This window comes from Protopterus annectens, chromosome 14.part0, assembly GCF_019279795.1.
Source record: "Protopterus annectens isolate FY-2018-M chromosome 14.part0, PAN1.0, whole genome shotgun sequence".
Taxonomy (NCBI): Eukaryota; Metazoa; Chordata; order Ceratodontiformes; family Protopteridae; genus Protopterus; species Protopterus annectens.
The window spans coordinates 673671415-673743503 of record NC_056748.1 but is presented as its reverse complement, the minus strand read 5'-3'; the positions used below and the strand labels follow the sequence as shown (position 1 = coordinate 673743503).

At 38.6% G+C, this 72089-nt stretch overlaps 1 protein-coding gene across 2 annotated transcripts; it reads right to left on the bottom strand.

Moving 5' to 3' along the window:
- Positions 1–18019: 18019 nt before the first annotated feature.
- Positions 18020–24467, bottom strand: DKK1 (dickkopf WNT signaling pathway inhibitor 1). 2 transcript variants are annotated; one of them, XM_044056420.1, is made up of 4 exons: positions 23815–24467; positions 22236–22401; positions 19106–19255; positions 18020–18826 (listed from the first exon to the last, which is right to left on the bottom strand). In XM_044056420.1, the coding sequence occupies exons 1-4, from the start codon at positions 24037–24039 to the stop codon at positions 18570–18572; spliced, it is 798 nt and encodes a 265-aa protein (XP_043912355.1). In that variant the 5' UTR covers positions 24040–24467; the 3' UTR covers positions 18020–18569. The 2 variants fall into 2 exon arrangements, with proteins under 2 accessions (XP_043912355.1, XP_043912356.1); XM_044056421.1 differs by having other exon boundaries at positions 22251–22401; positions 23815–24288.
- Positions 24468–72089: the final 47622 nt, after the last annotated feature.

The following is a 72089-nucleotide window of genomic DNA, read 5'->3' as shown; positions in this document are numbered from 1 at the left end:
TGATTAGGCTTACTTAGGCCCTTGGGCCAATAGCCTAGTACCTACCTATGAACCTATATATGTGAATGTTTCATCTAAGAGTGAATGCTAAAAAGAGCATTGAAAAAAAAAAAGTTGATCGAAAACAATCAAATGAGTGAAAAAAAAATTAAAAATTGTATGTTTGCAGCTCATCTGCTTCCCCCGTGTAGGCTGTGCCCAACACCGCTCTTGCTAATTGTATATACAAACTCCAAGACTACATTACAGTTGGGAAAGGGAAAACTCACACACCCTGCTGTAGCATGAAAAGCTCCCAGCAGGCATACAAACAACCTAGAACAGCATTAACTCTTATGATAGCTATTACACTCATGTATGTGTATATATCTATACCGTGGATCTAAAAAGTGTACACACGCCTGTTAAAATGCCAGGTTTTTGTGATATAAAAAAATGAGACCACAATAAATTATTTCAAAACTTTAACCAAAAACACTCTCTGTTGGCTGGAAAAATCAAGGAAAGTCACTTGCATAGATAAAATACAGATTATTCCACGATATAAAAGAATATATCTACAGTGTTGGCAACATTAGCAATGTTAAGTCACTGTATCTTCTACCATAAACACCGATAATCCACAGTCAAGCGCTTTTGTACATCTGGACTTCATCAGAACTGTGAAAAAAACTAAGCATACTCCTTTTAAAAGCCCATCTACCAATCACTTTAAAGTTTAAATAAAATAAGCAAATGACATATTTAAAACACACTATTTTTTTTTGTTAATATATAAACATTAAAATTAAAATATATATGCTCTTTAATTAAAGTTTTTGTGCCCTATGTTTTAATTCGGGCTTAAGAGAAATAAAATCATTTAATCCTGGTGTAACATTGGAATTATACTGTAGCTGTCATTTCATTTCAGCCCTTTCTAACTCATTCTTCCAATCTCCACCCCTTATGTCCTTTGGCACTACTTCCAAAATCCCGAAAAGAAATGTGTGATTGGGATTAATTTTTATATGCCTGTATAACCCGTTATTGTCATCCTGTTTTCTGATATCATAGAGGTGCTTGTATATCCTCTTTTTCAGCATCCTCTCTGTTTTACCTATGTAAAAATGAAAACAAATCTGACAAATAGCGATGTATACCACCCCTCTTGTGTTGCAAGTACCCTTTGCCAACTTTATTTCAAAACTGGCCCTTTCAATATGAACTACAGAAGATGTCAAAATGTACCTGCAATATTCACAAGCACCACATTTGGTCGCACCCTTTGTACTAGTAATGGATTTGGAAATAGAATGTTTTAATAAGAATTTCATATTGTTATTAATCCTGTACACAAATGTTGGTTCTGGTCCCAGTACTATGCCCTAGGGCATTTATAAGCCTAGCCAGACTGGGATTTTATTCCAGAGTGAAGGGAGCCTCTGGGTTATGAATCTGTCCCTCCAGCATATCCTATTTATTTCAGTGCTGAGGTTCAAGTCTCTCAAGCGCGTAGCTCAATGGGATTTGGATTTTCTGAGGTGCAGCATGTCCATTAATTCCGGGTTGGACATGGCTTTATACGTCAGGCACAGATCACCTCTGAGCAGGCTGTATGCCACTGAGTAGAGCTGGAGTTTCTTTAACTGGGTAGCATATGGCATCTATTTGAGCCCTTTGATCCTCTTGGTGAGGTACTTTTGGGGTCTTTCCAGTTGCTGCAGGTGTCTGGTAAGGTACATCCCAAAAGGGGCATTGTACTCAATTATGGGCCTGATGAGGGATGAGTAAAGAGGCATGATGACCTCCCCTGATCTAGATGTGAATCCCTTCATGATTAGGTGGGCTATATAAAATGTTTTTCTAACCACTTTGGACACGTGGTTTTCAAATAAGAGATTGCTATCAACTTGGGTCCCCAGGTCCCTAATTACTTCTTCCGTACTTAATGGATTACCACCTATGTGGTAATTTCTGGGCACTTTGTTTTTGCCAAAGGGGATGACTATACACTTTTTGGCGTTTAGCTTGAGGCCATGGTTCTGGCACCAGTTGTCTGTTTCTATGAGGCCCTTTTGTAGGATGCTTGTGTCGGCTGGAAAGTCGTTTATGGCGCCTAGTTTTCAGTCATCTGCAAAGTTGGTCAGCCACAGTCCTTCCGTGTTGGCCTGTACCTCCCAGAAATATATACCGAAAAAGTGAGGTCCCAGGACTGAGCCTTGTGGGACACCACTTGTAACTGGTTTGGAGTCTGACATGGCTCCAGCAATTCTAACCTTGTGGGTTCTGTCCTTGAGTCAGTTTGCAACCCATCTAGTGACATAGGGGTTTATATTTAAGCTGGTGAGCTTATCTATAATGCCGGAGTGGGGTATTGTATCGAAGGCTTTTGCGAGGTCCAGGTAGGCTGTGTGGACCACCTTCCCCTCGTCAATGGCCTTGGTGACTGTTTCAAAGAAATTGACCAGGTTTAAGAGGCAGGATCTGCCCTTAACAAAGCCCAACTGGGTAGGATCCAGTGTCTATAGGTCCCCAATATCTTTATTTATGAGGTCCATGATGATCCTTTCCATAGCTTTTCAGACCAAGCTAGTCAGGCTTATGGGGCAATAGTTTCCAGGATCTAATGAGGCACCACCTTTGTGGAGAGGGACCACTGTTGCTGTACGCCACTCTTTGGGTACATATCCTGTAATAAGGCTGAGATTGAACAGTAGTTTTATGTTTTGGTTTAGCTCTTTTTGGAGTCCATGTAGGACGCAGCCCAGAACACCGTCTGGTCCCATTGATGCTGTGTTTTTTGCTTTGGAGAGGGCGGCTCTTACCTGAGCATCTGAGATGTCAGACGGGCAGCACTCTGCTGAGATATATATTTGCCCTTTTGGTGGGGTGGGGGGGGAGAAGTTTGCACTGAACCTGTCAGCTAGGATGTTGGCAATGTCTGTGGGTTCGGTGTATTTTTTGTCATTTTGGACTAATTCTGAGCATATCTGGGAATTCCCACCCAGGTTCCTAACATTGAGATTATCCTTAGTGTCCTGTGCAATTTTTCTCTCGAAGCTGGCCTTAGACGATTTCATGAGTGCCCATAGTTTTTTGCTAATACTGATCAGAGATGCCTTCCCTTTTTGGGATTTCATGTAGTAGCTTCCTCCTTCTATTTGTATAGTTTGTTTATGGCTAGGGTCCACCAGACAGGACACCTGCCTTTGGAGGATTGGGTCTTGGTTTTATTTAGGATTGCATGATCCATGCATTCCTGAAGGTGTTCATAGAATGCGTTTATAAAGGAATCTGGGGTCTGGGCCATATTTTCCACAGGCCCGGGGGCTTTGAAGGATTCCACCTCGGTTTTGAGGAGTGTGAAATTTGCTTTAGAGAAGTTTTTCACTGTGGTTTTCTGGGCATGGGGTGGGGTTGGAATGTGAATATCCAGTAAGATTAGCTTATGGTCTGATCTTACCAGTGAGGGATACACTTTTGGTCTGGAGCATAGAGCCCCCATGTTGGTGATGATCAGGTCCAGTATGTTTTCCCCTCTTGTGGGAGTGGTAACAAGTTGTTCCATAGCATTTGAGTTTATAAATTCTAGGAACCTTTGGGCTAGGGTGCTGGAGCTACAGTAATGCTCCCAGTCTATGTTTGGGTAGTTGAAGTAGCCCAATATAATGGTGTTTGGAGAGACCTTCAAATTTTCCAGTGTTCTCAGGAAGGCCGAGTGGGGTTCCTGGGTTTGGGAGGGAGGTCTGTAGCAGGCTATAAACTGGAAGGCAATTTTACCCACTGTTAGATGCACATGGATAGTCTCTGATGCTTTGTGCTGTGCCACCAACCTGGAGGTGTGGGTATCTTTGACGAATATTTATACTCCCCCTCCTTTTGTGGTTCGGTCCAAGTTTTGAGGCCGAAAAGCATGGTATGAGGTATAACCTGGTAGTGCTGGGGTGCTCTTGTGAGCCATGAACCAGGTTTCTGTTACTGTACAGATATCGATGTTCTCCATGCTAAGGAGAGTTTTGAGTGCGTGCATCTTGAGGTTTAGACTTCTGGCATTGAGTAGCATTACTCTTAGTTTCCTATCCCTTGTGATACCTATGGAGGTGGGTTTGTCTTTTGAGCCTTGCCTAAAAAAGGCACTATGGGGGTGGCAAGAGCCTTTGCCAGTATCCAAAAACCCAGGGGTGACAGGTGCAAGCCATCCCTAGAGAAGCATTGTGGCTTGTCGAGCATGTCATCCCAGGCTGACAGGCATTGGATCCCCTTTGAATGACACCAATACTTAAGCCAATTTTTGAAATTGATCATCTTGTCTTCATATTGTGGCATCATTACTGGTGAGGGTAAGATGCTACTCAAAGTCAGGGTCATACCGGCCTGGGCTACATGCTCAGAGAGCTCCTCTATGTCTCTTTTCATGTAGTCCAGGGAGGTACGTCTCAGGTCATTCACACCAGCATGGACAATGACCGAGTCATATTTGTACTTGCCTTGGAGTGACCTGAGTGCTTGTGTTATGTGGCAGATCCTAGCACTCGACAGGCAGCTCACCTTGACCTTCTCCTTGTTCAGCATGGTGAGCGGGACGTCAGTGTGCCTGATGATAGAGTCACCTATTACAAGTGTATCAGGTGTGTTGTTTAGCCTTAAGGGCTGTGACTGTTCGGCACACTGGCTTTGTGAGCTATGTATTGCATGTGTTTTGGGGTAGCGGTTGCTTGGGTGTCTGCTTTGGAGGTCTCTGCTGCTTAGGCAGATTTTTATTTAGAGCCTCCGAGTATGTTTTTGTGTGTTTTATGTGTTTGGTTTGCTGCCGTGGTAGGTCTATGTGAGACTTGAATTGTAGTGAGTGTGGTTTCCTTCTCCTCCTGACTGGTTACGCAAGTACTGAGTTGAGAGAGCTTAGCTTCCAGTTTGGCTATATGGTTGCATCTCTCACATGTGTTGGAATTTGTTGGGAGGAGCAGAGGGTTGTTTGTGTACATGAGGCAGTTGTAACATTGCCTCAAGATTCCCAGATTCACCAGCTGGACCGGAGAGGAGATTGACAACTGACCTTTGGACATGCTAGAATAGTATTGGGAATTCCTTTATAATTGAAAAAAAGGGCCAGTGGGGAACAAGGTACTCAAGGGGAGTTTGTGAGGGTGTAGTGCTTTTAATTTTTTAGTGCTGACTTATATAATTGCTTTAGTGAGCAAGTGCCAGGCTTTAGAGTAGGAATAGGGTGCTTATTATGAGAACTAGATCAGTTCTAAGGGAAAAAGTGAAGAGCCGACTTTGTGAAGCCGAGAATGGTTTAAACCCAATTAAGCAGAGCTGCGCTATGCGCAAAATCGCTCAAAGCAGCGCCAAAGCGGGTTTAAACAGGGGGACTTGAAAGAGCTAGAAATTGGCCCAAAGCGGCCAATAGACTACCAGATTCTTGTGCTGGGAACACTCCTCCAGGGATAGATAGGCTGCTCTAAGCTCCCCACTTCCACTGGTGAACAAAGAACCCTCCCTTTATCCAAGAAAGGAAATGGGCAACACAGGAACTTTCCAAAAGTCCAGAATACAGCAAAGCCTGTATTTGGACTACTCTAGGTCAGGAAAGACGGAAAACAGGGATAATTTTTTTTGTTTTTTTTTTCTTTTTTGCAACAAACAGCAGGAAAATGCAATAAATATGTAACACAGGCTAGCGCACTTGACTGTGTAGCCTCAACAGGTAAATGCAACAAACAGGACAAACTTTAAAAGTGCAGGTGCAAAAACAACTTTAAACAGTTTAAAACAGTTCAAGAAGCAGAAATACTTGCAGTTTAGCTAGATCGGACAGTCGACCAGGTAGTAGCAGGAAAAAAAAACACTTTTATCAGGTTAGCAGTTGCTCTTTTAGCCTCTCTGCTGCTAGCACCACTCTGCAGGACCACGAGGAGCTTGGCTAAGTAGTAACGAGCGCAAAAACCGCGCCAAAGCGGGTTTTATACAGGGGGACTTGAAAGAGCTAGAAATTGGCCCAAAATGGCCAATAGACTACCAGATTCTTGTGCTGGGAACACTCCTTCAGGGATAGATAGGCTGCTCCAAGCTCCCCACTTATATATATATATATATATATAAATATATATAGATATATATTTTTATATATATATATATATATATATATATATATATATATATATATATATACAAAAAGTATGATATATAGATATATAAGAACACTGCTTCCACATAGCCAAGGACATACTGGGCTGCTCTGAAGCCAAGTAAGAATGCTGCTTCACTGAGGGCCAGATGACATGCTGAGCTGCCTAATAGCCAGCCTGAAACAGAACCTATCAGACCTCCTGTACAGTGGCTAGTCAGTGTCAGGTTCAAGACTAGCTTTGTGACAGATAAATGGAGAACAGCAGCTGTCACCCGTATGTATGAAGGTAGGTCATCTATGGATCTGGGAAATTATAGACCCTTAAGTCTGACTTGCCTCATCTGTAAGTTTATAGAAAGGATCATTATGGAATTAATAAATAAGGATATAGATAACTTACAGACTCTGGATCCAAACCAGTTTTGATTTTTCAAAGGCAGATTCTGTCAATTTAACATGGCTGACTACTTCAAGAAGATTACCAAAGCAATGGATGAGGGCATATCAGTACACTCTGTGTATGTAGACCTCATAAAGGCATTCGGCACCATCCCATACTCAGTTATCATAAACTCTTCAAGCTAAATGTTAATCTTTAAGTAACTCATTGGATAGAAAATCGGCTAACAAGTAGAATCCAGATATTTAGGAAGGGCAGCTCTACTTCATCCAAAAGACCTATCACTAGCCATGTACCCCAGGGTTCAGTCCTTGGACCACTCCTCTTTGGCATTTACTTCTCAGAGGTCCAAGCTACTGTTAAGGGTTTATTTCTGACAAAGTTTGCAGATGACTGAAAAGTTGGTATCATAATAAACTCCCTAGAGGATACCAAGATCTTCCAAGATGACTTTTCCCAAACTAATAACTGGTGTCAAAGCAATGGACTAAAACTAAATGTCAAGAAATATAAGCAAGACGTCCCTAGCAACTATATCACATTGACAGTACACCCATGAAAACTGATCCAGTAGTAAGGAATCTGGGATCTATGTGGACTATGTACTCTCCTTTACTATGTATTCATTATTTTAATAAAGTCCTTTTTTATTGCATTTTACTAAGGGTATGGCATCCAGGTCCAAGGATGTTATTACTCCAGTGTATTCTACACTTATCAAACCAGATGTTGAGTATAACCTCCACCCCCTTCAGTATGTTACTGTCCATACATCTGACACAACTTGAATGCCCACAATGCTTTATTTCTAAAATAAAATCAAGAGAATAAAATAATAGAAACCCTGTAGTCCATGTTAATGCCTTGTTTCTCTTGGTGTCATACAGTCTAATGACTCATGATCTCTGCCTCATGTGCATAGCCTCAACACACCCTGCCCTATCAGACCTTCTGCAAATTCGCAAGTCCAGTGGGTGCACAAACACCTGCTTAAAATTTCTGAATATCTTTTGCAAACTAAATAGAACATATTGGATGTAAAGAAATTTCTCACAGAGAATACTACCTCTTTGGAATTGCCTTCTTCTCCACATACAGCAAAGTACTTCCCTTACACTATTCAAACCTAACCTGAATGAATGGATGAGTTACTACAAATTCTCCCATGTTTAGCACCCATGTCCTTCACAGATAGAGGCAATATGTAAATGTTCTTCTTGCCTCAGTATTATTCATTCTGCTTGTCTCTGAGTTATTTTACTTGAAATACAAGGGCTAGAACTTCACTAGATTGTATGAATAAGTTTCTAAAAATCCTCACAGATCAGTAACCTTGTAAGCACTTACGAATCTACAATCCTATGGTAAATTCTCAATTTAAAGCATATCTATGTAGATCGCCACACAGTGGAGATCAGGGTACTTATCCTTTTCCCCACTGTAGTGTCATCTCAGGGTTGGTATATATAATTTGCAGGGGGGTGTGGGGGTGTAGGGGGGCTTGCCCTCTGCAAAACCATAGATTTTTTTTTTTTTATAGGTCATAGGATTATACTAGACAATTGGCCAGGATGCCCTTATAAGCCTAGCCAAGAATTTCACCCATGTTCCCTCAAAGTCAGCACCTGTTTCTCTTGTCCAGCAGGGACACAGGTGGGATCTTAGGGCTGTATTTTCTGTTTCCCATCCAGTCATCCAGGTTTCTCTTAAAGAGGGCTAAAAAGGTACTATGCTTGACATGGAGAGGGAGTCTATTCCACAGATGGGGGAGTCTTTGGGACACAAATCTATCCCACCAGCAAGTTCTATTAATGTCACAGACCAGGTTTAGGCCTTGGGTGCAGGTTGTGCGAGTGGAGTTTGTCTTATGGATATGCAGCAACTCCATCAAGGCTGGGTCCGAAATGTCCTTGAATGCCAGACATAGGTCATCTCTGAGCAGTCTGTATGAAAAGTTATGTTCTATCTGTTCCTTCTCCATTGGTGGCGTGGATGGCTGCAGTGTGTGCAACACTGCAGGTGCTGGGTCTGAGGATGGTCATTAAGACATGATGCTGAGCTAGAGCTGTTGGTATTGCAAATATTTCAATCATTTAGTCCAAAATCTATTCTTGCTGTAAAAAGGTATATTTGTCACATCACTGTGTGCTTTTATACTTTGCTGTATTAGTTAGCCATTTTGTGTTTCACTGTTTGCATATACTACATGCATATAATATGGAGTTCCCTATATCTATGCAAGTATGCATTCATTAGTATGTATTTCATGTAATGTTATTTTTGAGTCCTTTGTAATTGTACTATCCATGTTGTGGATCACCTTGTATATTGTTGCTACCGACATTAACTTCCACTTCCCAGTGCAGTAGTTGTACATGAGTCCCAGACATAGTTTCCCACCTATTTTCACATTATACTTTGTGCAATTTACAATATAGTTAGTTATAACGATAACATGAAAGAAAATAATACTTAGATGTAGAGCTTTGTCCTCCTGTTTTGAGCCCAAGTGTAGCTTTTTTTAGGACACAACATAATATCATGCTCATAAAGCAAGAGTGATGGTTAAAACCTAGTGTGCAGTTGTAATATTTGTCTTAATGGTATATTGAAAATTATGAGATTTCAAAAGTACTGCGAGAAATGCAAAACACATAGTGACAGATGAACTCAAGAAAATAAAATCATGCATTAAGTAGTAATCTGGTTCATTTTTCTTACCAAATGGAACATTTTATATGCTATCCCAAGTTTTTCAACAGGTTTTTATAAAACATATCCTGAAAAAAGTGCTTTTTGTGAAAGAACTCAATGCTTCAAGTCCAAGATCACACACATAATGCTGTCCAGAATTTGAAAAATATCATACATCAACTAAATGCAGCTTTGAAATCAACAACACTTATTTAGGGATTCCTACACTGAAAAGTGTGAATTTTATATATACAAATGAAATTTAAGACTTCAACTTTTTCAGGCATGCTGTTTCAAACTGCTCGGCTATTATTTTGCAACACAAGAAAACATTTCAGACCCTGCTCTGAAACATGAATCTGAATGTAAAAACAATTATGTTTTATATAAGATTTGAACTAAACTCTGCATTCAAAATTCCTAATGTTATCACACTAAAAGTATAATAGTTAAATAACATTTGGAACAGTAAGAATATAAGAACATATTAAAAATATGTTGGTCTCCATTGCAGTCATTTCCTTCCTGTCAGGTTCAGTCCTTAGGAATAAAACTAAGTGTTCAACTTATAGCCAGCTGCAGTTTAAAACTCATGGCAAACCTGTAACTGATAATAGTACACTATCATACACATAGAATATAACAGATGAGAGTGAGTGAACCTTAAATAACAGCAAAAAGAAACACCAATGGACTATTTTAATTTTGACAGGGTGTATCACCAAGGCATGATTATACCATATCATGATTATAATAGGCACTTGTCTTTATTTCGGCTACTGACTTTGAGGCCTGCCATTTCAATGTCAGTTTGACCTCTGTAATTAGGCAAAGAAATGAGCTGGGAAGGGCATCTTGGCAGACATTGTGGGTTAAAAATAATAAATAATAAAACAAACTTCAAAGACTGTTTTCCTTTTTCTTTATTTCAAATACCGACACTGAATAGAGGCTACCAGGTTTCAGTGGTATACTGTGTGATGCAGAGAACAGATTTCTAAATAACAAGCAGCAAAGAAAAAAACATGCATAGCATATAACATTAGTCTTTGACTGTGGTAGGGCTCTCCCATAATAGGAAATTAAAAAGGTAGTGGAAACCGACTCAAACACAGAGACAGATGCTGGAAGAGGATGTGGGATGGAGTCCATGACATTAAGACACAGGACTACAAAATATAATTATAAATTATATTAATGAGTTCTATGTCTGACTTTAAGGGGTTAGATAAACTGAAGGAAGAATGCACAGTTTCAACTCTCAGGCAGTGTATGAGCAGTTGACCTTATGTATCATCATGCATATGCCTACAAATACACTTATCGGTGGCAAGCAACACAGAGACAACAATAAGTAAGGTGTGCACTTTGTTTAGTAACACAGGGAAGTAAAAATTAGGATATGGGGAACAATGGATACATTTGTTGCAATGTCAAACAACAGCAATTGCAGAAATTTCTGAAGAGAGTGTTTATGAGGAAAGCAGGCTGTCCCAAACACACACACCCTGTTACATATTTTAACAACATCTGGCATTGCAGATACTTAGACAAAAGGCTCATGATTTTTTTTTTCTCTCGCCACAAAAATGATACACCTCTTTTTTATTTCTTCTTCCAATATTATTTCTCTGATCAAAATATTGTGACTGAAATTATCTCATTCAATCACCTGTTTCAGATAAAGTTATGTAACCTCCAGTTAATAATGTAGATGGCATGTATGCAACTGTTATCAAACAAATGTACACTTAGCTGTTCTTACCTTCCGTGCTCCGAATTTTTATGATAGTGTATTTCTGCTGCTGCATATTTCAATGCTACATATTTTAATGACATCAAAGTTCTTAGCAGAACAGCCTAGTATGATTTGTAAAACATTATGATTGTGAGAAATGTTAGTTAAATCTATCCCTTCTCATCATTTTTATTTAAATTTACTCAAAAATATAGATGATTGAAACTAATTCACATACGATCACAACTTTCTCCTTTTTATCACATCGTAATGATGATTTTTTGCATGACTCTGGTCTTTCTACTGTAGAAGTAGGCTGGACCCCACATGTAAACAATCAAGGATACACAATTTAAGTACCCGGATGCTATAAAGAGTGGCAAAAAGACACTATTCCCCAATACCTGAAGAGGTTCTCAAGTACCTATTAAGAATTATTCATTACTTTTAATATATCCAGGGAGAATTTTAATATATCCGTCATCAATATATCTATACAAGTCATGCATGCATATGTGCTAAAAGAAACTACAGGCATCTAGCTCCCACCACTGCTGCTATGTTATTCACCCACTCACTTTTTTTTTACACTTGGGTAGGTCCGCTCATGTCCTGACTCTCACCTCTTAGCTTAAAGTGTTCATTTTTCCATTTTCCTGCCTTATTCATTATTACAGCCACAGATGGTTGCCATCAACAATTCATGACAACCAAACCAGCAACACCACTAATTTGTTTACATTTACCAAACATGTCATTTCAGAACACTATTACTACAACAAATTCACTGAAATCTCTTATGTCTGCATTGTATTCTACCATTCTGCTATAGTTTTAGGCATATTACAACTATAAGATATTCAATAATAATAATATTCCACCTTGGATCCCGGGAACTATCGCCCCATCAGTCTGATGAGCCTGATCTGCAAAGCCATGGAACGTATTATCATGGAACTTATAAACAAAGACACTGGCAACCCAGTTTGGGTTCGTGAAGGGCCGATCTTGTCTCCTGAACCTGATTGACTTCTTCGAATCAGTCTTCAGAGCTGTGGATCAGGATAAGACAGTCCACACAGCCTATCTGGACCTCGCCAAGGCCTTTGACACCATCCCCCACTCTGGAATCATAGATAAACTTATTAAGCTGGGCATTAATCCCTACATCACTAGATGGGTTGCCAACTGGCTTACTGACAGAATCCACACTGTAAAAGTAGCTGAATCCAAATCCAGCTCCAGACAAGTGACAAGTGGAGTACCTCAGGGTTCAGTCCTGGGACCTCTCTTGTTTGGCATCTACTTCTCTGAAGTACAGGCCTACACTAAGGGACTCTGGCTAACAAAGTTTGCAGATGACTGCAAACTGGGAGCCATTATTGAATCCCCAAATGATGTCGATACTCTATAAAACGGCCTTAAAGAAACAGATGCTTGGTGCCAGAGCCATGGGATCAAGCTCAATGCCAAGAAATGTATAGTTATCCCCTTTGGGAAAAAACATGTACCCATGAATTACCACATAGGTGGCAGTATACTAAACAGCGAAAGTCTGATATGAGACTTAGGGACACAGGTGGACAGTGGTCTCACCTTTAATAACCACATTGCCACAACAGTCAGGAAATCCTTCTATGTGGCACACCTCATCACTAAGGGCTTTTCATCCAGAAAAAAGGAGGTCATTGTCCCACTGTACTCATCCCTCATTAGACCCTTTATAGAATACAACACCCCATTTGGTATGTACCTCTCAAGACATCTGCAACAACTGGAAAGGCTGCAGAAATACCTCACTAAAAGAATCACAGGCCTAAAGCAGATGCCCTATGCTGACCACCTTAAAAAACTCCAGCTATACTCTGTCGCATATCGTCTACTCCGAGGCGATCTCTGCTTAACATACAAGGCCATGTCAAACTCAGAGCTGTTGGACATGCTACACTTAAAGAAATCCCAATCCCTCAGAGCCACATGTTCCAGGGATCTAAACCTTGTCATCACAATAAACAAAACATGCTGGAGGGATAGGTTCCTGACCCAGAGACTCCCCAGACTCTGGAATAGATTGCCCATACATGTCAAGCAGAGTGCCTCTTTGGCCCTCTTCAAAAGGAACCTTGATGATTGGATGGGAGAAAGGAAATTCAACCCGGGGATCATGTCAGCCACCCTGCTAGACAGGGGTGCAGGGAAGTAAATAGTGTGGGAAGAAATAGCCAGGGAACTGTTATGGCTAGGCTTGTATAGGCTCTAGGGCTGATAGCCTAGTACCAACCTATGAAACTGTACCACAAAGTGAGTCATTCACAAGGACAATAATAATAATAATAATAATACTGAAAATACACCATCTTAACTAGTTTTATGAAATAGCCCTAAAGCTTAGGCACATGATATCTCTAATCCTTGTCTCTCTCTCTGTGTCTGTTCCTCTTTGAGCTTAGCTATTGTGGTCTACGTGGAGAGGCATTATTTGGGACCTTTCACATTATTACCAGGTACATGGTGAAGTGGATGAATATTTGTTGAGAGCAATGTAGATATTGAAGAAGGAAAATGGAGTACATGCGGCTAAGATATGTGTGGGTTTAAGATTTTAACGGCAGCATTTCTGAAGTACAGACAGCTTCAGGACTAGGAATGGGAGTGAGTATATACGTTTGTGAGTTAAAATGAGGCTAACGGTTAGGGGTGAGGATAGATTCGGTGTTGTACATATGTGTGTCTGTGTGTGGTGTGTGTCTGAGTCTCTTGTGTAGTGGTACTGTTACACAAAAGTGTTTTTCTATGGTATATGTAGGGTTTGTGTCGGGGTAGGGCTAGGATTAGGGTTAGCACCCATAAATAAGGTGGTGCAGGGGACCCCTAACTTCAACCCTTCACTGCCCTTTCCATAATACTACCACTATTCAATGTATGTTTGAATTTAATAGTAGATTTCCGATTAATGAATCACAAAATGAAACTGTTTATTTTCCTTTTGTGATTTCTTTTTTCATTGTTTATGTTGAGTTTCAAAATGCTTGCATTGATCAGCTAGGTTTATGCTTTTCAATAAATCAACATAAGTCCATATATACACACAAAAGTATCAGCACAAATAACTGTGACATTTCTTACATAGCTGAAACATATCTAAGGACTTAATCAGAATAATAGCTTGTTTGGTCTGTTACTGTCATTTGACAATGTTGAAACTAATCCATGTACTGGCAAACATACTGTGTCCATATGCACATTCTCCATGAAAAAATCCAGCTCTAGTCAACTTGCTGTAAACTTGTGTCAGAAATATTCTTAAAATCACCAGTCACAAAAACTAAAAAAAAAAACTAAACAAAAACATGATCTAGGATTGTTCACTTTAGTGCTGAATGTATAGTAAAACACCAGAATTTCAGGTCTGGTTCAAAGACTTAAATCCTCACATACTTACTGTCTCAAGATGCTTACATCCTGCTATACATGTTAACACAGTCAGTTAATCATCTTAGCCTACTCTGATTTTACAAAAAAATTCTGTGGGGAAAAAGGGCTGGCTGAGTAGCAAAATAATTAACAACTACTTCAAAAAGGGATATTGACTCCAATGAAATTCATACTGTACAGGATAAGTGCATATTAGGATCATATATCTATCTAAAACCTAAAGAAGCGCATATTACTGCTCTTTGTTATTGTTTATTCATTTTATAATGCCATAACATTTAAATAACTGCTAATTCACCAAGGGATAGGAAAGGAACCCAAAACACTGAGCAAAACTTCCCAAAGATTTAGCGGATGGCATGCAAATTCTGCACAGAAGGCACACTAGCTGGGAAAAAGAACCAGAGAACCAAGCACTGTGATTCAGCAATAATAGCAGCTGCATGGCAGGACTGTTCTCTTACACATTACTAGGTCTACTCTTTATGAATTGGTTGCAACAGGGACTCAACTAGGCGAAGCTTCAGCCTGACAAAACAAACTGGTGGACAGTTTATTTCAATGAAAGAAAAAAATATAAAAAAGCAGGGGATGGGAAAAACCATACACCATTCACAAGGTGAAAGTCTTATCCCAAAACACTGTCTTACACACTTACACACACACACACACACACACACACACACACACACACACACACACACACACACACACACACACACACACACAAAGCATAGTTGCAAAACTATAAAGAAAAGCCTAATCAGTTTGAATCACTGTCTGCACAAATAGAAACCACTCTGACAGCAATTTCATAAAGAAAATATGATCAGTGAATGCCCTATCAGGTAATACAAACATAATGAGTAAAAGTCACACAGTCTACATTTGACTAAGCACAGGGCAGCCCAAAACAGTGACCATGTTTTGGACTTCCAAGCACTGGATTTCTGCCAGCTTATTGAAACACTCAATGGTGTGAATAAGACCAGCAGCTTAGTTAATATTCTTGACTGGCTGCTAGCAAAAATCTCAGAGCACATGTCTCATAACAAAATATTCTGCAATGTACTTGGTATTCATTTACCAGTAGTAGTGCCTGGAAACTACTCCCCACCATCAACTAAAATGATTAATAACATCACCTCTGAATCTGTTTATAAGAAATGTAATGTTATTAAAATGATCATACCAAAAACATTCCCATCCATAGATATAGCAAATGGATTGCTGCCAACATGCTTGTAAGCTTTGCAAATAAATCTACCAGAACCAGGAAATGCATGCTGTTTTGAGCAGACATTACAGTCACAAGGTTAATAAAAGACAGGGAAAAAAACATGTCTACATGAAATAATTGCTACTGAAACCCTAAAAATGCATTTATAACCACATAATCAGTGTTAGGGAAAATGGTCCTTGCCAAGCAAAACTGAAACAAACGCTTGTACGTTAACCAGCTTTTCAGTACTTCAAAAGTTCTAGGAAATAATGGACAGGAGGAGGAAAAACAATATGTCAGAAACCTTTTATATCAAAGGACTAATCAGAATACTGTATAATATACTCAAGTACTCATTCTGCCTTAGTATCTTAGAGGTTATGGTGTACCACCTAACAATAGAACTATGGCCCCTTGCTACATACTTACAGCAAACCTTCCAGTTTCAGCCTACAGTGACTGCAGAGGTAAGGTATTTACTTCAGCAGAAAAAGCCTGTGTGCAGCATCAGCCGATGACCTACCTTCAGCCATCAGTTTATAGTTGCATTCATAGCTTATCTAGCTATGATTCAGCAACTTAAAATATTGGTGAAGCTCTTGTTTTGAAAATCTGGAAGACAAAAGCAAGAATTTCCCTAGAAAACCACAATAAGCCTGAAATTGCAGACTTACCATAATCATTGGCACATTGTCTAAAGTACATAAAAAATATCCATGCCTAAATATCTCGTTTTTAAAGAGCTATGACATTTTTTATATTGTATGCACCTCCAATATCTGGTGTCAACTACAGAAACAAAAAACAATGATCTCCTTATTAACAGATCAAACCTTGTCTCATTTGGATCAAAAAATATGCAGCAGCAATATTAAGATATTTACAAGACATTGGATCTGCTTGGCAGCAAGTTGCTCTATAAGCAAAGGACAAAGGAGTTGATCAGAGTTTGTTCTGCTGATTTCAGAACCACTTGACAACCAGAACAGGGTCTGTTACGTGCCAGAACACAAACTCGTCCTCCTTCTTTACTACTGACTGGGATCTCTCAAGGATGTCTACTAGGACTTCTGATGTTATTTATACTTACTAAAAGGATGGCAGCAACATCTCATTTGGCAAGATTACTCCATCCTTTGTTTTGTAGTGAACTTAAACATATACCCCAATTAAAATTCATTCATGATAATGCCAAAATAAGACCATGTTGCTTCTTAATGAGGGGAAACAAAAGTAATATTACTTGGCAAACAATTTATAACACCAGAAAGTAACCAACTATAATTTACTATCAAAAAGTGATAAAGTGACCCTAAAGACAGTGCTATTCAACAAACATTTGGCTAGCCATGGAAGACAACAAGCTAACATTTCAAAGTCAGATTATATCATTGAAATAGTTCAACCAACATTGGGGCATTATACTAAATCAAGTGAAAACTCTCTCAGGATGCATAAACTAACAGCACATGCTGATTTTTATTGGATTAGCATGATCATCTTCTAGGCTTCACCAGAAGGCACTAATCCAAATAAACATCTTTGAAGAAAACTGATTAAAGGCATTTTTTTCTGAAATTTGTTAAAGCTTCCACTGGTTTAAGATCTTCTGAAAGGGATAGAAATATTTTCATATAGAGCTTCTATAAAGAAGCAAGGGTTCATTTTCAACAGAAACCCAGCACTGTTCTTGAGCTAACCCCCTTTGAATACATGGCCTACATGAAATAGGAAATTCTACTAGCAGAGTTCTTCCTAAACAGATTTGTTGTTAATATTCATTTATCAGCTCATCTGCTGCTTTCTTTTATTTAACTTGAATGGGAAGCCTGATCAATAGACCACTATTTTCCCTACTGCAGTTTATATATTGGTTATTTGACAGAAAACTTTACCTTGAAATGGGCTACCTGCTGATGGAGAATTAATCCAGCAGGATACTGTGATCTCCAGTAGCAAACTTACCAAGGGTAAGCAGAAAAATCACATCATCTGGGAGACAGGGCATTACGTCAAGCTATCCATAGTACACAGAATCACTTCCTACCAGATACATGAAGGATTCAGAGCTCTTGGGCTATCTAAATTATCTACTGAACATCATCATTTATCTAAGATTCAAACTACCATGCTGGCATCTTTGCTTTCTTATTTTCTAAATAGATCTATGTAGCTCAGCTGTTTTCACTTGTCACAGCTGCAGTTTTAAAGCCATCTTTATTTTAATACAGGTGGCTTAATTTCTAAGGCTTTCTAAACACTCCTGCAGAATAAACTAATCCAGTGTTTAAAGTCTGGCTTTTTCTAATTTCATTGCTAAAAGTATGCATGAACAAAATAAAAACATACAAATAAATAATTACTAAAAAAATAAAGAAATGAAGACAGAAAAGAAGAAAGGACAAAGAAAAAAGAATATCTTGGACTACATCCTTTTGACACACAAAATGATTTTACGTAGCTGCTCAGAAAGGTTAATTATATCTATAATTGTCAGATAAGAGCACAGAAGACCTTTAAAAAGGCTTTATTTTTGACCAAAAATATAAAGATTTTAATACTCTGACTGATAATAATTAATATATAGATAGATATATGTATGTGTGTGCATTCATCTACATATAACAAAGACAACAGTTTAATAAAAACATGTATCAGGGTGGCACCCGAATAAAAATATTACTTTTAAATATATACAGCTTTAAATGCCACACTGAATATTTACAACACAGTAATTTACTGTAAAACCTTACTTTAGGCAATAGTAATAGTTCCACTACAGAAACAGTATATATCATCCTGCTTTTTCCATTGCATTCAGCAAAATGAAAATAGGCACAAAAGCAGCTCTGAAAGTCAGCCAGGTTAACACAACTAGTCTGTCAGTCTTAGTCAAGGTCTGGCTGTGATATGTCTTACAATGAGGTCTTTTATATCAGGATGTTCCCTCCTGTATGTCATAGGAGATCTAGGATTCAACTGCATGTTTCTGACATGTGTGTAGTCTTGATGTACTATGTTCATTTCTCTGTGTCCGGCAAGACAGGCCATCCCCACAGTCACAACGCTGAAATATCTCCAGACTGTGGGAACCTTTCCTCTTGTGTTTAGTACATACTTGACCCTCTTTAAGAACTGGTTTACAGATTTTGGACCAGAAATGTCGGGCACAACACAGTCCTTCTCCACAGTCTGAGGACCTAAGGCATGAATCACCTTCCTGACCTGAATAAGAAAAAGAAAATATATACATGATGTACTCTCTACACCTAACAAAAGGATTAGGAATATAGAAATCAGATGAAGTTATTGATAACTAATCTGTACAGCAGCATTTATATGCACAGATATTTTATTAGTAGCAGAGGAAGCAATGACTAAGACATGCAACCAGCTTACTGTTTTAATATAGTTAATCTGACATCATCATGAACTATGCCTAGTCATCTGAATAGAAAGGATTATGTTTTTTCAGTCATCATTTCAGAAGGATGTGGAGTTTACCTTTAACAGAATGTGGTCTTGAAGGTAAAGTAGTACGTCGAGGGTGGCTGTCAGCAGTGACATGGTGGTTCTCATATCCAAAGCTTTCAATGATAGTTTCTTCTATTTCTCCATGATGGGGTTGTTCATGTTCATTTGCAACACACATCCCTACAGAAGTAAGGTAACACTTAATATCACACAAGTTCATAATTTATTACAAACAGTTTAAATGAAAGTTGAAATGGTTAATCTTACAAAGAAAATTATAAATTTTACACAAAGCTTTGCCAAAATATATAAAATGTGTATGTGTAAATGTAACTCACACATATATTAAACCTCAAGGAGAGTTGTTTAACACATTCTATATGTCCATATTTACAAATAATCTGAGAACCACACATACATAGACAGGTGCCTACTTGTAAGTTAAATAGAGATTAAATGGGGATAGTACTAAACATTTTTGACAGCATATATTCCACAGTTACATTATATAGTGATCCATCCTTTTGTTCTTTTTGCTATAAAACTAAAAACTAAGAAAATAAAGGGCAGAGCATAGCTACTTACGCTACCTTTGTTGAATACCACATAGTTACTCAGCACTGTAAAATTTTATAACAAGCAGAAAGCATGTTAGGAGGTATAAAATGAAATATATTCTGAACACTCATGCTGCATCTGGAGTTAAATGCTCTTTTTCAATGAAGTCCAGCAGAAATGAAACATATGGAAACAAAAGTGCACTTACAAATACATAACCCTGATTTGCCTATTGTACTACAAGAATATATTTACTCAGAAAGGGCTTGTATTTCTTTGATGCTTTTATTCACTAAGGAGAAAGAACCTTAAAACAGCTAATCTTGTTTAGTTAATGAATACAACACACTATACATTAATTCATAAAGTCTTATAAATATGAAAAACCTAGGTGAAAATTGTAAGTCCAATCAGACTAAGACTACACAAATCACAACTTAATGTGCACTTGGAAGCTGGCACATAGTGGAAACATACTTTAATATGACTCACACCCACTCTCAATGTGAAACCAAACACCCTAGACCTGAGCAGCATACTATGGCATCATATGTATAAATATAAGTATGGGTGTATAACTAGATTTGTAAACATGTACTTAAAAACAGAAATAACTGAGCAGTAATTAGTAGTGCTGCTAAAGAAACAAGTACACGTGTACGTTGCCAACATAGCACACATCATTCCTGCCAAGGCTTAAAAACCCTACATCCTCCTAAACAAATCTATTATATTTGCATATGAAATGCACAACTAGCTGAACTAGTTGTGAGCTTGTGTGTCTGTGTGTGGCTGCATTTATGGTTGTAACAGCCTGTTGGTCCTGGTTCATAAGACAACTGTCTCATCATCTTTCAGCTACCCTTCCCAGAACTAGACATATTTGTTTCTGCCAGAACATCATAATAATACAAGAGGTCTCACCAGCTTCCCAGATTGGGTTATCTTCCTTCAACTTAGCTTTAAGTTCACTTACAATCACGTTACACCTATCAGTCCTTTATGCTTGCAGTTACAATATTCATTATGCTAGGTTATGTTCCCTTTGCAATGTTCCCTACATACATGCCTGTCAGATTCATGTCACTTAATTTGCTCTTCTTAATGAAGTACTAAGTAAATAAATGTTAACTGGATGTCTGAGGCATGTGTACCTTTCTGTTTTACAAGTTCAACTTGCAAGTTCACTGTAATTTGTACTCAACGTTATTGTATCTCACTAGCGATCTTCAGAATTCTTCAAAGTCTAATCAATGTATTTGTCACATCATTGTACAATCTCCTACAACTTCATCTTCCTACCTTTCCAGTTTTTAAATAAAATAGTTATTTGACCAAAATAATAAGGCTATAGAATAAAGGTAGCATTTAATTAACTGAAACAAGTATATACTCCAGCTATACTATTTTGAAAGAGCTGGAACTGAAGTCACACAGCAACAATATTATAAATTTAATGTGCATTCCTTTTTTATTACAGAAGATGATACAGATGTGCTGTATGAAACATTCCAGATAAACTCACATCAGTCCAGCTACCTACAGTTTTGCCTTTAGTGACCTCTATCTGCTATTGCTCCATAGTGCTCAGGATTATGTGCTTTGTGACATGTCTACAGCTAAGACGGTTATAAATTTTAGATTTTGCCTTTGTAATTCCATGGCAGCTGTTACACTGCATTTTCTCTCCCCTTTTACCTATTAATGTTTAGTTGTAGGTCTCCCCTTCTACCTATTAATGTTTAGTTGTAGGCTATACGCCATCACATCTAGCAAGTACAAGCTATTTTTTATATGTATCTGTATCTACACACACACACACACACACACACACACACACACACACACACAAATTTGCCCATGCCATTAATGGTACAAATTATGCAATAAAATCCTGCAAAGGATGATAAGGAAGATGAAAGGAATTCTTTGGCTAGTGTGAGCCTCACAATAAGTTTTCTTGTATGTTAACTCATTGCAGCTCACAGACGTTAGTTAGCATCAGTAATTTAAGTGTAAAACTATTATATAGGTGTAACAATGGGTGAGCTTAACTTTTTTAAGGTGTTTTCATGAATCTGCACTACTGACAATGCAAATTTACAGTGGGACTGGGCTCTACATGTGTACGTTTTGAAATATTATCTTTAATCCTTTGTGAAATGAAGCACAACTCTGCTTTGCACATCAGAAGCCTTCGGCTGTTACACTATAGGACAAATAAAATCCTCCTATTAGACCGAACTGAGACTAGTCACATACCTCTGAACCCCACAGCAAAATAATTCTGGGCAGAGCCAACATAATGGGGAGACAAATGCCCAAAAATCAGGTACAAAATTTAAATATTGCTTTTACCAACTTAAAAGAGAGTTACTTGCTAGGATAACAGGTCTCGCGTTAGCATACCCGAAGGAGATTAGGTCTAAAACTCAAACGTCTGTTATTATTTACAGAGTGCAGACAGTCCCCAATTATTTGCCAGAAAACCACACATTTTATGAGGAACAGAAAAAAAATGAGGCAGACATCTGGATATTGTACAGACGTCAGGACGTGTGAAGACATTAATAACTAAAATGGAAATGCCTGTACGAAGTACCGTTTGCGTTCTCACCATTGTTGCAGTGGTTGCCAGGACAGCACATGGCGTCACGGAGACAACGCTTCTTTCGCTTCCTGCAAGGGAGACACACCTGGAAGGTAATGCGAGATCCGTGGCAGAATTCTTCGTGTGAGCAGTCCTCGTCGTCCACGCAGGTGAAATGCTGAAAGAAACAGGAGACGATCACTGTTATTGGAAAACAACTTCCAGGCCGAGATGCCAACACAGATTATAGCAGAAAACAATTCTAGCAGGGAAGTACAATATTTTTAAATTTTGACAGGTTAATGATGGAAGAATTAACAGACGAGCACCGTAAAATGGCTAAGTATCGCGTATCTAAGAACTGCAGTGCAGTGCCTTATTTCTCAAAGACTCAAACGAAAGTGTCCCAATTCAGCTTCTTTAAAAAGGGACCTTTGAATACTTTTGGCATTTTCGTTTAAGAATAAATTATAAAATAATTGCAACTAAACAGCCCACAAACTTTAATGACAAGTACAGTCGAACAATCCAGTTCTCTTCACATCTTTCCCTCATCATACTACCCACGTTACTGACTAACACTATCAGCTTTCACCAGATCAAACAGCTCAGAAAGGGATTACTGACCGCAAATACTGTATAATTACTCACTTTCACCTCTTTACTTCCTACTTATTAAGTTACAGAGTATAACAAAATTAAATAACCAAACTTTCTCCTACAGAAAGAGGTTCGTGCTTGGCAATGGGTAAGGGTAACACGGAGTAACTCCCATAATTTAGCACATAACCATAAACGATAAGCATCATCAGGTCAATTTCTCTTCCTGTTGAATATTTTCTCAGAACAATCAAAATTTACTGTGAGCGTCAAGAGAAAACACCAACAAGTCTACCTGGTGTGCTCATCACTTACCACTCCAAGTCCTTCATATCCACAGGCAGAATTAGGCATGACGCTATAATTTACGGGCCCATCACTTTCTGGACTCTACAAATCTGAAAGTATTGGCTCCTACAGGCTAGGTTTCTGTGGACTACGTAGTCTCTAGCGTCACCACACTCCGTGAGAAAAAGGTTTTCCTAACATCAGCCCTGATTTCAAAGTCAAGCTTAGCATTTCCCCAGCGCCATGGTGTGAATAGACATTAGCTGAAGTCCACAGTTAGCTGAACCGCAATACTATTAAACTATATCTAACCGCTCACTAACAAGAATAAACAATTACACAAATAATATATATATATATATATATATATATATATATATATATATATATATATATATACACACACACACACACACACACACACACATATATTATATATTATAAAAATAATATGAGGACCTACAGACCAAACTGGTAGGGTGGACGCTAGGTACACTCAAATGACATCTAAGGCTTTAGTGCCTATTAAATGCTGTGTGACAAGTGATCAAACATGAAAAAGTACAATCAAACGCACCAATGTTTGTAACATTTGTGAATTATAGCCTATCACTTTTAAGAAATTATGGTTTAAAATGCCTTGTTTGAGCCTGTTAGACTATTCTCCCTCTTTCTCTCTCTATGTCTGTGCTTAGTATCTCACCTGGTAGTTGTCAATTGCTTGGTTTTTGCTGCCACCGTCATAGAGAAAGATGTTGTCCGGACTGGCACTTACTGGGTTTATGCTCTCACTGGGACTCTGCCCTACTCCACTAGGCAAGTTCTTTATAGCATTCGAGTTAATTAGCAGCGAACCGCCTGCTCCTGGAGTGTTCAGGATGAAGTCGATAATTGTAAAGAGCAGCACATTTACGGTTTTTAGGTGCATGGCTGACTTTCTGTTTGTTCAAATGGGACAGTAAATACAATGTCTTTCCTGCAAGAAAGGATGGTTGATGCTCTCTTCTGAGTATATACTCCTAAATTTGTTAGCGTCCTGCAAGTCGTTCTAGAATAGTCCCCTTGGAGTTGAAGCTTGTGTTTTTGGTTTCTGACGATCCCGGGTGGCCAGTGTCAGGTTTTATACTGTAGCACTGTTGACATTCCCGCCCCTGTGCTAGCACTACAAAGGTATGGATGGGATTTCAAAGGACCATTTTTTTCAGGACGCGCCCCCAGTCTCAGTTAATGAAGTATTCCTGCCCAGGCAGCCCGCCCGGGGATTTCACAACTTGAACAGAAGATCTCACATCAGTTCAATTTCTCTCTCTCTCTGTAATCCTTAGTGGATGACGGCAGCCAGTCTCCGGTATAGACTGCCACTTCAAACGCTTGCCGGGTAGGGCATCGTAAATACCTGGCTCCATTTTGTCCCCAAACGCCATGCATTTCGCATTTACAATGAGGGTATTCCCGGAGTCTGTATAGCAGTCTGGATCTTGTATGAAAAACACGAGTTTAAATTCAATGAACTGTAAAAATCCCCCCCCCCCTTCACCAATGCATCCTCACCAGTACAATTCCACTACAAAGTATTTCATTACAACTACACTGCCATAAACATAATCAGTTGGTGCAACTGGCCGTTAATAATCACAGCAGATGGCCAGAAGGAGGAGTACTTCCTTTCTTCTTTCAGTTATTTCTCTGTCTCTCTCTGTTATTTTATGTATTTATATCATTTTAATAACTAAGAGCCCTGCATATCTAAATAAAGAAAATTGGTCCATTGATATGGCACAACTCTTTAGAAATATAGAATTATGTGCCCAGTTATCTAAACCTTTAGAGGAAATGCTTATTTGTGTGTGGTGGGGCACTATGCTATTATAGCGTAAATCATAGCACATGGCTGACTTTAAACCTTGGCTTAAGGATAGTTCATGCACGGCAATTAAAATGCTGCAAAATAAATTATTTATTTATTGGAAATGTCATGACCCTTCAGTATAACAAATAAGGAGAAATAGTTTAGCGTAGCTGAAAAGGAAGATACAGGTGAGAGCATAGGTGCATACAACACTATCTTGATAGGTAAATGAATTTGACGGTTGTAAATAAAATGCAGTGTCCATTATGATATAGATTAAAGGAATAAACGGAATTCTGTACATTTGACGTACGAACTTCTACGTACGACTCTGTGTGCTCAGCTGTTGTGTTTTCTAAAATCATTTGCCTGCACTGAGTTGTGTCATATTGAAGTTCAGAAGAACTAGCCCATTGCGTCACGGCATGCCTGCGCCTGTGGTCAGCTAGGTGCGACAATACAACATTTACACAGTGCTAGACACAGTCATACCAAACAACCCTTCCTCTCATTCTCCTTTCAAAACGGCTTGTGCAAGATTTTCCATCACCAAGAAGAGACCAACACTATTGCCACGAAAAGCACAGGATTTACACTTTATGAGATATTTCTGGGTGTATATCTCCACACATGCCACAAGATGTCCCAACATTCCTTTACTTTCCAGCAGAAATAAAAGCCATACTGGAAACCAATACTGAAATAAACAGAGAGAGAAAAATGTTAGTCATCTCCTCATACAGACATAAGTGCACGTGTGCTTTCTTTCTTATTATGTTAGCAACAACACAAACCAAGCATGATGTTGTACCTTCAACTATGTTTTGCACTTAACCACTGTTCATAAAAAGGATTATCCCTAGCGTGGGCTTCCAGCTACTGTTTTTTTTCTCCGTGGAGCTATAAGATACAGTAGAATGTATTATGCAGTGGAAAAGATAATTTTCTTAACTATGCACACATTACAAACACAAAATGAACAGAGGTCATGCACAACATACAACAGTAATTGCCACTGTTAGCTATAATTAAGTAAGATACAATCAGTAATGGGTTTTTATTATGGAGTCGGTGTACTCCGTAGAGCTATAAGATACAGTAGAATGTATTATGCACTGGAAAAGATAATTTTCTTAACTATGCACACATTACAAACACAAAATGAACAGAGGTCATGCACAACATACAACAGTAATTGCCACTGTTAGCTATAATTAAGTAAGATACAATCAGCAATGGGTTTTTATTATGGAGTTGGTGTACTGAAGTTAGTCACCTATGTCTTGTTAGAGTCATACATGATGCCAATACCCAAGTGGAATATGAGGCATAAATTGGTGTTTCAGATTTTGGGATGTCTTGAGAACTATATTTCAGAGAATCTCATTTGCAAAATATATTTAACAGTAACATTATATGATTTTTTCATTTGATTTGTAGAAAAACATGTTTCAGTATTAGTCCTGGGCATTTCAACATTTAAGAGACATAAGATCTACTTATGCCATGAAAGAAGAAGAGCTGCTCCATAATAGTCTACCAGCTTTACAAATAATTTGGTTATAATGACATTACTATCTAAGGTGCAGGAGAGTGTGTATTTGTTAGAGGCAGCATCATTGCTATAGGGAGATAAAACTGTAGGAGTTAGGGAAGATAAGCAGTGTCCATTGAATACTCAGATTACACTACATTTTATTTAACACAAGCAATGAAGTTTTCATTATTATCGCAAATGAACAGGAAACTTTGCTAAATGGAGTATATGAGAGATAAATAAACCTAGACTGACTTGGTCTGATCTGGCATTGCACATAACTATTTGGGAAGACATGATGAGGTTCACTCTATGTTCATGCATTTCTTCTTATTTATTTATTTGTTTGTTTAATTCTCCTCTACTTAAATTTGTTAGCAGGAGTAACATGAAGAGGAAAATGGGAAGGGACTTTATGTAAAAGGAGACTGCGGACTTGAGTGTAGTTCTGAGATGCAAATCACAAACAGTTCTGATTTAGAAGTTTAACATGGAAATTGAAACAGTACCAGTAACTAGAATGAGCTAAGATATAGCTTTGAAAGGAAATCAAGTACGCTCAGCAGACCTTGATATTTTTTCTAGCTCTGAACGAAAATTTGGAAGAAAAGGATTCCCAAATCATAAATTATAGTACAGAAAATGCATGATCAGTACAGTGCAGTTTATTGTGAAGGGGAAGAGGGGCTATATCAGAGAAAGTAAGTGATCTAAGCTGGTAGAGATCCACAAAGTAGTTGTGCTGTTTGCTGTATAGCTAGCCATTTTGCTTTTGGAAGGATATGGCACTAGTGTTCTTTCTTGGAGTGAGGGCTCTAAAACTACAGATATTGCTGAAAACTGTTGGCAGAATCAATAAGTTTTATCAGAAGCAGCAGATGTTAATGATAGGAAATGTTCTAGCCTGGCTTACAGAGTGCCATTTTCTGCAGCAGCACTCCCGTGTGGATAGAGTAAATACAAACCTTTGTGACCGAGAAAACTGTTTTAGAAATTTTGGTATTGATTATATTACATTTTTGCTGAAGTTTAATTTAGAGTCAAGTCAGAGGCTGAGGTACTGGAAGAGATCTGAAGGTTAATGTTGTGAAGGATTTGTCAATTTGCATGTTAGTGACTTTAGTTTTTGTTATCTCCCAAATATCGTTTTTTTTTTTTTTTTTTCAGATTTAACAGGTGATTCATCTGCTGTAGAAATATAGAGAGAATGTTAAGATCATTTTCTAATTTCTTCTTGATTGTGTGTGTTTGTGGAGATGGGAAATTTAGAGCTCTAAATGGCCATCTACTGAGCATATAGGATTGTGATGTGGGGGTAAGTCTGATTAAATCGTGTTTATGAAGTTAGTGTAGAGCAAGGGGTGATTAGTAAAGAGCCCTTTGACATTCTTGCTTTACAAATATTTAATAGAAGTCATCATTGGGCTTTTCTGCCTTTGAAAAACCTGCAAGAAAGGAAGCCTTGAACTAAACCAAGAGCCTTGACAATAATTCCGATAGTAGAATATGAGGAGATTGTAGGTAGTTAGGTTGAAGCATTTTGTTGGGTCTATACAAGTAGTTTCTTTTAGGTTGATTTTGTCTGTGTTAATAAGAATATAATCAGTAGAGGTATAAAGAACTAGTCATCATTGCACTGTGACCAGTCCAAAAGATTTTCTACTTAATGGACAACAGGGAGTATTTCTGCATATATCTGGCCAGCTGAGAGTAGCAAGTCTTGTGATGGAGAAACCATTTTTGAAAATAAGAAGATGGATGCTTCTCTCCAGATGTAAGGCATGATGTGTTTACAGAGGCAGAGGCTGTAGGTATGGTATAAGGGCTGAATGAGATGCTCCTTACACAGACTGAGGAATGCCAGTGGGAGTCCAGCTGTACTATGTTGATTATAAATTAGTACAGAGTTTAAAAGTTTTTTTTAATAGACATTCTTTTTATTGAGGAGTAGAATGGTGGTTGTTAAGTAAGGGTTTGAAGATGGGCAACGAAGATAAGCTGAGGTTAAGGCAGATTAGTAAATATATTTAAGAAATCAGCGCTAAAGGGACTAGATGAAGTATCAAATAGTCATATTTGAACTTTGGCCAGTAATATTATTTACTAGATTCCAAAAATGTTTTGCTTCTTGAAAAGAGGTAGTTTGTGGGCTTTGAAGCTAGATGATTTTGTAATGTTATACAGTTTTTTTTTTTGGTTAAATGTTGTAGGGTCAAAACCTTGAAGGAGTCAGTGTTGCTAGGACTAATGAGAATTAGTTACTAAATTAACTACTATGATTTAATGATCCCATAACCATATTTTTCAGTGCTCTGCAAAATAGGGAACTGGAACCATTGGGCAGAAGTAGTTCTTCTATCTATGCCCCCCCCCCCCCCAGTATCAGTAGAAAATGGATATGATATGCTTCAACTTAAAAAACTGTGCCAGATTTTTAAGGAAACTGATAAAAATCATCATTCATGGATATGTTTTTGTTGTGAGAACTGACATTTCTTTATTTGTCCTCATGACTTTTTTGTTTGTTCTATTTTATTTCTAGATAAAGGATAATGGCTTTAACAGACTTTTTCTGACACAGTATGGTTATAGAGAATGAAAGAAAGTGGCATGAATGCTGTACATAGTGCGAGACAAGTCTTAGTATTTATGCTAATTTCTGAAGTAAGTGGTGTCAGAAAGAAAATATTCTGATTAATCCAGTGGACCATTTGCATTTGGTCTCATCTTTTATTTACATATTATTATGTGTATTTATTTTTCTTGAGTATAAATGTCTGACGGGCTAGGCGAGGAAAGCTCCGAACAATGACAGTAAAGCTATGTAGATTAATATTCTAATAAAGCTATGTAGATTAATGTTCTAATACATAGATCTTTAAGCAAAATTCTACAATAAAAATAGAGCCATCATAAATAATGGTCTAATATATAGAGTTGCAATGAAACACTACACTATGAAAAAAAAAAACAACAACATAGAGCAATGGTCTAAAACATAAAATTCTACGGAAGTGTGATATTAATATAAAGATCTTTGATGATGGTATTTAATTTATCCAGCATTAAAATGGTGTAACTTAATCTTATATTCGGAAGAAAATAAGGTAGAACAGGGTGAATAGTGTGAATGTGGGAAGAGGTGATGGATGAGAAAGAAAGTAGAAATTTAAGGAAACTGGAGGAACAAGGGACAATTTTGTGGAGAAATGGATGTGAGATGTACAGCTGTTCAAAAAACCTGTGCCATTGGACTTAAAATGTCTATAAGCCAGGTGTCTTACATACATTGTAGTGGCTTAAATGCTGTACATTATCCCGGTCAGGTACATATGAACACAGCTATAAGTCAGTCAGATGTTTTAATTTAGGTTTAATTTGTCGGATTGTTTTAGTGGAAGCGATAACTTTTACCAAAGTTTGTTGACTTAACTGGGAAAAAATAGCATCCCCTGCAGCATTGTTTGACTTTGTGGTGGCCAGAAGAGGTTTTTCACCTGAGTGTAACTCTCTGCATGGTGAAAATTGCCAAAGGATGTATTTTAGGTTGAGTGCAATCATCATGGTTGTAGATTAAATTAAGATCTGTGACTAGCTGGGTGTAGATAAGGCATTGCAGTAGTTGTAACCATTGTAGTTGTCTTAAGGAGAGACAGTGGTGAGTTCAATATGAGAGGTTTGTGATGAATTTTCCTTCTTTCTCGTAGCATGCCTTAAACTTTTTTTGCAAGATCGTGCATATGGCTGATCCATATAGGAATGTGGAAAGGAGGTAAAGCTGGGCAATGGTTTTCATTGTTGCACTAGTTAGGTAAGGGTTCGGCAGTAGAAAAGTCCCATTTTGGTGTTTTTTTTTCACTTTGGCTTGCTGTGTGTACTCTTCAAAATTCAGATTTTTGTCTATAGCTATATCTAGTAGTTTGGATAAGTTACATTAATATGGTAGTGCTGTTGGCTGATGTAATGTTAAATGAGTGTTGCAGGGCAAGGAATTGTTTGGGTGTGGATGACACTAAATTGTTTTTCTTTGGGTTAAAGAGCAGGCTTGTATTGGTTAGTCAGGATTCAAAAGAAGAAAAGTGTGCTTGGGTGATTGGGGTTTTGTGAGACTTATTACTGTAGAGTGAAGGGTGGAGTGTCAGTGTGATGCACAATGGTAACTTGTTTGGTAGCAGAGTTGAGCTTGTTTGTAAATATTAAATAGAGGGTGTTGGATATGGATATTCTCTTTTGGATATAGGTTAGTACTAAGCTAACTGCCCTTCCGAGCCATTTTAAGCTTAGCCAATTATCCCTTGTGAGACTCAAACCCTCCACCTTGTGTTTGTAAGGCAAACACTTTAACCATTAGGCCACCCTCCCAATAATAGTCAGGCCCTGAGGTGCACCTCCAGGAACTGAAAGGAGAGTTGAGAATGTGAACTGACATTTTACAGCCTGTTGTCTATTGTTAAGGTAGCCATCAAACCAGGGTATTGTAGGATGGGAGAGGCCTAGGGATGACGTTTCATTTGGTAGTTTAGAATGTGAAACAGTATCAAATGCTTTGGACAAGTCAAGGAAATGAATGGGACTAGGTGACCTGCATCTCTATGATGATTGATTGTGTTGGTGAAATGTAAAAGGGCAATCGTGGTGCTATGACTGCAATAAAAGCTGTGTTGCATCTGCAAGAGGAGGTTGTTGTCTCTGGCTGCAACTACTAGAATCTGAAGTGGGTGCACCCACCATTTCGCAGTATCACAGGATTGCTCGATGCAGTCATGTGCCGTAATTGACTTCATGACATGCAGATGGCACTCAAGATCAATTAGCAGATGTGCCTCAGATACAGTCTGCTGCAACCTAGTTCATCATGGGCCTTATTGCTGTATTGTGTGGCATCAGCATGGATGTAGAGACCAAGAAAACAGTAGTGATTGGTCCCATGAGGTCTTTTGTGGCACATACCACTTCCATATTGAGAGTTGCCAGTGTTAATACCACTGCTCACACTGGCAGTGTTGTCAAAGGTCAGCGAAGGGTAGGTTTCATGGGTGGCTGTAAACAGGAGACACATTCATCACCTGTTCATTGCTGTCCATAATACTGGATCTCCATTGCAGGAATACCCAGTTAGTGGTCCATATCCAGGTCATAATCCCAGAGCTACATACCATCTCTACTAAGGGGACCCAAAGTCCTAGTTCAACAAATTAGCATAGTGGGTGCAAATCACTTTCAGATAGTTGCAGTGCAACCTTTACTGCAGGTGGAAATTGTCTAGGATGTAGAACACCCTTTACCTTTAGACTCCTTTTTCTACATCAGGCCACAACTATGTAGTGAGAACCAGTCCCATCACAGAAGGAAATTGTTTTGACACAGAAAGTCCATTTTCTTAGACTATGATCTCAGACTTCAGTTACATGTCCCCATCCCATTTGTGTAGACAGACACTTGTCATTATGTTCCTAGCCACCTGTGTGCATGATAGCAACTGCAATTCGTTCCACTCTCCCTACTGTACTGTAAATATGGGAATGTCCTAGTCTCAGTTGAGATAGAGCAATAGCACTAATGGAGAGGCTATTCTAAGCTTCTGTCTGGAAAATGGCTTAATGGTGGCCAACACATGGTTCACCAAGAAAGAGACAATCCCAAAATCACATACAAGAGTAGTTAGCATCCAACATGGGTGAATTTTCTTCTAGTAAGGAAAGGGCATCGGGGTGAAATTGGTACTTGCCAAGTTATCCGTTGTGAAATAGTCTGCCTGCAGCAAAAAAATATTGGTGGCTATAGTCAGCTGCAGCCAGTGGTCAGACAAGGATCTAAAGTCAACAGAAATTAGGTTCAATATCTAGAAGCTTACTGGAGCAAGATCAGAGGAGTTAAAGGAATACTCTATTTTCTAATACCACGTGGGGGGTGGCAACGAAATAGGATTACCCAAAAACTAGTAGCTATGTCTCAAAACTGCATGTATCAAGATCATGTAATGGATATGCAGTCAAGCCAGGTATAGAAAAAGGAAAATAAAATGGGTGGTGGAATACAGCAATCCAGGAAGTTATTAAAAGAAAGAGGAATTACAGGGACAAGTGGGAGATATAAAAAAAAAAAGATGGACCAGACGTAGAAGGAATACTGGTTGGTTAACAAAATGGTCAGCTTAGCAGTTGCAATGTCAAACAAAAAGGAGCCAGAGAAAGGAGAAAGTCTACCTGCTTCTGTTCTCCTGAATTACAAGGCAAAGATAGAAAAATAAAGAAAACAGTAAGTACCATTTCTAAAGGATCCAGTAACGGTGCGCTTTCCTGGGCAGATGGGAGGAGGACTTCCAGGAGTTTCCAAATGAAGAAAATCCTGAAGAAGATATACTCCCACATGCACAGGCTAAATTGAGAGAAGAAGACAAAGTCATGACAGACATTATGAAAATACTGAGTGCATTAGGGGAGAAATGGTTCCTGAGGGTTCTCATCACAGTATAGAAAGATAAGTATCCCAGATGATTGAAGAAAAAAACATTCTTGTTTCATTGTACAAGAACAAAAGGGATAGTCACAAATGCAAGCAGGACAGAGGCATCAAACTGCTGTCACACTGTGAGAAAGTGTTGAAAGGTGTGACTGATAAATGAATATGCAGAGTAGTAGATAGTAAGATGGGAGCTCAGCAGATTATATTTAGATCTTGATGCAGTACAGCAGTCCTGAAGCTTGCAGTGATACTGACAGGTACTGTAGAAGAAGCCAGAGATAAGGAAAGAGATCAGCAGGACATTCCTAGACTTTGATAATGCAAAATGCAAAGTCACAAGAAAGCTGATTTAGCCAGCCCTGAGATAGTTTGAAGTCCTGGAGTCCTTTGTAGAATTAGTGCAGGCTGTGCACAAAAACTCAGTAATACCAGTAAGAAGTGAGATTGGACTCAAAGAGCAGTTTCCGGTGGGGTCAGTGTGATTCAGGTTTCAACTCTGGGCTCACCCCAGCTTATACTGGTGATGGACTACATCAGCAAAATGACAAGAGGGGATAGGTCAACAAAGGTGCTGTATGCAGATAGTGCAGCATTCAAGCAGATTTAGTATACGATATAGGACTGGAATGCAAAACTGAAAGCACATGGGCTGAAACTAAGTACGGACAAGGCAGTGGTCATGACAGCAAATGAAGGAATCAGAAGAAACTAACACTGAAATAGAAGGGAACCGGAGTTGCTCTACGTTTGGTGTCTTGCCAGAGATCCACAGTGATTCTGCTTGAATCAAAGGCACCCAAGACAAAAATCAAGAAAATAAGTATACTTTGTATTTCTATTGCACTTTTTAAACTGCATTGTGTCTGATTACAGCATTATTTGTGCTTTTTTTACTGCTGTGACTGCATTATTTTGTACACTTGTTTTTCATCTGTACTTTAGCCAACATAGCATAGTCTAGATTCAGATCTGCTGAATCTAGCCTGTTTTTCTTACACTTGAGCAATAAACCAGCCATTTTACATTGAGAGGCTTCCCTGCACCCTTATGGCAGAAGAGTGTGTGTACAGCCTAGCTGGGGATTACTAGAGGAAGGTTCATTCTGTGCTTTCCTATTGGTAGATTAGCTTAAAAGTGTATACTTTCACCTGTATTTAAGCTTTATGTTTGTATGTCACAATGCAGCACACAAAATGGGTTAGAAGTGCCTGGAAACACAATTTTTTCCCTAGACATCTGTCAATGGAACCCTTCCAAGCTTCCCTGTGTGCACAGAGCAGCATTGCCATAGTTTTTTCATCCCTAACCTTCGATAAAATTAGCCCCTTTGTTAATCCTAGAGCACAAACTGGTCTAAGTTGCCCACTTCCTAATGGTACTTATGGTATAAACCTGCTATAATGGACAGTCAGTTTCTCACCATTTCCCCAGCCAGCCTGATTGACATGGGCATCCTGAGGCAATGTAGTAATTACCTCATGTATACTGACAACTACTTACTCCTAAAACAAATACCTTATGTGAGTGATATAATTACATTATGAAATTGGAATCATTGATCTCATGTAACAGCAAACAGGGCATCAAAGAGTTTGTCAGCACATATACTTCACCTCTCACACAAGATAAGGTCACGACACATAAACCCACATATGTGGAGGTACTCATGAGAAGCCTACCAAAAGGTCAGAGATCTCCCAAGCGCAAACCACTTACACACTCTGCAATGTGAATAGAAACCACTACATGTAATAACACACATACCAGTGTCTCAGCAAATAAGCTAAGGCAAGACACCTCAAAACCAAATGTCTTGTTCACAGGTGACTCAATAGTGAGACACACAGCTATCCCCATCACCAGAATGGACAAGGAGAAGGTCACAGTCAGCTGCCAAAATCCATCAAATCATGCATGCACTCAAGTCACTCAACAAGTACCGTTATGACTCTGGTATAATCCATATTGGGGTGAATAACTTGAGACATGCCTCTGTGGACTATATGAAGAGAGACATTAATGAACTCTCAGATTATGTGCCCCAGGCAGGTATGACCCTAGCCCTAAGCAGCATCCCACCTTCACCCAGGATGATGCCACAATGTAGACAAAAAATGGTAGACTTTAACAATTATCTTAGCTTCTGGTGTCAGTCTAGGGCGATCCAGTATCTGTCACCCTGGGATGACTTCATCAACAGACCACACTGCTTTCTGCAGGCTTTCAGATACTGACTAATTCTCTTGCCTCCCCATAGTGCCTTTTTCAGGCAATATCAAAACAACAAAATTTCTGACATAACAAAATCCACTCAAGACAAACTCAAGGTTAGGCTGCTTAATTCTAGGAGCCTAAACAGGAAACTTCTCTCCCTGGAAGCACTTCTCACCTTGGAAGATGCTGACATTTGTGCAGTCACATAGACATGGGTCAAGGTCACAGAGAGCACCCCGGTCATGCAAGGCTACAGTGCCTTCTACATGTTCAGACATTGAAACGAGCATGAAACGAGCATAAAAGAACCAATGGTGGAGGTATATCCATCTTCATTAAAGCTAAGTACACTTAGAAACTGATTAAACAGTACAACTCTGTTGAGCTTCTCCAGGTTCAACTAACTATAGGTAAAATTCAGTTGGCTATAGGTCCCTCACCATGAACCAAGAAAAACATACTGCCTACCTGGATTTACTGGAGACACTCACCATACATCCAAACACCTTGCTCATGGGAGACTTCAGCTATTCCTCCATCAGCTGGGCAACATACACGAGCACAAACATGATTGCCCAGAGGTTCCTGGACTTTGTCAATACAAATACCCTGGAATGGATAGTCTTCACCCCCACAAGGGGCTCAAATGTCCTAGACTGAGTACTAACCAACATGGGGGGGTCACTGCAACCCCTCCCTATGTGGTGTCCTCCCTAGTAAGGTTGGACCATAACTCAGTCTTGTTCGAAGTAAATATCAGACCTGACATCCCCACAAGAACAATAAAACTAAAAAGATTTCTGAAGCTAACTACAGCCTACTAAGCAATGGTATAAAAAGTTTCAAGCTCCCTTTAAAGACAGTCAACAATGACTCCTATACAGAGGTATACACAAATGCTCTGTATAAACACCTAAACAACTGTATAGACTTGGCTGACCGGATCAAAACCAGTTCCACCCAAATAAACAAACCACCCTGGTGGACCTCAAGTATAAATACGTTATATAACAAGAGGAAGAAACTAATGTCTAAGAACAAGAGGGAACTGACTCAGCAGAGGAAGAATTCCCTCCACAGCTTGAACAAACAAATCCGATATCTTGTAAAGTCACCTAAAGCTAATTACAATGCTAAAATGGCATCGCTAACTAAGGATAACCATAAGGCATTCTTTAGCTATGTCAGAAATCTAAAAGGGAATGCCCAGCTATGTGCCAAACTAATAATGATGGTATCACTCATTCTGTACCTGAGGAAATTGCCAATCTGCTGGCTGACAGATTTGGCACAGACTTCACCCCCTATCCCTACCAGCCATACCCCAAAGTATTCTTGACACTAGTCCTCTGCCTAGTATCTCTAGAGAGCATTTCCTACCAAGGATTAATAGAGTATAGGCACAGATAAAGGGATAGGGGACTGTTAAATGAAAGGCCTGCTTTGGTTGAATTGATGCATGAGTCTAGAGAAGAAGCTGTGACAGAGAAGAGGATAATTAGTAGGGCATATCAAATAATGCATGATAACTGTAATAAACAATGAAAAGTAGTTAGAAAAGACTGAGAAGCAAGAAAAGAAAAAAATATAAAGATATTTGTACAGCTTCCAAGTATTCCTCAAAATCTAAAAGACTTAGGATTTTTGCATGGAAGCATTTGCATAGATATGTTTATACCCCAAGCAGACTTCAGATAATATAATTTTTAATGATCAAACTCTTTGTCATTTGCAACATTCAAACAAATACAGGCAGGTTTCCTAAAAGTTACAAACACATACAGTATAAGCTAAGTTATTTCTATGCATCATTTCTTTGGAAAGGCCTATCTGATTGTGGGTCTGTTTAAAAAAAGTCAGACACAAACTCCTTGTTAATTTATTTAAGATTGTTAGCAATGTTTCTCACAGGTGTGCAAATATGTGAAATATATAATTCCTGGGCTCTTTCTTTGCATGTTTTTGCCAAGATTTTCTGAGATTTTATACTCTTGGCCCACTAAATCAATATATGTCTCTCTCATTTGCCATGCTCTGTGCTAGTTGATACTGCACTATATAGTCTCTTAAGAATTTTTAGTTTTTCCAGGACCAAATTATTTTTTAAATAACTGTTTTTATACTGAGTCTGTGCATAGTTAGATATGCTAACTCTGCTAGATAATTATTGGGCTGCATCTTATTGAACTTTGCAATTGGGTTACTCCACATGGCAAGTTGCAATTTAAAATTTAACCATTCATGACTCCATTTTCTGACATTTTGGCCTGCTGCTGCTCAAAACACTTTCTCCCATGATGAGATAGACTCACGGTGGCTCAACTAGAATCTATCTGCCATCTTCCATGAAGAATTAATCAGGAAGAGGTATGGACAGATCAGTAGACGTATATAGCACTATGGTTTGATGTGGTATTTGGCATGATTTTAAACTCATGTTTTTACTAGTGAGAATCTGTGAGATTGAAAGCATAGCTATTCTATTTGTTCCCACCCTAGGTTCATAGGTTGGTACTTGGCTATCGGCCCTAGGGCCTATACAAGCCTAGCCATAACAATTCCCTAGATATTTCTTCCCACAATATTTACTTCCCTGGACCCCTGTCTAGTAGGGTGACTGACATGACCCCCGGGGTGAATTTCTTATCTCCCATCCAATCGTCAAAGCTCCTTTTGAAGAGGGCCAAGGAGGCATTCTGCTTGACATATATGGGCAGTTTATTCCAGAGTATTTGGAGTCTCTGGGTCAGGAACCTATCCCTCCAGCATGTTTTGTTCATTGTGATGACAAGGTTTAGATCCCTGGAGCGTGTGGCTCTTAGGGATTGGGATTTATTTAAGTGGAGCATGTCCAACAGCTCAGGGTTTGACATGGCCTTGTATGTTAAGCAGAGATCGCCTCTGAGTAGACAATATGCCACATAGTATAGCTGGATTTTTTTTAGATGGTCAGCATAGGGCATCTGCTTTAGGCCTGTGATTCTTTTAGTGAGGTATTTCTGCGGCCTTTCCAGCTGTTGCAGATGTCTTGCGAAGTACATACCAAATGGGGTGTTGTACTCTATAATGGGTCTAATGAGGGATGAGTACAGTGGGACAATGACTTTCTTTTTTCTAGATGAAAATCCCTTAGTGATGAGGTGTGCCACATAAGATTTCCTGACTGTTGTGGTGATGTGGTTATTGAAGGTGAGACCACTGTTCACCTGTGTCAGGAAGTCTCTCATCACACTTTTGGTGTTTAGTGTGCTGCCACCTATGTGGTAATTCATGAGTATTGTTTTTTTCCCAAAGGGGATAACTATACATTTCTTGGCATTAAGCTTGAGCCCATGGCTCTGGCACCAAGCATCTGTTTCTGTAAGGCCCTTTTGTAGAATATTATGTGTATTCTGACTCTAAAAGATGAAACTTACTCCAATTATCTTTAAAATTCCAAGTTAGACACATTTCTTACAGTAAGTTAGTAATTGTGGGTGTTCTGTTAACCCTTGTAGGTATTCAATGTACCCACTCATCCCAAACAGCACTGAAGTCACCTCCCACTATTATTTTATCATATTCAGATATGTGCACCCGCATTTTGTTTAACAACTTTAGCCACACATACATAGTCATTATTCAGTAATAATCCAAAATGTGAGACTTTACCAAATGTTCGTCATTAACTATGTACCTCCAGTGTCTATTTACTTCTCTATTTAAAGTATAATCACATTGCCTTTAAATGCTCTAGCAAGGAAAATTGCTACGCCGTCTTTTTTCGCATTTGTGTCACTATATTTTACCTTCCCTTTCCATATCTTTAACAACCTGCATTCCCTTTTTAGGTGCTTTCTAGTTTTGGTTTCTTGTAGAAGCAAAATGTGTGGTTTGTATCAAGATACCCATTCAATTGCAGCTTTCAGTTTGTATCTTGTAGATATCCCTTTCATATTCCATGGCAAAATCACTAAGGGTGTCTCAATGTAGACCATTTATAATCAAAATAAAAGAGAGTACTGAAAATGAAATAAGAAATAGTACAGCTATTGCTAGTAGAGTGCTGTTGACTCAACACAAAAATACTATTGGTGGGCTCGGCACACAATGGAATGTCTCCTAGTCCAACGTGATAGGAGTTTGGTTCTAGTGAACACCATATATTTTAGCATCTCCTGTTACAGCTGCAATAATTGAACCCACCCCTGATACTCATTCTTAAACAATAACCATTGTATTATAACCACATGTGCAGAGAGAGAGTGAAAAAAAAAAACACCACCATCACCACATATAAGTTATAACAGAACAGAGAGCATCCTATCATGCAACAAATTACACATGCCAAGCAAGGAATGCATATATTTACCTCCTCATTAGCATTTGAACTTATTGTAGCTGTAGTGAGATAGAAAGAAGTAACTAGTTATGGTCTTATTATAGTTACTCCATACTACTTACTCACACATTGTTTCTAACGTTGCTTGTATTCTGTGTCTTTATAACTACATTTATACTTATAAAATTAACTGCAGTAGTCACAAAAATACTATATAAGAGGAAAAGGTACTGAAACATGACCTCGCAATCGGAGACTTTCCTTTCTTAGGCACTGGTGATTTTGATGCATTTCCATTCAATGGTCATTACCATTTTTCCATTGTCCTCTGCATGATAGTCTCAGCATATGAATGCTTGTTATGTGCATTTTCCCAGTCTTTCATGAATCCCTCTACATCTGCTGAAAATAAAAACTAAAACATCCATGTGCCCTTGGTTTTGTAAAGTTGCTGGATATCTAAGGGAGATCCCAAATCCCAGCTTGTATGCCCATCTTAAAAATGGGCATGCAAAGAAGGGCCGATCTTGTCTCCTGAATCTGATTGACTTCTTCGAATCAGTCTCCAGAGCTGTGGACAAGGGTAAGGCAGTCCACACAGCCTATCTGGACCTCGCCAAGGCCTTTGACACCATCCCCCACTCTGGAATCATAGATAAACTTACTAAGCTGGGCATAAATCCCTATGTCACTCGATGGGTTGCCAACTGGCTTACTGACAGAACCCAGACAGTAAAAGTAGCCGACTCCAAATCCAGCTCCAGACAAGTGACAAGTGGGGTACCTCAGGGTTCAGTCCTAGGACCACTCTTGTTTGGCATCTACTTCTCTGAAGTACAGGCCAACACTAAGGGACTCTGGCTAACAAAGTTTGCAGATGACTGCAAACTGGGAGCCATTATTGAATCCCCAAATGATGTGGATATTCTACGAAAGGGCCTTACAGAAACAGATGCCTGGCGCCAGAGCCATGGGCTCAAGCTTAATGCCAAGAAATGTATAGTTATCCCCTTTGGAAAAAAAACATGTACCCGTGAATTACCACATAGGTGGCAGGACACTAAACATCGAAAGTGTGATGAGAGACTTAGGGACACAGGTGGACAGTGGTCTCACTTTCGATAACCACATTGCCACAACAGTCAGAAAATCCTTCTATGTAGCACACCTCATCACTAAGGACTTTTCATCCAGAAAAAAGGAGGTCATTGTCCCACTGTACTCATCCCCCATTAGACCAATTATAGAGTATAATGCCCTGTTTGGTATGTACCTCACAAGACATCTGCAACAGCTTAAAAGACCACAGAAATACCTCACTAAAAGAATCACAGGCCTAACGCAGATGCGATATACTGATCGTCTAAAAAAACTCCAGCTATACTCTGTGGCATATCGTCTACTCAGAGATGATCTCTGCTTAACATACAAGGCCATGTCAAACCCTGAGCTGTTGGACATGCTCCACTTAAAGAAATCCCAATCCCTCAGAGCCACACTCTCCAGGGATCTAAACCTTGTCATCACAATGAACAAAACATGCTGGAGGGATAGGTTCCTGACCCAGAGACTCCCCATACTCTGGAATAGACTGCCCATACATATCAAGCAGAGCGCCTCTTTGGCCCTCTTCAAAAGGAACCTTGATGATTGGATGGGAGATAGGAAATTCAGCCCGGGGATCATGTCAGTCACCCTGCTAGACAGGGTCCTGGAGAAATAAATATTGTGGGAAGAAATATCCAGGGAATTGTTATGGCTAGGCTTGCATAGGCCCTAGGGCTGATAGCTTAGTACCAGCCTATGAACCTAAAATGGTGCCAGTCCTTTGCTTTTAGCAAATAGGGCTGCACTGTAATCTGGAACAATTTTAACTGGGTGTCCTGCGACTTTAAGATATAGGCCTAGCTCTCTTGCTTTGTGCAGTATCTTCTGTCTCTGTCATTATTAAAGTACAGACATTTAAAAATCATGTGTCTTAGGAGTAAAGCATTCTGCTGTTTTTCCTGGACTCTATGGACTGTCAATTACTAATGCCTGCTTTTGTAAGAATTTAACAGTATCAGGCCTCTCGATCCTTTTTGGCAAACCCAATAGTCTCAGGTTGTTATGCCAATCCCTGTTTTTAATCTCATCCATCTTTGCCTCCATTTGCATTCCAAGAAGTTGTAGATCTAGTATATGCCTTGTATTAGCACTCACTGCCATGTGGTGTTCCTTTAAATCTTCTTGCTGTTGTTGCAGGGTTTGCTGAATAGATGATTGTGATTAGTAACATTCCTTTTAATTTGTGCAGTGTTCGTGTAATGGTGAGGACCAGTTTTGTGATACTAATTATATATACAACTGAGAGAGGTAAACCATGATTTCAAAACAAAAAGCTTGAAATTCTGGAAACAGCTTGCTTTTCACTCAGCTGTACTAGTTTGAACGGGACAAAAATTGTCAATCATAGATTAGAAACCCATACATATACATACACATATGCATATTTATTTTACTGGGTAGTGTCCGACTGGGCAAAGCGCTTTTTTTCAGGGGAGACCCGGGGAAAAAAGCTCCAAGAATAGATTACAAATGATTTACATTGACATGATGAAAAAAAAAACAAAGCTAGTAGCAAAGCAGAATATGTAGTTAGGGCACATCCGAAGCATTATAGAATACATTACATAATGATTTAAAGAGAAAAAATTAAAACTAAGCATTACTTACAAAGGTAAAGCTACAACCTAGGTAAATATATAGAAATAAAATGTTCAGGTCTAATAATTTTGTTTAATGGTTTGAGGAGAAGATGGGGGCAGTAATCTCAAAGGATAGAATTAATGCTCATGATGTAGTGGTGCAAGACGGTCTATTGATAGAGAGAGAGAAGAGATTAGTTTAGAGGGAAATGGGATCAACCTGGAGATGTGCAGGTACATAGCCATTGTGTAGAGAAATATTCTTTTAGTAGATGTTTGAACTTGTGGGCATCGGGACGGGAGTAGTTTGAATATACTGTGGAAGAGAATTCCAGGTTTGGGCTATTTTGAAGGAATATAAGGAGTCTCCGTGAAAGTTGAGAGATTTAGTTGTATTATCCATTAATTTGGCAGATATCTAAGGGGCATAAGGTTAATATATGGTTGGACAAGGTAATAGAGAGCAGGACAATAGTCATGTTTGTAGATGACATAATGAGCGATTATTAGCTGGTTGAGAGATAGTAAGTTGGGGAGTTCGATCCAGTTAAGATGGCGGAGAGTGATGCAGTGATGTGAGTTTTGAGGTAAGTTTGCAGCAAATTTGGCTATTTTATTATAAGAAGCTTCAGTGTTGTGCAAATCTGATTTACGTAGGTTTGTAAAGATTTGTTAATAGTATAGTAGGGTGGCTAGGAGGTGGGAATCTGGCTGTTGATATTCTAGCGTAGTTAGGTAGGGTTTTGCCCTATAGAGTGCACCAAGTTTTATATGAATTTTTTTGGTTGTTAGTGCTATGTGTTTGTCAAATTTTAGACCATTATTTATCGTGACACCTAGACTTTTGGTTTGCTTGACTGGTTTGATTTTTGTTCCATTGGTGGAATAGATGGCAATATACATGGCAATATCCATACAGACCAAGTTTCTAACACAACTGTACTGTGTTTATCATATGGGTAACTGTTGTAGCGGTCTTCACATTGGGGATAACTCTCAAGCTCATGATCCTATGGGGTGGCTGGCTCTGAGGAAGTGTTTATTGAATTAACCCTTGTAGGATGGTATATGGCAAATACAGCCATGGCTCTAGAGGCAATGTCCCCACTGTAATGTTAGAGAAAGTGTGTTGAGGAAGACTGTGCAAACTGAAAGTAGCATTTTGCTTTTTCTGTTATAATACTGTGCAATTTCACACTATACATCAGGACAGACACCCAGAATATTTGATTATTTAGTGACACTTGTTGTGCTGTTTAGAAATGAAATTCCCTCTCTCTCTCTCTATATATATATATATATATATATATATATATATATATATAATGTGTGTGTGTGCATGTGCACATGCATGTGTGCATTAACTAGCAAGTAATATGATCTGGAAAATACTTTTAGCTGTAACCCAGGCTATAATATTCAGTAATAAGCCGTCGCAGTGGAATATATAAATGCTAGTTGAGGTATGGATAGTAAAGCAGGCAGCAAGGGTATTACACATATAACAAAGTAAAATCAACAGTAGTGTTTCTTATAGCTGTAAATGTGTGTGTGTACTGCCAGCTGCCAAATCAAAACTTTGTTTCTAAATAAATTACAAGATTTGATTATAAAGTGTAAAATGGAATAATATTGCAGAGGCAAAGTAGATAAATGTAAAGAATGAAAAAAGACACCAATGAGGGGTAATAATTCTGAAGTATGGGTAGAAGATGGGATAAAGGATACTACAGATGTGTAGCCATGTAAAACTTGTGTAGTTGATAGCGAGTCAAGGCAAAGGTGTATATGGAGGGGCTGTAAAAATCTGTAAAAGGGCAGTTGTTTCAGCTAGTGAAGCACTGGCAGTAAACATGATGTCATAATAGTTAAGAAGTTTGTCTTTCATTGTATTATAACTGACTATTTTAAAGTGAACTGGTAAAAGATTGCAGATGATATTTTTTATTTGAAAAAGTACTTTCTGCAGTAATTCCATTGCAGGGTGGTCTGTGTATAGTAAAGGCACAATCTCCATTTGAAAGTAAGACATAGATACTGTGCTCCTCCGTTAAAAGTGCCATTTCTTTATGCACACATGGCAAAGATAATATATTATGCATCTGGGAATATAACATAACCAGTGGCTGGTAAAGAGCACTCCTCTAATAAACGCCCCTTTTTTCTAGTAGGTAGACAACAAGCTTTCTTTGCAAAAAGGAATAAGGTGTTCTTGATAAGCATAGAGTAGAGTAAATGAGCACATCTGTGGGACATTTTCTGTCCAAATCAAGTGAAAATGTATGTCAAAAGTATTCAAACCAATGGATTAGTACAAACTCATTCATAAATTATACAAAATGCCTTGAAGTGTATAATAGGAACATAATTTCATAATTCTGTGAGTTTGAGGAAATGCTGATTTAGAAACTAATAGTTACAAAATAATTAAATATTTCCAGGAAAACATTAACAAAAAATGTCTAGTACCAGCTATTGGGAAGAGCTCAGTGAAATATATGCATATAAATCATCTGGGTGTTTACACTTCTGTTTTCTACCATTTGCTTTTGTTTTAAGCTGTTCATTACTCACCTAGAATACTGTGCCCTAACTAATTCTGTTTACATTAACTAACTCCTATTGGAGGTAGAATTTCTCATAATCTCTCCTGGTGTTTTTCCAGGCAGGTTAACTTCCAGCTTTAATTCAAAGGTACATTCTCTTATCAAGATGCTCACTTCAGTCAAACATTTTTTCAAAGTGCCTGCACTACAAGGCAATTAATTCAGTAAATGATTTGCTTCAATACATGGCCATGTGTTCCTTTGATCTCAGCTGTGGGGCCACTGTAGTGCATTTCAAAGATCTCCCATTTCCATTCTTGGATCAAGTGCCATTAATGAAGTGAAAATGAGTGCTGTAATAGTCTCTGATAACCTGCGGATGCAACCCTAGCACCACCCTAAAGAAGCAAGCAAACAAACACACAGCAAAGTATTTTTTCACTTTGGTCTAAGCACCACTACTGTACCTTACTAATTAGGAAATGTAATTAGCATATATTAAGTTCTAAGGGTCTTACTAGTGTGGGCTCTCCAGCATGTAGTAATTAAGACTTAGAAAATTAACCTATTTATTTACATCCTTTTAAATGACAATATGCTTTAAAGAAAGATTCTTAGTAAGCAAAATTGTCAGCAAGCGTTGCTTTGTCTAGCTAATATCGCAGTACCAGCATAGTCAGTAAAGAAACCACAATTAAGCTAAAATGATTCTCCGTCATATATGTGGCTGCTACATATATTTAGTAACAAATAATAATAAAATAAAAGAAGAAATATAAAAAAGTTTCCTGTTTATTGTATACTTTATCTGTATGCACAAGCAACACTTATTATGTGAAGTCCAGACCAACAGTTGAACATCTACCCTTTACATTGTTCTTTTTTTCAAATAAACCCCTTACATCTACTCATTTTCTTCAGAAAATGAATGCTAAAGATGTGAAATAGAGCCTTTTAAACTAAAAACTGAAGCATAATGAATTCTTGCATCATATTGGAATCCTGGCTTTGTAGGTCCCATTTCAGACATTCTATATTTTGAAAGCATAATTATTAAACATAAATGCATACACTCATTAATAAGTAGGATGGAAGGCTACAACAAATACTTTCTGTATTCCATACTGATGAAATATGGAACAAAAATGTTACAGAATAAATGGCATTCTGCTGACTTTAGTTGTTGGACATAAGCTCATCCTCCCTTATGAATAACAAGAATAAATGCTTTCACATGTGTTTTAACTTTCTCCTTAAGTCTCAAGCAATGTGGAGTCCTCAGCAAAAAATAATCACTTAAGTCTGCTATCTTGTACACTTTTTTCCACTGTATTTTTAATCTCATTTCTGAGTATCAATACATTGTATTGATCTCAATGCATCCAGTAATCCTGAATAAATTAATACATAAGAGAAAAAAATGAAGCATAAATATCAAACTCTCAAATGGGTCTAAGTAACAAAAGTTTGCACTTCTAATAAATGTGGGTACAGCACGAACATATGAGACAGGTAAAGAAAACTGAACTTTCTGGCTATCAATCATGTCAGTTGTTTTTGGCTCCTCCATAGCTGATCATCAATCCCCCTCCTCATCCTGTCCAATATCACAGTGTCTGTCAGAACCATCTTAACCTCCTGATCCATACCCAGGTCTGGTGAGGAAGTTGAGGATTCTTAGACAGTGTCACAGTGCTGCTGGGGAGTGTGTATTCACTAACTCTGACCTTTCCCACCACTTTTGTGCACCTCTAACATACTGGAGGATGGGTAATGGGATGTACTGGTGTGTTATCCCAAACTCTCTGGTGACCGTACCTCTCATCTGTTCTTGATTTTGATAAATTTCCCTGATTTTGCTTCATATTTTTGTCCCTCAAAAAACTTTGATTTTGTGGTAAATCGCTGAGGGTTACAGTCAGCCAGTAATACCAGACATTAGAGTTACATACTTGTTATTGTTCAGAAAATGCGTATTGATGCAAAATCTGTTGCTCTATTAACTTTTTAAGAGAAATCGAACAATATTTAAGAACTGTCCTGATTTTGATTTTGTCTTCCCATTATTTTTGGATTTGTCCAGAATTCTTCAGGGAAGAAGTTAAGAACTATGCCCATGACTCATTCAGTACCCATGCCTCCCTTAGTCATCATTCGCTAGCCTCTTCCCAAGTGCTTGCCCCCTACCCCATGCTAACACATCAGACCCCCAAGCTGCTAATCAAACTTGGGTTGCATGAGACATATTCAGAGCTTAATCTAGCTATGCAATAGCAGTGGCCCAATAATAGCAGATTAAAGTTAATTCTTCTGACCAAAATGTGGATGTAGACAATGCTTATCATACTCTGGAAAAAAAAAAAAAAAAGTTGATTTTTTTCTGACTATACAGTTAAGTTCTGATTTTCAAATAAAGAATTCCTCTGTCTACCACATTTAGGAAAAATATGTTTACATTAAAGCCTGGTGCCATCTCAGTTTACCTGAATGCATTAGAAAGGAAAAAAAAAAAAACATGTGCTAAGAAAATTACTGTTTAAAAATCTTACAACGTCACACTGATTAAGGTTTGATACTTTCGGATAATACATAGAAGGTTTAGCTTTTTTGCTAATGTTTTTTTGTAATACTCAAAAGTGCTGTGTGTGTGTGTGTGTGGTTGCATTTTGTTAGGGGTTGCCAACTACAAGTTCTAAGAATCGAAGCTAGAGCCCCAAGCAAAATCAAGCTGCCATGGGTGGGCTTCCAGCATCAGTAAACCCTACAGTAAATGCAGAAAGTTGCTGTCCAAGAAAACAAAGACAAGGACCAACAATGGAAAAGCACCCTCCTCAGCCTTAACAGGCAAACAAGACAACTTGTCAAATCCTCCAAGAGCTCCTTTGAGAGAAACTTAGCCAGTACTGCCAATGATAACCATAAGGCCTTTTACAGCTATGTACGAAACCTAAAGGGTAGGACCCAAGTATGTGCAGAACTGGTGGCCAATGGTATCACACACACTGACCCCACAGAAATAGTGAACCTGCTAGCAGAAAGGTTTGGTGAAAATTTTACTCCCTTATCCCCTCCTAACTTACAACAAACCCTCCCCACCCCACCCCCCCGCCTTACATATATGAAGAGCAGGTCCTGAAAGCCCTGTTCAAGGGAAAGAACACAGCCTTTATGGGACGAGATGACATCCCAGGCTGTCTTCTAAACAGGCTAAAACATGAACTGGCATCACCACTAAGTACCTTTTGCAATCATAGCCTAACCACAGACTTTGTTCCTGCAGAATGGAGAACAGCTACACTTATTCCCTTCCACAAAGGTGGCCTAGCAACAGACCCAGAGCCATAAACCTGACCAGTCTCATCTGTAAGGCCATGGAACTTCTCATTATATACCTTATAAATAAAGACATAGGTGACCTCCAAACCCTGGATCCTACCCAATTCAGCTTCGTGAAGTGCAGATCCTGGTTGTTGAATCTAGTGGATTTCTTTGAAAGTGTCACCAAGGACATTGATGAGGGCATATCTGTGCACATAGCATACCTCGACTTGGCAAAGGCTTTCAGCACAATCTAACATTCAGGCATTACCGATAAACTTAGACTAAATGTAAACCTTTTGTTGTAAGATGGGCTGCCAACTGGCCCACAACCTGTACACACACTATCAAAGTAGGTGACTCCACATCAACCAGAAGACCTGTTACCAGCTGGGTGCCACAGTGGTCAGTGCTGGGCCCCCTACTGTTTGGTATATACTTCTAAGAAGGTCATGTCAAAATGAAAGGGTTGTGGGTGGCCAAGTTTGCAGACGACTGCAAACTAGGTGCAATCATTGAATCCCCAAATTATGCCAGTATACTCAGGATGGTTTCACACAGACCAATGACTGGTGTTTTAGTCACAGTCTCAAACTGAATGCAGAAAAATGCATCCTCATTCCCTTCAGCACAAACAAAGTCCCTTCACACTATCAAATCAATAACAATACCCTAAATACCCATGAAGTGATAAGGGACCTGGGATCACAGGTTGACCGCGACCTTAACTTTGACCACCATGTGTCTGTCATTGTAAGAAAGCTTTTCACGTAGGTCACTTGATTAGTAAAGGCATCGCCTCAAGAGCAAATGACGTTATAACCCTCCTCTTATACTGGGCACTTATCTGGCCCATAATTGAGTATGCCACCCTATTTGGTATGTACCATACTAAGCATCTGCAGCAATTAGAGAGACCTCAGAGGTTTCTAACAAAGAAGATCAAGGACCTCCTGCATGTGCCTTACACAGCCCGACTAAAATCCCTGTCACTATACTCCATATCTTATAGAGTTCTTAGGGGAGACCTATGCCTGGCCTACAGAATAATCCAAGACCCAAACCTAATGAACTTACTGCATATCCGTAAATCGAATGGATTTAGGGCTACCCATTGCAGGGACTTCAACATGGCCTGTGACTTAAATAGGTCATGCTGGAGGGACAGAGTTATCTCCCAGTGATTGCCAAATCTTTGGAACAGGCTACCAATTCATGTGAGACAGAGCACCTCTATGACACTGTTCAAAAGGAACCTAGATGAGTGGATGGGGCACCATGAATTCTTACCAGGACAGCACCCTCAACCCTCCTGGACATGGGCAGTCATCACTAAAGGCAATCTTGGGTATTGACAAGTACCTCTACATTATTACATTGGGTTGAAATGGCTAGGCTTAAAATGACCTCTGCATCGATAGCCTAGTAATTCCCTATGATCCTTTGATACTATGAATATACTGATACTGTAGAGGAGACTCAACTGAAGCTGATAGTAAATAATTGGATATATTTCATCATTTACAAAGATTCACAATAATTACAAAAAATGAATTTTTGCAAGCTTAAATTGGAAATAAATATTGTTAGTTATGCAAATATCAGAAAAAATAATGCATTGTGATTGTATTATATGTTTTAGTGCATCAAACATTCCTTTTCATTTTATATTTAATTGTGATGACAGGAAAATACATGGCCTTTAACTCAGTTGTCCTGTTTATGTAGCTGCTTTTGAGCTGCTTCTCCTGTGCTCTCTGTCTTACATTCCTAGCGGACTACAAAATGAACTGTGCAACTGAGCAATGACGCAGTCATTCTGCACTGAAGTTGTAATGCATACGTGTATAAATACTTGAAATGTTTCACGCATTTAGGACTATCCATGTTTATAACAAACATTATATAAATAGATGTCAATATGAAGAAGACCGTCTTCTGTGAAACTTTCACATAATGTCATTCTGGTTCATTTGAAAAATTCCAGTAGACCAAGAAGGCCACAGTGATAGAGACTGTCAGACTGGAAAATTGTTTACATGAGAGGGGTTTGGTGAGATTCTGAAAATAAATTATTGGCTAGATACAAATATGCTGCAGTAGTTCATAGGCACCACAATAGGGAAAGGTGGCATCTTGCTCGGGCATTATTATGCAGATGTGCAGAAGTCCATCCCAAAACTGAGAGATGATGAAAGTTAGAAAAAAACATTCTGAGGAACTTCTTAACCTGTTTAACATGCCCTCTTTTCTGAATGTAGTGCAGGAAATTTATAGTGTACTATTATCCATAATAGAAGCAGAAGTTATGGAGCTGGTTAGAGGCCTCTAAAAGTACTAATATTGCAGATGAGTCTGTACTGATAAAATATGTAATTGAGGTGGGTCACATCACTGATATACCTCTTTCCTGTTGTACAGAATGTAGGAAGAGAACATTTGCTTTGAAAAATTGGAGTCACTATCTCCATCTTTAAGCACAGAGTACTTACTGCTCCAGGAACATAGTGGGATATAGCTCTGAATGTGGCCCTACGGCCTAGTCAGTGTAGGTTCCATTAATGGCTCAGGTGACTGAGAGAGCAGCAGGGGACAGATGAGTGTGCCCATCCTAAGGGAAAGGGCAGTTAATTTGGCATTCCTGGCTGTGATCCCTGGCAGAGACAGGGCATACCCCCTTTGAAAGTCTAGCTCTTGAACGAAGCACAGAACTGCAATGGGAGGGGGGATTAGTGACTAGGGCATACCCCCCCCCAAAAAAAAATGTAATGTGGACAGCTAAGTTCCACAGGACACCAGTAAGGTTCCATTAATGGCCCCAGATGTAAAACAGAGAAAGTCCTGGGAGTTTGGAGCAGCTACTTGACACAGTGTGGATGTGGAGCACTGAGTAGCAGTGCTGTAAGGATGATGTAGGGCACCCCCAAAAAAGTATATAGTACTTGTGGAGTAAGTATGGGGAGAAGAGGGTGTATTTAATCTCTAGTGGAATCAGTTTGCTTTATCTCCATGTAAAACCCTATGCCAAAACACTAGGAAGGAAAATCTTGCTTTTCGTTGATTCCTGTATTCCAGATGAAAAATGTTCATAACATTCAAGCTGTTGTGGGTCAAATGTTTGCTTTTCGGAGTTGTCTAAAAGGTCATAGGACTTTACTATTCCATTCTGCAGTTATTTTGTGAGTGTGGTACATTCCTTGTCTGAACATAAGTCAGTAATGTCGGTTTTAAGTCATAGCCATTCAATGTGGATGCAGGAATCTGCAAAGGATGAAACTTACCACTGTTACTGTTCTAGATTTTCAAGATTAAATAAAGATGCAGCTGAGATTGGATGAGTATATGGCTTATTTAGAGGTGGTATTGCTGTGTCTGATGTAATCATGACCTTTCATACACACTCAAATGGTATGTAAGAGAGTGTGAGGTCAGTTAAGAAGAGAATAATCTTGTCTAAATGTCTCAGTTTTACCAAATCTATATTCTTATACAAAAAATGTGATCAGTGTAGCTAGCTTGCAGACATTATCAGCCTTTATATAGGGGAGATGGGTAGAAAGTTACAGCGGTGAGTGTTGGGCCATTATTATTATTCAATAATAAGAGAATAAAAGTATAGCATCCAGTACAGACATTCAGTAAGATGTGAAAATCTAAAAAAAATGCTTTCTTTAATAGAAAAGGTTGCAGATAAAAAGGGACAGTGGTGTAGAAGTACTGTTTGACAAACAGGAATCATTATAGGTCTTACTTTGGCTGTCTGGTCTTTCCTGGGGTTAAATTAGGTTATAAATATACATCCTTTACTAAAACTGAGAGAGTTGTAGTAAGTGTATTAACTGAGGTTTTTCACATACATCATTTACATCTGTTGTGTTTTCTCAGATTTTGAATTAGTTGTTTTAAGAATGTTTTTGTACCAGAATTGTTATATTACTTGTACAGCATGACTGGTTGATTGAACTTTGATGAAATAATTAAAGTATAATTTGAAATATGAATGAAGTCCAGAATCGGCACTAAACTTCTTTTCTCTTCTAACAAATCTGGTTTGTCTGTTTTGGTCTCCACTGCTCACTTTAGTGTGTTCTTTTTGCACATAAGAATAATACAGATGTTCTGGATATAGAATATCTCTGTACCGTCTTCCTTTATTTAATGACTAATGGTTAGACATGGACCAGTGGTACAGTCATTAGCAATATTGTCTTTCAAAACATTGTTCTGTGGTTGCCTTCTGTGTGGTGTTTGCTTGCTCACATAGGTCTCCAATTTCCATCAGCATCTCAAGGAAGTGCCTATATGGGAATTGGCAGTCCTCTAAGCTACTTGCAGATTTGATTGATCTGTGTCTCTGTGTGTGTGTGTGTGTGTGTGTGTGTGTGTGTGTGTGTGTGTGTGTGTGTCTGTGTGTGTATCTGCATGTATGTGTGCACACACATCTGTCTGTACCCTGTCAAGTACTGCCATCCGACCCAATACTGGAAAAGGTCTGTCAATAAGAGAAGAGAAGGCTATGAGCTGATAATGAACTTTATGCTGTAGTCAAGGTTTTGAAACCCTCAGTCTCCATTTGCCTGCTGTGTGACACTGATCAAGTGATATAAACCAGGCAGAGTTTCTGGGTTGAACCTAAAAAAGTCCATGTGGATCAGTGCCCTACTTCAGCTTGTAACTAAAGAAAAAGGAACTGGCACCCTGACACCACTGAATCGGATAAAGCAGATATAAGTAAAAGAGATAAAATGAATAATGACTAGTCTTTTGTAATAATTACTTTTCAGTCACTGTGATTAAATGAAGTCTTGTGCAACTGCGCTTGTAGGTGCATGGTATGGTATCTGATTATGGGAGTTATAGACCTCTTTTTGACTCTCTAATCTCTTTGTTCATTAACTGCTTCTTTCTGCAGTGCATTTTTTATTATCCATTTCAAGCAGTTCTACCTGTACTGTATTCCTAACTTATTCTCAGTACATATCCAGTGACCTCTTTTTGCCTCTCTAATCTCTTTGTTCATTAACTGCTTCTTTCTGCAGTGCATTTTTTATTATCCATTTCAAGCAGTTCTACCTGTACTGTATTCCTAACTTATTCTCAGTACATATCCAGTTTACAACGGAGACCTTTTTTTCCATTTTTTTTTTACATAAAAAACATTACCATATTATACTGAATCTTTTAGGTCTCATTGTTTAAGTTTACAGGCATGCATTCACTTTTTTAGTTTCTCCAAGTCTTTTGGGTTTCTAATACCATGACGGGAATGGACCTCATTCCTAAGTCAAAGAATGGTTAAAGTTTATGAAATTAGCATTGTTTCAATCTTTGATGTCAGCCAGAAGTGCTCTTCACAGCAACCGCAATGTGCCCAGTGACTCCTCCTCCAATTTGTATGGGGTTACATGTATTGGTAACCTATCGAAATACAATTGTAGATTCTTTTTTATAAGACCTGTTGCTCCTACTACTATTAGAACTGTCTGGATATCTTTCTTCCACATTGCTCTCATTTCTGCGTGCAAATTATCTGATATTTTATGACTGTCTCTCTCTCTCTCTGTCTGTACACAAGACACTGTAGTCACTGGGTGTGGCAATCTCAGTGATCAGTGCTACTTTTTTCTTCTTTTCATGGACCACTATTTCTGGTTTTCTAGCATCTATCTTTTGAACTGTTGCTAATGGGTGATTCCATGTGATATAAACTTCATCATTTTCTATAATACTTTGTGGCTCATGTTTCTAGTGTTTTTCAGCCACTTCATTACCATAATGTTTGCACAATCCCCAGTGCAACAGTCTTGTCACATTAGTATGTCACAACCAGCAGTGAGGTATGCAACTGTTTCCAATTCTGTTTTACAAAACCTACATTTGTCTGTTTCTCCCACATGTTCAATTGACTTTGTAAACCAACGTTTATGTAGTCCACTATCTTGGGCCACCAATATTAACATTTAATCTCTTGGCTTGAATTCGCCTGTCCTTAACCATTCCTACTTTTGATCCTGATCAACATAAGGTTCTTCCAGAAGTTTTCTATACTTGCAACTATATTTATGCATTTTTCACATTTCTTGCCTTCTCATCTGGTCCTTCACCTTATATTCTTTCTTTTGTTTTTTGGCACATTCAGTTGATGCCTGATTTTTATCTACTTTTGGTTTAATTTCTATTCCTGCTTGATGCTGATATGCTTCTGCTAGACTAAGCAGAGAAGTCATCTTAGATTTATTCTCCTCATGTTTCAAAACTTCCACTACATTTGGGTCTTGTGAGGTCAGCCGATATTTGTGCAGTCTCACAATTGCAGATCTCTACATGTAAACAATTTCAAGGAGGCCCATCCCTCCTTTGGAACAGGGAATATGTAATCTTGTTATACACTGATTTTTTTTAAAATCATTTGGTGAGCATGAAGCATCCTTCTTATTTTCCTGTCTAATCTATCCAACATGTTTTGGGGCCAGTCAATCCCTCCAAAAATGTAAGTTAGAACAGGAAGAGAAAATTGATTTATAGCTTGAATTTTTTCCCAGATGTCAATGTTTTCAGGATTAATTTAAGTCTTCTAAACTATTTCTTACTAAGTTTTATTCACATTTGTTCATGTTTTATTGTTGATCCTTCATCAGTTCCCAAATATTTATACACGTTCTTTTTTGTATCACATTCTTGTCCCAAACTGATGTTTTCTTGGTGCTGCCATTTTCCTGCTTTAAAAGTTGCTTTTGCACATTTGTCAAAACCAAATGGCATTCTTGTAACATCAGAAAAAGTTTTGACAACTTGCAGTAGTGATTTTAATTCCTCATCTGATGAGCTATACAATTTTAAATCATCGACAAAGAGAAGATAGGGCTTTACACTTTGTTGTTTTCTTGGAGCCAGATTATGGCCATGGCCGTGGCTTAAGCTGTTAAGTAGACAGCTTAATGGGTTAAAGGCAAGACAGAATAGCAGCGGTGACAAAGAGTCACCCTGGAATATCCCCTTTGAATTTTTATTTCTGGAATAATAATTTGTCCTTTAGCATGGCTTAATTGCAAAGTGGTTTGCCACTGTTTCATGGTCACTGTAATGTAGTCGATCAATGTAGGGTGTATCTTATGCATTTTTAAGGAATCTTTTATCCATGAATGTGGGATACTATCAAATGCTTTTTTGTAGTCAATCCATGCCATATTTAGATTCTTCCCCTTTTTACAGTTCTCTGCTATGACTTTATTCAACAACAAATGATCCTTTTTTCCATATGAGTTTCTTTTATTGCCCTTTTGTTCTAGTGCCATAATTGAGTTTTCTTTTAAATGACTATAAACTCTGTCGGCATCAATTCCAGTGTATAGTTTATACATTGTCGGAAGGCAAGTTATTGGCCTATAATTTTTAGGGTAACTTGCAGGTTCACTCTTAAGTAGGAACATTATTTTTCCTATTGTTAGCACGGTTGGTGTCTGTTCAGGGTACCCATATAAATAGTTCTTACACATGGCTAAATTTTCATGCAAAGATCTTAGTACTTTTAAACAGAAGTTAGGTACTGCATCTGGGCTTGGGGTTTTCCATTTAGAGGCTGTTCGTAACTTTGTTTCAGTCTCTCTGGCTGTTACTTTGTCCCATTTCATATCCTGTACCCTTAAACTTCTTATTCCTTCTTTTATTTCTTCTATCCATTCAGCATCTTTGTTATGTTCCACAGGATCTTCATAAATTATCTTTTTTTGGTGGTCAATTCCTTTCACATTGTTTTCCGGTTTTCTAAAAACTTTTTTGGGTCATCAATAAATTGCTTATTTTGTACTTTTCTTTTATATTTCTTTGCGTATCTTTAAGTTTTTTTGCCTGTGCTGAGATTTTTAGTTTATTTGCAATAGTGCATGCTGGATCCTGATCTGTTCTAATACTGTGCATTGCTTTTATCATGTCTATCTTTCTAAGTATTTTTGTTGATCTGTTCCCTCTTCTATGCTCGTCTAACTGTGACACTTCTTGTCTTAATTGCTTTATAGTTTTCTCTATTCAATACTTCCATGATGGTATACGATTTCTCCCCTTCCTTTCCCTTACTATCTTGTGTTCTTGTGGTAGAACATTATCAGTTATTAATTTAGCTGCACAGTAATATATCCTGTTTTCTTCTGTTATATCACATGGATCACTATGGGCAGTCCCAATTACTGTGTTCATTTGTTTTATCACACTTCTGACTTTTTGGGTTTTATTGACCTTCTGCAGTCTATTTCTTTCATTGATCTTGATATATCTATCTATCTCTGTTAAATCAAGCAACTCTTGTCTTAGCTCATTTTCTTCTAAACTGAGGGCATGTTTTTTGTTTTCCATTTCCTGCAGGCATTCCATAGAAAATTCTATAGCATCTTTCTTATAGGTTCATAGGTAGGTACGGCACATTCTCTTCAATTTCATCCTGTGTCATCTGCTGCTTTGTCATATGGGAACTGACTGGCCTATCACTCATGAATATAGACTGCTTTAGAGTTTCCACAGTTTTCTATTCCTTCCCTTGCTGTCCAGCTTCAAGTGAATGTTTATACTGGTTTCCTTTAGAAGGCTCCAAAATATCTTCATATGGCAGCTGACCAATTGCTTCCCATTCCACTGGTTTCCCCTTAATTTGGATGTCCATTGCTCTATCCTGTTGTGGTTCTTTCTGAATTAGATTTTCTAAACTGAATCCTTCACTTTGCAGGTACTCCATAACCTCAGTTTCTATTTTTTTTAACTTCTCCATTACTAATCTCTTTTTCACTTGTCCTCTGTCTTCTTCTTTTTGTATTGTAAAGTTTTCCATGTCCAGATTCCTTTGCCTGCATTTCTCTTCAAATATCTTTGGTGCTGTTCTTTTTGATTTGTATTAATTAGTTTTGCTTTCTTCTTTGCATAGATCTTACACCATATTAGATCTCTTTTTCTTTCCCATGTCCATATTTCTTCTTCAGACATCTCCTGATCTTCCTGTTTCTCCTTTGGGGACTCATTCACCCATTGGGTTGTCTTGCTTATCCTATAGGATTTCCTTGTCACAATCTTTCTCATTACAGCAGTGACCAACATGCTCCATTTCCCCATTTCTAATGAATTTTCCTTTGAGTGCTTTTCCAAATGCTTCTTTTCCTTACACAAACTATCACTGACATGATCCTAAGCTCCTCGAATACAGCAAGGTTTTATCTGTCCTGTATAATGTCTATCCACCTATAGAAAGATAAACAGATATAAACTGCATGTATCTTTATCAATATACAATGTATTTAGTATGTGTACTCTATACAAGATGGTGTTTTGTGTACCACTATCTATGTCCAGAATGAGACATCATTAATCACTTTTATTGGCCCTTCTAAATATAACTGTTATACTAGCAAATGCTTCTCTGAATCTGCTGGAAACATGATGGCCCTTTATCACTTTAAACTGACTTAAAATACAACCCATTTGTTGCACACATAATTTTTCAGATCCACAGAGTGTTGTGCAGGAGAACATATGCATACTCAGCTTTTAAAGAATTAAATCTTTCAGCTATTGTTTTTGGAAGAATATTCTAGAATGCCTGTGTTGTAATCTTTCCTGAAGCATTAATTTCTTTTTTAGTTGTGTATGCACTTTTGCAGTATAAACAGACAATGTCTACCATATAAAGAAAGCCACTTCAGTACCCCTGTTTAGGTTTCATGTCTCTCCAGTGATTTTTAAGCAATCAGCAATCTCACACACAAATTTTCTAGTTCATGTTTTATATCTTCTTGTGCCTCAAAATTGTTTGTAAGCAGCAGTCTGACTTTCCATTTACTTTCCAAAATCAAATGCTGTAGGCTGCCATCCGACAAGGCAGTATAGCAGCTTATTTTTGTTTCCAGATCCTTGTAATTTTTTAAACAAATGCATTTGATTTTCAAAATTCATATCAAAAAGAAGTTCTGAACCCACATGAATTATATTCCTTAGATGAACTGCAGCACATTTCTCATGAGCAATAAGAAACTCTCACTCAAAGTAAATGGAAATAGAATCTTGTTGTAGTTCTGCCTAGCACATTCTGTCATTGTCTTCTAACAGCAGTTCTCTCTTGCAATTCACTATCATGTGCCACTGCAAAACAAGGAATTTGCCTTTCTGAAGTCTCAACAACAGCAACAGTAGCCTCTCCCTTCTTAATTCTTCATTCATTCTGACCCAAAAACACATCAGCAGGCTGACTGTGCCTTAATGCATTGGACTGATACCGCACAATGTTGTACAGGCAATGTATCTTGCCAGTTTTAAATATATGTTTCATTCTTCACAGTTTCTCTAGCCTTGCTCTTGTGAAGTATTTGCTCCGTCATCTCATGCCACAGTTTTCCAGAACATCTTACTGCAAAGATTTTTAGAGTTGTTGGCTTAACAATATGACACAAAAGCTAGTTCCATCAGCACAAAATCTTACAAAACACAGTGCATGTTATCAATGTAAACAGATACCGCCTGTATGTTGAACAATATTCCTGTTGCGCTTATTCTCATCCCCACTGAGCATGTTCTGTAGCACCTCCTCAGAGGAAGAGCAAGAAAATATCACTGGTGTCATGGCCAAATTACATCTGGTCGGCATAATTATCATCTTGTATCCTCCCTGAAAATAGGAATGTCAACAAGATATAAATAAAGAAGTGCACATGTAAAATAGTTGGTGCCTACGATGTACTGCATGTGTCCCCACCATCATCCTCTGTCTTTCATGTTCAAAGTAACACCTTTACATCTCCCCAATATTATCTTGAGTTTCTCTGTCATATCTCCTATCTGTTATGGACTCATTCATGTAGAATGCCATCTTCTCTACGCACCAGTCATATAAGTTCTATTTCATGATATACATCTTTCTTGCAGCTTACCTGTGGAATCTCTCCAGAAGTCTGATGTGCCTCACTTTGTATGGCCTTCAGAACCCTAAACAGTACTCAAAAGTGTAGTCACATCAGCTTGCTGTAGAGCAGAAGCATTATCTCTTTGCTTTCAGAATCTGTTAGAATGTTCTAATGAGCACACCAGCATTCTGGTTACTCATGCCCTGTCCTCACATTTCCTTATATTCCACTTCAGATGTTATCAACACCCTGATTCTTAACTTTCTTTTTGGTGTTACTACTTTTTCTCCTAGGTGATACTTCACAACAGGGTTGCTGTGAACTGCGAGCAGTATTTCACTTTTGTCAGAAATGAACCTCAACTGCCACTTTTATATCCACTCGGTCACCCTTTCCAAGTGTTTTCTTAAATGCTTCCCTCATCCTCAGTTGCAACAGCTGTCTTTGTGTCAGCAACAAATATGATAATCCCCTTCTTTATTCCCTAAGGTATATCTGAACGTAACACACTGAAAAATATTTGACTAAGACCAAGCCCTGTTGTACTCCAGTAGCCACATCCCTTACTCCCTTTAAGTCCCTCTCATTATAGTCCTATCTGTCCTAATTTGTTGTAATTGTGGATACTACCAGCCCCTCCAGTTTCTCTAACAGCTGCCTCTGCAAATCTAAGTGAGGATCCTTGATGAAGTTTAGGTAGACCTTATCCACTAGTGCTCAACTGTCAAGTTCTTATATGACACAGTCATAAAACAGGGTCAGGTTTGACTATGGCTCCTTCTGACTATAAACTCATGTTAGTTATTGTCTTAAGCATTACAGTCCTCTATGGAAGCAATCCGCTCTTTCCCTAAAGATTATTTCCATTACTTTGTTATTAGGCTAATATGCTGAAGTTACCCACGTTGTTTCCTGCTTCTTTTAAAAAGATACCATTCTTGCTGTATTTTAGTACTCGGCACCTCTGTATTGTCAAACATCTGCTTAGCATTTCTTCTGTGGTATCTGCTATGATACTGGCTAGATTCTTGACAAAACTTGGAAATAACCCTCCTGCCATGTCTTCTGCTCTCTTAGTCATCCCTTTCCTTCTCCATGTTCTCCTTCTTTATCCTGGTGTTTGTCCATTACTGTTTTGATGCTTACCTTCTTCCTTAACATAGAAATCTCCTATAGTTTCTTTAAGGATATTGAGATGAAGCATTTATTCATTACCTCTACCAGTGTCTTCCATGATCTTTTTTCCATTCATGCTCATCTTGGTCCATTCTGCCTCTACCTTCTTCATTTATGTTGTATACAAAAAGATTGTGTTCTTCCTCTTCTGCTATCTGCCTTTCAGCTTAGTCATTTGCTTCCCTCATCACCTTTATTACTCTTGTCTTTGACTCTGTGACCTGTGCTCTTCTACCTCTTGTATATATTATGTTATTTATATCACTAGCCACACATTTCTGTATAGTCAAATTGTCTTTCTTCTCTTTTTCTATCTTTCTCAAATCCTTGTCTAGTGTTCTGGATAATTCATAGGTTCACAGGCAATTACTTGGTTGCTGATCTGTGAGCATCGTAAGAAAAATAGCCATACATTGTAATCATAATTTTTAGCACTTGCATTTTTTATATGAATAATCCAGAGATAGGCTGAAATAAGATATGTTGGGACATTTACTTGTTGCCTCTATCCATGAAGGACAGGGAGATATAACGGGAGTGAATTTGTGGTTAGCTATCCCTTCATCCAAATTGCATTTGCATAAAGTAAGAAAAGTACTTTGCTTTGTTCCACAGAAGTGGTATTCTTTGTGATGCAGACCAGTCACTCCATAATGTTCTATTTATTTTGCAAAAAGGATTGTGATCTCTTGAGCAGGTTTTTATGAGACAGCTGCACCTTTTCATAGGTCTAACAGAATAAGTTCTTTTGAGGCTCTATAAGCAAAGCAAGGGTCACCCCTCAGTAGCCTATATAATGCTCAGAATAGGGACAAGGCTTTGAGATGGTTTGCATAGATTATACGATGTAGTCCCTTAATTTTTATTTTAGTTAATAAGTATTGTGTTTATTCCAGTTCTGCCAAGTGGTTGGACAGGAACATACTGAAAGATACATTATACTCAATAATCAGTCTAATAAGTGTTGAGTTCAGTGAAACTTCATCTTTGATATTACTGTAGCTTTTTCACTTCATCAGTTGGCTTCCAGATCCAAAAGTAACCTTTATCTCTGTTCCCCAGCTAACCTTAATCCACTCTTTAAAATTCCCAACTCATCCCCCAGTCTAAAGCACGATGTCGTGACCACTAATGACTAATGGATCAATTACTTGGGTATATTGTCTCTTTCTACTTTTATTAGGAACAAATCTAGAAAACCATCCTTTGTAAACCAGAATTGCACCTGTTGGCTTAGCACCCCTTATCACCACCTCCTTCAACTCTTCCCTTACGATCATAATCTTCAAGTGTGTTCTTTGTAGACTGATTCCCTTAGATTATAAGCACCTTCTATCTACCCCACTACTTTATTCTCTGTCCAAGTCCCCTTTGCTCATCTCCTGATGTATCTTAGTGCTGATATGTAATAGTAATAATACACCAGCATTCTCATATGTTCCATTTGAGGCAATCAGACTATTTAATACCTAGCCAGTAACCAGACCGTGATCAAAGGTGAGAATTAAATTCTGTACCTTTTGTCTGTAAGGTAAGCACCTTAACCATTATGCCAAACCCTAACTCTGTGATCCCATTTCTGCTGCTGCTTCTCATAAATTATTACCATGGCAAATTCCTTAAACCCTTCAATGGGTGCTTGTCTCTGATCCTGTAGAGCACTGTTCCACCTTCATCCCTCCTCTGTCTTTTATTTTTGATCAACCTGTAACCAGGCACCACTATCACAGGATCATAGGAAATAGAAGGCAAGTAAGTCAAGAGACCATTTAGACATTGTTAGTACTCACCCTATGACTGCCAAGGAGGGCCAGGCCATTCATGTCGATGGTGAATTTTTTATACCCATGCTATCATCCAGTTGCTGTTTGAAGGATGAGAATCTCCATAGCCAATTCCCAGGTAATCGCCACCCTATTCTATGCATCCCCCATACTTACCAATCTTAGACAGACAGACCTACACAAGCTGGATGCTAAAATTGCTAAATTTGCCACTGGAACCTCCTACTGCAGCCATCATTGTATCTCTCTTAAAGAACTAAACTGGTTAGAGTTCCCACAACTCCTTCACTTTAATCAACTCATCCTCGCTCATAAACTTATTAACTACCCCCTTAACATCCCTTCCCTTCAAACCCTTCTCCAACCCTATCACTCCACTAGGCCTCTAAGATCAAGCAACAAAAATCAACTCACTGTTATCAAACCCAAAAACTCAGCAGGAGAAGTCATATTTTCATGTACCATATCTAAACTTTGGAACAATCTTCCGCCCTCTATAACTACTCTAACTTCCAGCAGCCTTTTCAAGACTGCGCTCAAATTCCACTTAAATTTGCACTGGCTTTGTCCTTATTCTAATCCAGACTAACACCCCCCCCCCTCCCTCCCCACCTAGACTCTTAACCCAACTATACTACTGCCACTGCTAACCACAAACAGAATTAACTAGTTGTCTTTACATACTTTAAAATCTTGTCTGACAACTTTGTTAATAATATTGTAAATGACAAGAAACTATCTTAACATGCAACATTTACTGTATATACTGTTGATAATCAATATCTTGTTATTGTATTAAAGCCAATAACCTGTAATGTTGTTTACTATTGCTGCAACTTTGTATCTCTTTATCATTTACATGATGTGGAGCTTTTCTCCCTGGGCATCCGCTGAAAAAGGACCTGCGTCCAGTCGGAATTTCCTGGTAAACAAATGTAAATAAATAAATAAATGTATCCCACTGCTTAATTTGTAGTGGAGTCCACTGCAGATGGAAGACACTGCGCAATGAACCTATCTCCTTACCTTGCTTTGTTTATATGCTGGTTATGTCTTAGCTCCCTTGATCTGGTATTTGCAAGACTATTTGATTTCTTGAAGTAAAAAAGATCCAGAACTACTCGGTCGCCAATATATTGGAAGAAAAGACATAGATCTCCCTTCAGTAGTCTATAAGATACTGAATACAGGGGCAGCACTTCCTGTTTGCTTAGGACTTTTAAGCTCATGATGATCTTAGGATCCTTTGCGCTCTTTCTAGTTATCTGGTAAGAAGCTGTGCTAAGTAGAAGGACTTTCTGACTACTGTAGTTATATGATCAAAAGAGAGGGAATTGTCAGCCCAAGTTCCAAGGTCTCTAACACTATTTGCATTTTGATGTGGTGTATTGTCTATGTTGTATGTTGGGGGGGCAGGTAGTTTATCAAATGTGGCAATATTGTACTTTTCAGTTTTTTAGTTAAGCTCATTTTAGTATGTCAGATATTTACAAGTATAATTTCTTGTTGCAGGGCTTGGATGCAAGCAGATGCCTTGTCAATGACTCCCAGTCTGCAATTATCCACAAAAGAGCTATGCCAGATGTCTTGGTTCATGTTCTAGAGTTTAGGAAATTAAATGGCACACAAAAACGTGTCCCAGCATGGAGAACTGCAGGATACCACTGGTTTACCTTTACACTCTGATGAGACACTGGCTACCCATTAGAGTGGGTACTGTCCTTTGGCTAGTCTGTTACCATCTACCTATTTGTAATGCATTTAGCTTGCTAATTATGCTACACTGAGATAAAGAAGGTGCTGGCCAATTAAAGGTATGCTGTGTGGATAGCATGACTGCTGTCAACAGATTGCATTACTCTTTCAAAGAAGTTACCCTTTTTATTAAACAGGGTCTACTCTTGACAAAGCCAAACTGCTGTGGCTGTAGCCTGATGAGATTTTTAATGTCAGTGTTAATCAAGCCTGTTATAATGTGTTCACTGACTTTAAAAATGAGACTCATCAGGCTGATAGGCCTGTTTTTCCAGGGGTCAGTGGATGCATCACTTTTGTGAAATGGCATCACTACTGCTATGCATCAAACCTCAGGGACAAAGCCAGTGGCTAAGCTCATGGTTCGTTTAGTACTGTGTACCAAACAGCTAGGTATATTATCAGTTTCCATGCAAGAAGTATTTTTGGTATTGAGGAGCACCTTTAGTACATTGTCTGTAGTGATGAAAAGCCTGAGAGTTTCAAGGATAAATTAGTTTTGGATAGTTGTCTCTTGGGTGATGTTTATACTAAATTTATTTGGTAGAACATTGACAATTTCTACTGGGTCAGAGTAGGTGGTGCCATTATGAATAAGTTCAGAGCACTGTTGGTGTTATGTTTTAGATTCCTAACATAACTAAATAAGGATTTGTAGTTGTCCATAGCTTCTAATGCAAACTAAATCCATTGGCTGCTGTAGTAGTTTTAACAGTATTTCTCAAGTTTTTAGTCAACATTCTGATTTTTTTTTTTAAACACCTTTATTGATTTATCACTTGTGACGTTGGCAAATTTACATCTATACAAAAGTAATCAAACCGTATTAACAAATTAACATTAAAAGAGTATACTTCACATATATTGACAAGTGACAAGTGGAGTACCTCAGGGTTCAGTCCTGGGACTGCTCTTGTTTGGCATCTACTTCTCTGAAGAACAGGCCAGCACTAAGGGATTCTGACTAACAAAGTTTGCAGATGACTGCAAACTGGGAGTCATTATTGAATCTCCAAATGATGTGGATATTCTACAAAAGGGCCTTACATTGTGCCACTGTACTCATTCTTCATTAGACCTATTATAGAGTACAATGCCGCATTTGGTATGTACCTCACAAGACATCTGTAACAGCTGGAAAGGCCACAGAAATGCCTCACTAAAAGAATCACAAGCCTAAAGCAGATGCCCTATGCTGACTGTCTAAAAACCTCCAGCTATACTCTGTGGCATATTGTCTACTCAGATGTGATTTCTGCTTAACATACAAGGCCATGTCAAACCCTGAGCTGTTGGACATGCTCCATTTAAAGAAATCCCAATCCTTCAGAGCCACACGCTCCAGGGATCTAAACCATGTCATCACAATGAACAAAACATGCTGGAGGGATAGGTTTCTGACCCAGAGACTCCCCATACTCTGGAATAGACTGCCTATACATGTCAAGCAGAGTGCCACCTTGGCCCTCTTCAAAAGGAACCTTAACGATTGTATGGGAGATAGAAAATTCACCCCGGGGGTCATGTCAGTCGCCCTGCTAGACAGGGGTCCAGGGAAGTAAATATTGTGGGAAGAAATATCCAGGGAATTGTTATGGCTAAGCTTGTGTTATGACTAGGGCCAATAGTCTTGTACCAACCTATGAACCTATATGTCCTATAACTTTTTGTTTAAAAAAAGGGGGTAGGAATTAAATAATTTATATAATGTCAACATTCTGATGTCCTTAATTTGAAGGTCTTTTGATCTGCTGTATACTTTGCTTTTACTGTAAAATTTATTTATCCTGGTGGACTACCAGGTGGCATACTTTTAAACATTCCATTATATTTGGATCTGGTAGGTAGTGCCAGTTCTATACATTTATCTAAGCAGACACAGAATGTCTTTGTGAAGCTACTTGCTGTAGGAATGTCTAGGATTATGCTGGTATAAGTGAATTTGGAAACTAAATCATATAATTTGATGAGATTTGTATGCTTGAAATCATTGCATTTTTATATATTAATATCTGCAGGTTTAGAGGTTTTAAAGGTGAAGGTCACTAGTTTGTGATCTAACTTAACTGGGTAAGGAGATACCAGGGGAATAGTACATGGACAAGATATATTCATAAGAACCAGGTCAAGAATATTATGTCCTTTACTGGTCTTGTTATCAATCTGATATAAGGAGCATTTGTTTACAAAATCTGAGAACCTTTGACAGTATCCTATTTTGTGGTTCAGGTGCTCCAGTTTATTGATGGGTAGTTAAAGTCTCCCAAATTACTAGAGTTCTTGTTTATAAGGAGTTCATCAAGTACATTTATGACCCTTACATGATTGTCAGGGGGCTTAGAGTGTGTCCTGTAGCAGGCTATAAAGTGATAGTCCACTTTAGTGTAATCTGAAGCTTGATGAGTTTAATTTGTAGGTCTCTGGGAATCTCTCTAGAGGTGATGTGGTCCCTAACAAATATAAAGATGTCATCACAGTTGCCATTGGGTTTTAAGGCATGGTAGGCACAAAACTCTGATATGGAGGGAATACGTCCTGAACTTTTAAACAAAGTTTCAGGAATTTCACAGATGTGGATGCAGTTCCAATGCCAAAGACCCCAAAGGTTAGGCATTTTGTTGTTGAGATATCTGGCATTAAGCACAGACACCTTAATTTTATCCCAGTTTGGATTTGATATGTTAGTTTCATTGAGATGTCCATCAGCTGGACTCTGTCTGAAAAGGCACTACTAGGGCAGCAAAAACTTTAGCCAGTATGCAGAGGCATTGGAATAAAGAGCTGTAGAACATCATGTAAGTAGGACTGCTGAGCATTTCATCCCATGGTGACAAGTACTAGATTCCCATGGAATAACACCAATTATTTAGCCGTTTACTGAAGCCAGTTGGCTTTTCTTTGTACCCAGGCATCTTTTTCAGGAAAGATAAATTCCTCTCAGATCCAGAGTCTTGCCTGCATTTGTGAAATAAATGCGGAGTTTTGACATGTATCTCTGCATACCTCTCAGGGTTTTGCATGCGTCATTCATTCCCACATGGACCACCACAACGTTGTACTAATATTTGCCACGTTAAGGGGCCTTATGTCTGCCACCCCTTTAGTCACTGACCCATAGTTCTGTAGTCTATCCCTATCCTTCATTAGACTTTTAGTCAGAGAAATATGCTTTTGTTGGTGCTCTCTGTCTTATTCTGTGTACACATAACTTTTATTTGTTGTTACCAGAAAAGCACAACACATATTAAGAAGGCCATTGTCCCTATATATAAGGGAGATGAAAGTTCATTGTAGCAAAACATTTTGGAAGGGAACATCAATCTCAGTGGTAGTGAAGATAGGTGAATGTATACAGTTGGTACAAGGCATGGGAAATGCGAGATTCATTGGGGTTGAATTCATAAAAATATATTTCATCAATCCTGGCCTTTAAAACACATCCACAATTTAAAGCTACCATGTCAGGGGGACCTGCTGTTTTCTTTAAGAAGCAGTAACTATGGAGGTAGCTATACTAAAATGCAGAGGGGATCACTGAATGATGACATTCCGGTCCAAAGAAACTGAGAAAGTGTCCTTCTCAGTACAAATAAATTGTTGAGGAACTGGAAGTGATGAACTGAGCACAAACATTAGACACAGTCCAAGTCACCCATAGGATTTCAGAAGTTTTGCTTATCATCAGACTGTCCTTGAATAAGACCAGTGGTTTGTTGGAAGTGTTTCATTTCAGAGATTACGGGGCAGCCATTCTTATGCCAGTGAACATTGATTAAAATAGATGGGTATCAGTCGAAACCAGTAATAGCTACCAAACATAATTATCAAACATAATTGCCATGAAAATATAAAGCGTGCAACCATAATAGTCAGAAGGTTAGGCTTGTAGCATTTGGAAAGAAATAACAATAAGCAATTACCAAATCCCATTAAAACTGAGAGCTTTTATGATAAAAGTATATGCTAAGTAGAACCTTAAACAATCAACAGACAGTATTTTGTGGCATGCAATTATAAAGACCTACATGAGACCATGCAATAACAGCTATTGTCACCTGACTGATGCAGAAAGGAGAGGGGAGTAGATGTTAATACTTTCTAATGGCCTTCTATTAAAATGGTTATGTATTCATTAACAAATGGTGAAATGCAGTCATGACCACTAATTGTAACACCTGGGAATACACTCGCAGTGTGGAAAGGTCATGCATTATACAAAGCTGAAATAACTTTATCACCTTTTTTAGTATATGGTAATGGAAAGAAAAAAAAACATCTGTGAAGTAGTATTCTTTGTCTTTAATCTATCTAGTTAGTGTCAGCAAACCCAAAGCAAGGGAGAAAATAAATATGCAGTCTGGGGTGTTTTTATTTAAATAAGTGGCAAGTAGTGGAAGCCTGCATTTACCTTCTGAAACTTAGTATTTAGTTTAGCAGAGCAACTATGATCACCTAACATTAAGGAGATAACCGTTAGCGGCATGCATGAGGCATTTATTTACACACAGCCATACACCGAAGTAGGGTTGCAAAGCTTTCATTCAACTGTTTTTCAGAGTGCATCTAAGACACTTAAGCAACAAGCCTTAGCAATTCTAAGGGAGACCCATCTATGTGTACATTTAACTTAACCAAACTTATATGATAGTTTAAGGAACCTTGGGGATTGGAATAGGAGGGGAATTTTATTGACAGTAGACACAAATTTAAGTAATTACTCCTAGATGATAGAAGTTAGCATTTATTATTTGGGTCGCAGTATGTGACTGCTATTAGTGCATTAAATAATTTAGGTAACCACCGTGGAATGCTTTCCATCAACAGGTCAAATTATTTCATTGCATTGCTCACGTCTACACAAGGTATTCTAGCAAGTACTTAGACTTATGGGCATTTGATAAGTAAGTGACCAAGTGTAGGTGAAAAAAGTATTGACTGTTCACTAGCCTAGCTATCACAGCATACCCTCACTCACAGTGGCAAAGCAGTGACCCTTAAAGTTAGAAGGAAGATCAAACAAAGCACTGCAATACCATCACTGTCTCATTCCCACACTCAGTAAGGCAAAACAGTTGTCCTCACAGATAGAAATGTGTTTGGCTACAATTCACAGCCAATGTTTTCTGAGGAGGGGGTACTCCATTGTAGCCAGATGTAAATTGGGGGGTGGGGGGTGCATAAATAAGGAAAGTAAGGAACAGGTGGAAGGATAACAGAATAAATAACTAAATTATGCCAACTGGGTGATTCCAAATTATTCATGTGGATGTTAGCAGCAAAGGGGGTACAAAGTACTAACACACCACTGAATTATTGTTAGAAGCAAAATGAGGATGGCTTTAGAGGTGACTCTTACATTTATATGTGAATTGGGGGTGTAAATAACAGAGATTAGCCACAGAAGTAGTGGAAAAAAAACTACATAGATGTTGTAAGAAGCATAGGAATGGGGTGGGGGCTTTAAAGAGAAATGATTCAGCAGTACACTGGCTTTAGAAATCGGCCTCAAAGACTGGATAACGTGTCACAGAGCACAAGATTTTCTCAATGGTAGTTCAAAAATGCTGGGGGGACACATTGAGACTGACATTTGTCAGACTTTTGACAGAGAAATGACAGCTTATTGCTCCCACAGTATTCAGGAGAATATAATAGGCTTTATAGAAGCCTTATTGCTCGAGTTTGTTTCTTGGTGGCATATTATGGGCCAGTCAGACTCTCAGAGCTGGTACAGCCCAGATTGGTTACAGCTAACCCAGCAGTGTAGAGTTATGAAGCGATGTTAGGGTTATCAAAGATGGTCTAAAAATATGGTTCTATAAATCAAAAATGGACACTAGTCCAGTGATCAAATGTTAATCTTGAATTCCATAGTAGGGACCACATGGAAAGTTGCCAACGATTCTAGAATTTGAATGTTGTAAGAGTTGGAGCAGGGATGTCACCTGTTTTGCTGCTGCTGTTGGGGAGATAACTCAAGATAGGTATCTATAAAAGCTTTAGAAAGGGGACATGCAAATATCTAATGACCATGAAAGAGATCTGGCCAAGTTCGAGTTAAAAGGGTCATTAGCTCCACAGAGTTTGAAGATTGTGGAACTTACAAATGAATGCAATATGCAGACTATGTAACCATGTGTCTTAGGTTGGGGGCTGGCATAATGGTTAAGGTGTTTATCTTGGACAACGTACATAGTTTGGTTCTCACATCAGGAAGTATGGATAGGCTTAAAAAAGCCCCCCTGGGGTCATTAGCCTAGTAATCACCTAAGTCACTAAGATCCTAAATGGTATCTGATCATTTTCATCAGTGAAATGCAAATAGTTAGGCATATTTGTAGCTCATCAACGTATAAAAACAAGTGGATTTAGTTATAGCATGAGTACAGAGTCTGTTTGTCCTACCTGAGAATATTACAATATGATCAGCACTTGTGGGTAGTACCTAATGTGAGCTTATTCTACCAACTTGATAAGATGTGCTTGTGGAAAAGGGGCTGGGGTGGGGTATACACTCTCTTCTTTTTTGTGACAGAGTAGATGTGCTGAGGATGACTGTTAATCAGCAGGAGAAGGTTGCAGATAGACCAGTACTCTGAAAAGATGTGAAACTCCTGAGCCTCACTCCAATGGCCAATTGCAAAGTGGCCCAGGATGTGTTGGTGCTTGCTGGCAACTAAGTACAATGCTGACACTTGGAAATATAGTATAAACTTGTGATGGGGAACATGGATGAATATTGACTTGCAATCTGCCTTTAGTAGAGTAATTTGGGAAGTGCCTTCAGAATTTTACCTGGTTCACATCTCATTTGAAATATTGATCTGGCTGATTCATTTAGTGAATATTAAACAGTCTGCTTGTCAACATATTGTTGCAGCCATTTAAACTCTACCATGTGTGTCTTGTGAAAAGCAGACCTGGAATTCAATCTGAAGGAATTATATCATGCATGTTTTTTGGGAGGGGTGCCTGAATTAGTCATATCATGCAAGACAAGACAAGATGATCAGCTTTAACAATTGGCTCAAGTACTGGTGTCATTCTAAGGGGATCCAATGTCTGTCTGCCTGGGATGACATGTTGGACAAGCCACGCTGCTTCACAAGGGATGGCTTACACCCGTCACCACTGGGCTTCCGGATATTGGCTAAGGCTCTTGCCAACCCCATAGTGCCCTTTTTAGGTAAGGCTCAAAAGACAAACCCACCTCCTTAGAAAACAATAATGGAAAAAAACTAAGGGTAATGCTGCTCAACGCCAGAAGTCTAAATCTCAAGATGCAGGCACTTGATGCACTCCTCAGCATGGAGAACATCGACGTCTGTGCAGTAACTGAAACCTGGTTCAAGGCTCCTGAGAGCACCCCAGCATTACCAGGCTGTACCTCGTATCATGCTTTTCGGCCCCAAAACCCGGGCAGAACCACAAAGGGAGGGGGAGTGTCAATATTCATCAAGGACACCCACACCTCCAGGTTAGTAGCAACACATGAAGCATCAGAGACCATACAGGTGCAACTAACCATAGGCAAAACTAACTAGTAGCATGTTACAGACCACCCTCCCAATCTCAAGAACTCCACTCAGCCTTCCTGAAGACACTGGAGGATATGAATGTATCACAAAATACCATCATACTGGGAGACTCCAACTACCCAAACATAGATTGGGTACATTATTCTAGCCCTAATACCCTAGCCCAAAGGTTCCTGGAATTCATAAATTCAAATGCACTGGAACAATTAGTCACCTCTCCCACTAGGGGAGATAATATACTAGACCTGATCATCACAAACATGGGGACAAAATGCTCCACACCGGAAGTATACCCCTCACTAGTGAGATCTGACCCCAAACTAATCATCCTGGATATACATATCCCACCTCCACCCCCAGCACAAAAGACCACAGTGAAAAACTTCTCAAAAGCAGACTTCACTCTTCTTAAGACTGAGATGGTATCCTTTAAGCCCACTGTGCCAGTGGATACCACATCCCACAATGCCGAATCCATCACAAATGCTTTCTATGGACATCTCCAAGAATGCATGGATCATGCAATCCCAAACAAATCCAAGTCACTCTCCACCAAAGGTAAGCGTCCTGTCTGGTGGACCTCAGCCATAAACAAATTGTATAACAAAAGAAGGAAGCTACTGCACGTCAGAGCAAAATCCCATGAAGGGAAGACATCTCTGATCAACGTTAGCAAAAAACTACGCTCTCTCATAAAAACATCCAAGGCCAACTTTGAGAGAAAAATTGCTAAGGACACTAAAGATAACCACAAAGCCTTCTTCAGCTATGTTAGAAACCTAGGCGGAAACCCTCAGATATGCTCAGAGTTGGTTCACAACAATAAAAAATACACTGAACCCACAGATATTGCCAACATTCTGGCTGACAGGTTCAGTGCAAATTTCTCCCCTCCTTCATCCCCAAAAGAA

What these genes read in the sequence shown, in the direction of transcription:
- DKK1 (XM_044056420.1), bottom strand. Translation starts at nt 24,039, where the DNA reads ATGCACCTAAAAACCGTAAATGTGCTGCTCTTTACAATTATCGACTTC. An exon ending in CAATGGTGAGAACGCAAACG is followed by an intron (nt 19,256 to 22,235) that starts GTACTTCGTACA and finishes TTACTTCTGTAG; the next exon opens with GGATGTGTGTTGCAAATGAA. An exon ending in AAGACCACATTCTGTTAAAG is followed by an intron (nt 18,827 to 19,105) that starts GTAAACTCCACA and finishes TTTCTTATTCAG; the next exon opens with GTCAGGAAGGTGATTCATGC.